Source organism: Centrocercus urophasianus, unplaced genomic scaffold (genome assembly GCF_019232065.1).
Source record: "Centrocercus urophasianus isolate 14NV4802_14NV808 unplaced genomic scaffold, USGS_Curo_1.0 seq_12, whole genome shotgun sequence".
NCBI lineage: Eukaryota > Metazoa > Chordata > Aves > Galliformes > Phasianidae > Centrocercus > Centrocercus urophasianus.
Genome location: NW_024884364.1, coordinates 11,829,663 through 11,901,751, shown reverse-complemented (window position 1 = coordinate 11,901,751; position 72,089 = coordinate 11,829,663). Strand labels below are relative to the sequence as shown.

At 37.6% G+C, this 72,089-nt stretch overlaps 1 protein-coding gene across 1 annotated transcript; it reads left to right on the top strand.

Annotated features, from left to right (window-relative positions):
* The first annotated feature begins 37,124 nt into the window (after positions 1-37,124).
* On the top strand, positions 37,125-70,705 carry GUCA1C (guanylate cyclase activator 1C). The gene is made up of 4 exons (XM_042810751.1): positions 37,125-37,316; positions 65,327-65,476; positions 68,125-68,212; positions 70,575-70,705. The coding sequence occupies exons 1-4, from the start codon at positions 37,125-37,127 to the stop codon at positions 70,703-70,705; spliced, it is 561 nt and encodes a 186-aa protein (XP_042666685.1).
* Positions 70,706-72,089: the final 1,384 nt, after the last annotated feature.

Genomic DNA, 72,089 nt, shown 5'->3' with positions numbered 1-72,089 from the left:
TAGAGGAAAATAACCCATTCCTGGGAAATCAAACCAAACTCATGTCAAAGCAGATGTTCTGAAACATGTAGTTGAGCAAACTTAGGACAGCAAGAGTGTTGCACAGTAGGATGCCATCAGTCTGTAAATGGTGTGTTTCTCTAGAGGAATATTCCACTGTTCCAAGCCAGCTAGTATTTTCCTGTGCTAATTTCTGCATGTAGCATTCTGTTGTTTCATTGCAGTTTTCTGTTAAAAACAGTTGGGCTCATAACCCTTCCTCATGGGAATGTTGTTATCCACTTGGAGTATTCCTTTGGAAAGAGGGAAAGAAATGCAGAATTTGGATTGTTATCGTTGGCCAGATTGCCTTCAGAGCTGATTTGGGATATCACTGGGAATACTTCCAGAGAAAACCAGTATTCTGCTGTATTCCATAGGTACTCTCTATAATTTTATCTCCTCAGCACAGTGTGGCTCTGTGATCTTTGAAACAATACTGGAAATTACAGCTACCTCAGTTATCTATTTTGAAAAGTCTTCTCTTCAGGCAAAGTGGCTTGTCCATCATCATGATTGCAGTAGGAAATACTTCTGCAGCTCATATTCACCACATCAGCTGCCAGTGTTCAACAGTCCCTGACTTTCTGATGTCAGAAAGGAGGAGTTTATAAATGGATTGTGCTATTATTTTGTCTTTCACATTTACAGCAGTTCAATGACAATGATTGAATTCTAACCAAACACAGTCTGACAATTGCTATGAGACTGCAAGTATGGTAAGTATAAAAAATATAAAGAAAAGTAGCAGTATGTTCAGTTTTCAACCAATGAACAATTAAATATAGCCAAAGAACCTCTCTGAAATATCTGGAAGAAACAGAAAGAACAGAAATCAGGATGGATTTTTTTATTTATAGCAGTGGCCACATGAACAGAACATGTGGAAAAATAAGAACCAAAGAAGGAGAAAAGGAGCCATGATGGTAAAAGGTATTCTTTTTTTCATCACCTTAAACACAGAGTTGGTACTCTTTTTGTGTTATTTCACATCGCAGCTTTTGCCCCTGCTGACTCAGGGCTGGGCTCACAGATCTGTTACCCTCCTGGACTCTGAAGGTTTTTCCCTGTCTCTTGCCAGTGGTGTGTTTCAGGTTCTTGCCTTGCTCGCTGCTTTGAGTTCCATCTGGTTTTGCTCTGGTTTCTCTGGCACAGTGGGTGTGATGGGTGTGCCTTTAGAAGTAATGAGGCCAGCTTGTGAGAAGCAGGCTTGCATTCACGCAATGTAGTCTGGTCCAGTATGTTGGAATAATATGGCAATATGCAAGCCTTTACTGCTTAGCATAGCTGGACAGGGCTTGTTTAGTCCTTGTTTTTTATGATTTTTTTCTTTTCTCCTGTCTGGATGTCATTGTTAATCCATCAGCAAAGTAGAAGATGAGCACAGGGAGAGGACACAGGTCATAAACAGCACCAGGGGCAATTTCTGGAGACTTTTTGCATGCTGAGAATAAATAGTAACCAGATAGTTGAGGCTCTTGCTGTGCAGCTGTCCCTTTGTCTGGGAATGGATGTGGGAACAAAATCAGTAAATGCCCCGACACCGCTTAAGGAGCATATTTCGTGTAGATGGATATTAGCAATTCAAAAGCTAAATTGAGATCTAAACAAGGTCATTTGCTTGTCAGACTATTTTTGACATAGGCAGTGTTTAATTCAAGAAGCAGAAGGGCTGGGATAAACAAATGCAGTCCTAAATGGGCAGCTGGCTGCAGAGTGGTTTTGAAGCAGATTCATCCTAAAGGGCAGCCTGCTTGTACCCTCACCCAGATCAGAAAGACAAAGGCCAATCCTTTCCATGGTGTTTTAGTAGTGGGGAACTCAAGCCGTTTCTGTTCCACTAGCAAGGAAAGATAAAAGGAAAAGCAAATACAAGAGATGTTAATTTAAAATACAACATGCATATATGTGTATGCAAATTAGAAGAGACCCTTGGTGTGTCCAAGTTAAAGCAATGTTTTAAAAACTGTAATCTGCTTTTTGTAGAATTCCTTAATTCCAGTGTGTATTACAAAATATATGCAGCGTGAATAAAACCTGAGCTTCCTTATAATTCAGTAGTGAAAGTAATAAACAATCTTAGTATGAATTTCTTATAAATAAAACATGATAGCCTCTTTTGTTTAGGGTCTTTAAGTCCTCAGTTCTGTGCTGGTAGCTGGAATAATTAGGTTTTGAAAGTAGAGACTTTTTTCAGTATAAGCATGAGTTTGTCACTTTGAAAGAGGAACTGTCCTCCATTTTGGAGATTTTTTTTCTTAGTTTGGGCCTCTGATATGATCCAATACTGCTTCTTTCACACTAGTTTCCTCATCCTACACTCACCAGTGTGCTTTGGGGAGGGGTTTTTGACTGCCTCTGGAGAGCTGCCGTTTTTTTTGTAATTTATTTTGGGTTTGCTTGATAACACTCCCTTTTCTACCATGGGCAGGGTGGTGTTCCAATACTTTAAAGAAAATACTTTAAAGAAGCATCAAATAGATCAGGTCTGAACTGATCTCCCCTCTCTCTCTATAAAACTCCCCTATCTCTCTGTAAAAAGCTTTTTGACCAATTCCCTCCTGAAATACCATGGAAGCAGTGTTTGACAGATTTGTGTAGCTATAAAAGCTCTGAATTGCTGTTATTACACAGATCTCTGGAAATATATTGATAGGCTTAAGTCTCCATATTTCTGATTCCACCTGCTAAACACAGCCTCAGTCTATCTCTGTCTAAATACCTTTCTCTTTGTTGCCTGATTCATCTGTTAATTTGACTCTGGAAGGTAAAATAAATAAATAAATAATATTGCTTTTTCCTCAGCTCTAGCTCGCAAGAGTAGAAGGAATAAAATACTTCCAGTGTCCACTGTATGAATGCTACTCATAAAAGCTCAAGTGGGGTATGTGCTCTCTTTATTCATTTTTCAAAATGGGGAGTCATCCAAGCATGAGCTGAAGCAGACAGTCTCCTGGATAATAGGAGCCAGTGGTTTGATTTTGAATAGTATTTTACACAACTTTCTCTCTTTCTCTATGTTTCTTATTCCTAAAGTATTTAACTTAAAAGCGCTTAGACATGGATGGACAACTTGCTCAAATTTGGGAACTTTGGGACTTTGAACTTTTTCTTTGGGGACAAAAATGAATCCACCATTCAAGGAGTCCTCTGGTGACTTCATCACAGCTCTGAACATTGTTTAAGAGATGAGAAGTCTGGGCCAAGCACATGTTGTAGTGTCAGCAGCAGTAACGTGAGGTGGAGAACAACGTGCTGCTCACCCCTTTAGTCTACCAGTGCCTATAGGTGTGATAATACTGGTTTTTTTGTTTGCTGCTTAGTCATTCAGAAAGCTAGTGATAGCTGCTGACTCTCCTGGATGGTGTAAAAGGTAATTTGGCTCTGGTAAATCATGAAATTAAGAAGTCCATGACTGTACATATTCTTGGAGGCACATAGCTCTCCTGGTCAGATGTGAGGCTGCACATGAGAATGTTTCAAGAGAAGAAAGACTGGATCAAGGCATGGATCTATTCATTCTTTTGCTGTTATGAGAGTGATGATGCCAGAGGAGAGAATCCTTGCTTTCCCCCAAGTGTATGGACCCCTTGGGGCCCTAACACTGAAGGTTTAGGGAATAAGAGGGAATCGTACAGATTGAATTTTTAGTCAGAAGGAATGTAATATTGTTCATTTCTCTTAACTTAAGAGTCTCTTGAAGTAATACTTATACATTTGCTAACATACTTTACACCTTGATTGCTCTTTATTCATTGTACATCTAAATTTCCTTTACACAGTGAATTCTATGGAAGCTGGATGCGTTCTTTTTGTACCTTTAAATGTGGCTTTGCCCAGCTCAGTCTGCATTTCTTCAACTGACCATGGACAAGTTGTTATAGTGCTGGGGCCTCCAGGCTGTGCTCTATCTCATTGTCCCACGTGTGCGCTTCTCCAGACCACATCCTGTGTCTGTATTTATTAAGGCCTCTTGTACCATAACATACCTTTTATGGAGAAGCTCTCCAGAAAACTGTGCTTATATCATACAAACATGAGAAGAAAAAAAAAGAAAAAAACACATTAGGTATAACCACCAGTTATAAGAAAAATTGTTATTATAGCTAAGTTAGGAATTTGCAGGCATATCAAGAGAAACTGAGACAGAGTGAGCTTGACAAGCTGTACTCCTGAATCCCTGGAAACTCAGTAGGACACCTGTGGGCCTGTACTAGCAATGTCAGGACAGTGTTTACTGGGCTGCAGCACTACATTGTACCAGCTACGAAGTGGTGTATGTTGTCTTCCTTTGTGAAGTGATTCCAGTTAGCAGCATCACTCTTGGAAACATTTTGGAACTGCTTCATATGGTTTTTCATATGTCAAGTCGTTTCTATGGCATCATATTTTCTTTCCTAGTAGGATTTGTGGTCCCAGTTCCTGACTTTTTAATGAGAGGGCTGCCAGCAGGATTCAGTCATCCCTGCTGCAGATGGGCAATCATCTCTTACGCTTCATGTCACGGCCCTTCGTCTGTCCTGACTGCTATCTGTTCTGGGATCCGGCAGTACCTTGGGGAATATGATAAAAAGCAGGCTCGTTTGTGATGGGCTATGCTGAAGGTTAGCTTAGGTTTTCAAAGGCAGCAATTGCCTGAAGCCTTCTTACTATGTTAAATTAATACACATCAAGGAAAAATGCAGTTAGGCACAGAATGCAGAAGAAGCAAGGAAATATGGCACAAAATTAAACATCAGGTCCCATGCCTACCATAATGTAATCACTTTGATTTGCCTTTTCTGGGTTCACTCCTTGTTCTGTGATTTACATGGAGAGTTCAGAGATATTCCTCCAGTGTAAAAACCAAACAGCCTAGGGGAATTTGGTCTTGTGCAAAAAATCCCTGTACCCAGAGGAACAGTAACCTTCCAATTAATCATTTGAATCTTTTTGATGTAGCGAAAGGTTTGGCACTGAGTTAACACCTTCAGTGCTGCTACAGTAATCAATCACACTGAGTAAAAGTACGTATTGAAAGCAAAGGTTGAATGTCTTCTATGTGTGTTTGTGAGTTGCTCTATTATTGTGCAATTATATAATTATATATGTATAGAGAGTTGTAGAGAGTAGCATTGTAGAGAGTAGTTGTAGGGAGTAAAATACTTAGCATCTTTTCGTGAACTACAGCTGGCAACTACTTCTCCAGTATATTTCATTATCTCCGTCTCACGGCAATAGATGCTTCTGCTCACCTCTGGCAAGCTCACACCAAACATTGGTGATATACTTCTACTGGACCCAGTCTAATAGTGAAAATAGCTTTTGAGTAACCATGCTTTTCCCAACAAGTTTGTGGTTTCAATTTCACCAGATTCTTCAGATAGCAAGAGTATGTCTGACTGAGAGCCTGGCAGCAAGCGGGTCTCAACAAAATACTGATTCTGTGTGGGAAACATTGGAGAAATCCATGGACATTTGGATGCAAAACCATGTTGGGAAACCATATGCCGGTACCATTCTACTTTAAAAAGTAACTCTGTGAAAGAAATTGCACCCTGTTTCCAATTGATCTACATACCTGACAGGGAAGAGCTGTTGTCTCCAGGTAGGCAGCTGTGCTCAGGCAGACTTGTCGGTGTATGAATTTAGCACAGTCTTTATGAAGGTGTTCTTTAAGCTGCCCTTAGTGCAATTAACAACAGGCCTTTTTTGTGGATCTGGTAAGCATCGCTAGCATACATCCAGGGCCTCTCTCTGAGAGCTGCATGCTTCCTAAAGCTATCATCTAAAGTTAGTAATACCTATTTTGTTACAGTGTTAACAGAAATATATAGAGTACATTCAGAGAAGGAGCTATTGTATAAGATAAAGCCTCTCTTATAGTCACTCTGGAGAATAATCCCCTATGAGAGCAGTTCCTTATTTTAAATCGTTAAAGATAGCTTCTTGCTAGGGAATGCAAGATGCTGATAACACATTATATTCCTCTCTTGCTGCTTCTTTCTCTTGTATTGATTGGTCCTATGCTGTAGGTATGATAGACCATGGGGCTCATCTTATATTCCTCTGGGTGCTTTGAAGAAATGACTACATTTGTCAAATAACAAAAAAGAATCACCTGAGACAGTCAATTGAGACACATTAAAAGCAACTTGAAAACCTGCAGTCCCAGGTCAGCTGTTACTTGAAGACTATGCAGCTTCCTTTTGAGTCATTTCTCCGTTGTATGAAGTTCTGTTGAGATAAGTCTGCATTTGAGAAATACTCATGGGTATTTCTGTTGGTTTTGTTTTTTGTTTTTTTTTTCGGGGGGGGGGGGGGCGGGGGGGGGATGGAGGGGCTCCTTTCCTTCTTATCACCTGGCAAAAAAAGGAAAAAAAATAAAAACATGATTAAAGGGATTGGGTACTTGTTCCATGGCAGCTATGGGGCTTGCCTTGATTAGTTAAAGATTCTTTGCTTGAAATTCCTTTATAAATAATTAAAAAATCAAAGCAACTAAAGTCTCAGAATTGGTCTTTACAGGCAAGTTTTTCCTAAATGCTCTTAAAAACTATATCCCATCATCCACTGAAATAGTGATCAGGAGTGCAAGGGTAAGTCAGTCTTTCAGGATCTTGAGTCTAAACCCAAAATATGGTTTCCAAGGAGAAATCCTGCAACAGTAATTATTATTAGATTATAATTAGATCGAGGGGCAGGGGCTAAAGAAATATCTGCTGGTAAGAAAAATTTGCATTACGAAACTGTAATTCTGCACTTCTTTGGATGACAATTTTTTTTTTTTTTTTTTTTTTTGGTCAGAATTGAGCTTCTAATAGTGTGAACAAGGACATCTGCTTGTTTCTGCCATATTTTTGGAACAGAAAATTACTATTTGGTCATCACTTAATGATATATAATATTCTTTTCATCCTGATTTCCAATTCTGTCTTGTCCTGTGTGAAAAAGAAATCATAAGACCTTCCATAAATATATTTAATGGCTAATTTCCATCCTAACAATTGTAATTTGCCTTATTAAGTAGCTTTGCAGTAGCAGTAGTTCTAAAAATTACTTGGCACGTTCATTTTAGATCATCTAATCCCATCTTTCTTTCACATCATGCCCTTCTTCAAATTATTCTACTGTTTTCCAAGAAAGGGCTTGATAGAGTTGTTATTAATGATCAGAAATTAACACACAATGCCTCACATGTTGTAATTTCTATCCCTTGCTCTGTAGTCATAAAAGAAAGGAAATGGTTTCATTATTTATTTGTTCTTATATTGTTACAGATATGTTAAACTATTTTCTGTAATTCTCATAGAACCAATTTTCTACATCATAATTTGCCTAAAATGCAGTGGACGTGATTAGCAGTTGTGTAGTTTACTCTCAGGCTGAGTAGCGTGGCAGCCCACACACCCTGCTACCTCATCCCCAGCCTAGGCTGCCACCCCAAGGGAAACACTGGGGCACAAGAGAGCTGTCTATAGGAATTTCCTTCTGAAAGCTAGACCCCTTCTACCTGAGAGTACCCAGAGTGGCAAGTACATCCTTTTCAATAGCCTTATTCCATTGCTCAGGTGTCTTCCTGCTTTATCACTTTGGGCATGTGTAGTAGTTGAAGACAATGAAATTTTTATGGGATTTCTAAAATATCTGCTTTCTTTCCAGCTCTGTGATGAAGTGAGAATTAAGCAGCATGCCATCCTGCCACCACTTCCTCACCATTGACAGGCGTTTCGCATGGTAGGGCTTGATGTGTTCTCATAGTCATTTTCTGTCCCTTCTCTATTTCCTCTGTTAAATGTCGCTTCAGAAGACAAGCTTTCTCTTCTAAATCACAGTGTCTCTGTTTTACTGTTATATGCAGCTTAGGCTGGTCCTGGTTCTCCCTTTTTGTCTGTCTGCAATTTCACAGTCAGTGTGTTTTATAGCTCTGTAATAGCAGCTGTTTATCTGTTGCTTCGTTGGATTTTCTATTTCAATCACTACATTTTGGGGAATCTGGTTTTGTCTGGGATTTCACCAGTGTGTTCTGGGCAGTATCTTTTTAGTTCACTAAGGATTTCTGCCACAGTTTCTTCAGGAATCAGATGCTTGGACATGTATCATCTCTTGCAAAAGCCACCAGGCTGCAGAAGGATGGTCAGCAGTTATGTAGATTTTTTTTCAAATCTGTTTTTAAAAGAAAAACTGAAATAACTTTAACTGAAGAAAAGCAAGTCACGCACATCTCCTGTAATGTCCTTTGTATGTTTTGTAATAATCTTCTTCCCTTCATCTCATCCAGTAATTTTGATCCCTTTATGTTTCTTCTCTGGATGTTTACAAACAAGTTCCTTAACATGAAACACTGAAGGTTATATTTCTCTCTTTTCTAGAATAAATTTTCTCCCTATAAAATTCAAAATTGACTAGAAATTACCACCAAATTAACTTACAAATTAAGTTATTCGTGATTCAGCATTTCTCATTTAATATGACACACATAATTTCTCTTCTTAATATGATTTCCTTAGTATTTCTTTTAGGAATGTTGTTTTTCAGCAACTTAAAAAGTAGGATTGCCTATGTCTTCATCTAGTTTTCTTTGGTTATTCCAGCTTTATTTATGCTTGTTTATCTTCTTTACATTTTCTTAGCCTTGGTAGTTAGTTGCCTGAAAGCATAACTTATGTTCTATTTAGCCCAATATTTGCAGATCTTACTTAAACATGCTCCATTTTATCCTAAGCTGTTATTTTTCCCAAAAGGAATACAAGACAAAGATTTGCAAAAATCTAGAGTTTAAAACATAGAGAATTAGCTTACTGTTCATAAATGCACAAAAAAAAGAAGAAAATCATTAGTGACCATGCAATAGCTATCATAGAAATGCTGAAATTTTACTTTGAACTTGAATTGAATACCCGTGTGTGACTGAACGACTTGCTTTCTCTTCTTGTAAAATCTGTCATTTGTCTAACCTATTGACTTTTCATCTGTAGATGATCTCCATGAAGCTCCAAAAACTGCCCCTGTAGAAAGACCACAGGCATTAGGTGTCGTTTCTCCCCAACTGAAAAGCTTCCAGCAATGAGGCTTTTCCTTTTGTTCTTCAGACACTTTTTCTTATCCTCTATTCTATTGTACCTTCTGTTTCTTTGATTGAAATCCCTTGCCAAATGCTTTTGAAAATCTAAATATATCTTCTAAATTTTCCTTTTATCTTGGTAGCAATACATTCAAAGGACACTTGCGGGTAAGATGAATGCCCAAACAAGTATGCAGTAACACTTCAGTGAAATTTAGAAAAATGTACATGTTACTGTGGTAGCTTTACAGATTTATTTATACTATTTATACTGCTGTATTTTCAAATGAAGTATAGAATAGTAGAATGGCTTAGGTTGGAAGGCACATAAAAGCTCTTCCAGCTCCAATCCGGGCTGCCCCCCACCAGCTCAGGCTGCCCAGGGCCGTATCCAACCTGGCCTTGAGTGCCTCCAGGGATGGGGCACCACAACTTCTCTGGGCAGACTGTGCCAAGGCCTCACCACTCTCCAAGTAAATAATTTTTTCTGAGTATCTAAATTAAATCTCCCCTCTTTTAATTTAAAACCATTCTTCCTTGTCCTATCACTGTCAAACAGTGTAAAAAGTTGGTTTCCTTCCTGCTTATAAGATTCTTTAAAGTCTTGGAAGGCCACAGTGATGTTTTCCTGGAGGATTCTCTTCTATAGGCTGATCATTACTCTCACTGGAGTTAGTTTGCTCAAAATTTCTCTCAAACTCTATAGAATCTTTCAAGGATTTTGGATAATTTTTGCACATAAGTTGCCTAGCAAAAAATAATAAATGAATTCCTGACATTTTGTGATAGCGCAATGCAGTGAAAAGATGCATAATATGTATTTTTCAAGTGAATAACAGAGAGGGAGAGAAAGAATAGCACATCACTGAACTGATACTAACTTTCTGCAGGTTGAGGAAGAATAAGTGTTTTCATATTTTTGAGAATTTGCATTTGTTTTCATACATAAGCTTACCAATTGTGGAGTTTATTAAAATTTCATATAGAAAATATTCATCTGCAAGTAGCTGAAAGATGTTACGGAATTATTACATATGGCTTGTCCTTTTCTCCCTTCAGCACTTACTTCTGTGCACAGAATACAAGTCAAGATAGACGCTTTGACTGAACCACTTTATGAGCTTAGGTGCAGTGATTCAGTTTCATTTATGAATTCAATACAGCTGTTTATTCCATCAGGAAGGTCCCAACACAATTCTATGCTGAATGACCACCTTTATAAAACTTATAATTCCTTGTGTTAAGAATATTATGCATTATAATTTGTTCATAAAGCATACTTCATATGTGTTGGAAATGTATGTTAAGTAGCTTTTAAAGAAATACAAGGTGAGATGTAATTTGGATCATGAAATAGTGTTTTCTGTAATAATTTGTTACACAGACTGCTCGTATTAGAATTGACTGACTTGCTATTCCCCTATTTTAAATATTCTTTAATTTTCTTTAAGAAATATGAATTTGCATTCTGCTCATCGTTCAGTCTTCTGAAGAGTCTGGTTAATACCAATCCTCAGAATTTTTTAAAATTAAAATATTAAGGGTCGCTTCACGCTCCCTAAGTTTCTTAAAACCAGAAAATATGGTTTTTTCAGGTGTTAAGTGATGTCCATTAACACTCTCCTGAATTATTAACAAATGGTAAAAATGGCCTGTATGCAGCCTGTATAGTTGCCCCTATGTAGATGCTGGGGGATCTCTTACGCTGTGACATGAATGTGCCCAGGATTCATTATCTTAGAAATGGAATAAATGTCCACAGGTGAGGTGATTTTTTTCTCTACAGACTCATCAGGGTAGTCAGAAGTCATTTAGAAAGAGGCTTTGCAGCTTATTTCTGTAGTTTCTTTGTGTCCCTGCATCACGGGGCATACTGAATCTGAACATTACCTTAAAATGTCAGGTGCTAGCCTTTTGAGCAGTCATCCAGTGAGTCTTTACCGTTTAACGACAGCCTAAATTTAAGCATCTTTTTCACAGAGACCTTGTTTGTTAGGACCACGGGAAGCAGGAGAGCCCATGGAACAAATGTGAGTATTATATTATTAACTTTCTTGCTTTCTGACAAACACAGAAAAAACTGTGATAAGAGTAACAAATAGTCTGTGCACACAGAGTTTTTTTGGCTTTGCATCATACAAAATAGAAGTTTGCTCCAGAAAAAAAGTCACGTTTCATTTTATGGAGGAGGTCTACATGCTTGAAAGCCCGTTTACAGTTAGTGAGGAACTAGGAAAGGTTGAACTTTGCACTTCTTGAGTTACACTGTAAAGAATCAAACACAGGTGATTCTTAAATGGACTAACCAAAGCAGGAGAAGTGCCGTGGCAATAGCACTGGAAGCTTCCTTTCCTTAAGGAAAAAGAGAACGAACACAAAAGAGTGCAAACTGCTTTTGATTCATGACTTCTGCCATTTCTGTGCCTGAATATCTGTAGGAAAATTACAAGAGCTGAATTCAAGAAGCAGGCTTTAAAAGGATGTATTTCAGCAGAGACCTCCATCCCAGAAGAAAACTAGATCAAATAAATTACAAACAAGTTCTCTCATCTTTTTGGACCACATGGAGCATTCCAATTTCATTTCCTGTCATTTCCTCCTTACGTTAGCTCCATGTTTGCGTTTATTTCATACAGCAACACTTGCTCAAGGAAAGGTTTGTTACATAGCGAAAGCTGATGTGAGGAGATACCATGTACTGAATCTTAGGATCATTGAATCATTAAGGTTTACAAAGATCTCCCAGATCATACAGTCTAACTGTTCAACAACCAATGTTGCCCACATCTTGCCACTACAAGAATAGGTTTCTCAAGGCAGGTGTTGTTATCAGTATTTTTAAAAGGATCCTTGTTTTACAAAACTTGGCCAAAATGCAGTTAAGATGTATGTATTAAATTATTTTGTGTTTTCCTTTCTGACTGATAATTAATAACATGGGAAACTTCCAGATTCTAAAACAGTCTTTAAATAAGTAAGGAATCAAAGACTTTTTGCTGAGAGATCTGCATTTGTGTGCATGCTGAAACACAAGCTTTCCCATTGTCATTTGTCAGCCAGAGGCATGGAATAGGTAACACAGTGAAAAAATCTGTTCTGCTAAATACTACACAGGCAAGGCTCAAAAACGAGAATAAGAGCAGCCTGAGGCGTGGAAAGACAGATACAAAAATGTTTGTGCACCATAAATGGCAGTTGATTGTACAGGAAGGATCAACACATTTAATGTTAAGCTGATTTGGCTAGGTTATAATGAATAAACAACAGTATTGCCTAGCGTTACAATGGGTGCCAACTTCCCTGGAACAATCTTCAAGTCTATCAGCAGGAAGTATATATGCTTTCCATTGTTGTTATACGCCTGTTTTCATGTAGCTCTCTCTTTGATTCACATTTACTAGATGCCAAAATGCAAATGTATGTTTTCTGGTGGCTTGAATAATATCTAACATCTTTCTCTCAGGCATGCAGAAGTTAGTGTGTCTATTAGAAGTCATACTCATAAGACATTCAGGCTGCTTTTTTTTTTTTTAATTGTTAATATTCTGAACAAATTTTACTGCATCTCACTTAACAGTGAGATACAGTTCTTTGTGTATATAGATGCTAACTATATGTTTTAATGTTTTCACTTTGAAAATGGTGCAGCAGTTCAGGGAAAGATGATGGTCTATTTGACTGCCTTTGATGCTGACTGTGAAATACCAGGTTCAGGAGCATGTGTTTGGTATATACACTGCAGTTAGCAAGCTCTTTGGAAAGGACATTTAGAAGATGAACCATGAGTATTTCCAGTCATCTTATAGCTTGTGAATGATAATGAAGCTCACCTTCCCCGTTGGTAATTTCATTACAGTGATCAGATCAACTCAGAATTGATGCTTCTTAGATTTGGCAATTGCATCTTACACTGTGATACTGCAGGTCATTCATGTGACAAGAGGACTAATCACATTTCTCCTGTGAAGGTTTGTTCATATCTATGGTTTTTTTTTTATTAGAATAGCTCCTAAGCCATTTTTCAGACAGTTAGCTCGCAGTACTTTGCTACAGGTTATTATTCTAAACAAGAAAGCAGCTTCTCTTGAATTACATTGTTCTCTCATTCCCTCAAGCATCAAAAAGACAGAACCATTTTTATTCCAGATGAAAATTCCACCCCCATGTATATCATCAAACATTAAAGAAAATACGGAACTAAATAAATGGTTTTGCTTTGGACAGAGATCAGGCCTCTAGCACTTCAGATTTTATTTCCAAAAGAAAAAAATCAGAATGATAATGTACACACAATTGTGAAAATAACACTGTGCTGTTATGGCTCGCATAATTCAACCTGCCTGATGTTTCTGTGTTGTGCTAAAAGAAATAGAATGTCATAAAGCATTAAATAAAACCTCATGCTAATAGAAGTCTAAATTGTAAGAAACGATGTGAGTAATACATGCAGTTAATCTGACAGGGATAAAAACGTATTGGTACTGTCAGTCTTCATGCTCCAGGATGTACACTGATCATTCAAAAAGGTCAGAAAAAAATCATCCCCTCACAGTCCATTCTTCCTCCTTTCACTTCAAGTTTGTTGAATGTGAGCATATTGATTGTTTGCATCCTGGTTTATTTGCTTTTTCTCATTGTTGAATCCTGCTAGAGATTAAATGAAATATTGGTTTAACTTGATAAAATAATTCCTAGCCATGTTTGCAGCAAGCAGTAGTGAGTAATTTTGTGGCTACCTGTGAGCTGATTAGCATTGTATTTGTTTTCTGAACTCCAGCAAAAGCGGTATGTTAGATCTCAGTCTTTGGAAACTTTAACCTGTCTTTAAGCTAAGTGCTATCATCAGGATAAAGGGTTGTCAGCCAATAAACTGATAACTGAAAACTTATTTTTTCCACTTTTTTTTTTTTTTTACAAAACGGCAAGCAGAATGTTGCAAAAGCAAATGGTGCCTTGGAGATAGAGACCACTTTATGGAAGTCAGAATTAGAAACCAAGGTGCTTGAACATTGAGCTATGTTCCCCAGAAATGCCAGCTGACAATGCACCTTGTAATTGCTATATGAAAGCAGTAATTCATAGGACAATTTAATGGCATCTTTGTGCTGTTGAGTGGACACCAATCCCTCTCCATAGTCCTACAAATCCATGGCACAAGCACAGTCCAGAAGGGTACACAGAATGTCTCTTCCAAGCTCCAGATACATATTGTATGATGTACACTCGCATCTGAAATACCACATAAAAAACTCAGGACCTTCTGCAAAAAGAACATCGTCTTCAGCATTGACATAAAGACGACATCCCAGGGAATGATTTCAGACCAGAAGGGATTCAGCATACATGTTGTTGAGCTAAAAAATGTCTCCAACCTATCTGTTTTCTATTGAATTTTGCAGGTATCTCTTTCCAGTCTAGAGGAAAATACTGTTCTGTGAACCATAGTGTTCTGTGTTGTTACAATTGAAGTGAAAGACAGCAGACCATTCTGCGTGAGGAATTTCTATAAATTATCAGAACTTATATGGGAAGAAATCATTTCAAAACCAATCACGGAGGTAATCCTAAATCTTCTGCAGTACTGTGCTACCATTGAGGAATGAAAGCAGCTGTGTATAAATAGCACAAAAGGACAAGAGGGAATGGCTTCAAGTAGTGCCAGGGGAGATTCAGGTTGGATATTCAGAAAAAGAGTTGTCAGGCACTGGAACAGCCTGCCTGAGGAGGTGGTGGAGTCACTGGAGGTGTTCAGGAAATGTGTAGATATGGCACTTAGGGTCATGGTTTAGCAGGCAGTATTGGTGATGGGTGAACAGTTGAGCTACGTGATCTTAGAGGTCTTTTCCGACCTTTATGATTTTAAATATGAATTTAAGTTTCTTTTAAATCATGATACAAGACCTTGATGTAGTAGGATAAGTACTGTGAATGGTCTTTAGCATGGATGGGCTTTAAATGTCTTGAAGACAGTAATATGCTTAACAGGGTGACTGAGCACTCTAAATCTCTGGCTTAGGATATCACTTGCCTTAATTACTTGTGGATCAGCTGTCTTAAAGCCCTGGATTGTTCTTGAAAACATTGTGTTGATGATGCAGTGAAAGTCAACCTATAAACCTGCTAGATAACTTCAATTAATACTTCCTTTCAGTCAATTATATTAACACAATCAACTTACAATAATATTAAAATGTCTAAATAGCAACTTTATATTTCCTTCTTTTTCTTTCCATCTTCAGAGGAAATTAAAAAAAAAAAAAAAAAAAGAAAAAAGAAAAAAAAGATCCCACTCATAAAATATATAGGAGGTGAAGACATCTATTATATATTTGCTTTTAGAAATAAAATGCTTTGATAGCCAAAGGCTGATTTTTGAAATTATAAAGAAATACAGGAAAAGTCGCTTCCTGAAAACAGTGTGAATTGAACAATCTAGAATCAAAAAGATTAAATCATAAAAGGAAGATAAATTTAAAAAAAAAAAAAAAAAAAAGGCTTAGGAGGTATTAGATATTTAATGTGAATTTGTTGCAGTGTTTCAATGCAGCAAAGAATGAGCCTTTTAGAATACAAAGGGTTATATACACATATTAAAAAAATCTTAACGCTATACGTAATTGAAGAAAAGAAATCTCTGCCAATCTGTGAGATATCTGGTGGAGAAAGAGAAGGAGTTTCATATTAAGGAGCAGTTTTTATAATTGCAGTATGAATAGATAGCAGGCTTGCATTAAGAATTAGCAGCCAATTTAAGAGGAGAATTTTTGTGAAGAATGGATTGAAAGTAAAATAATTTCTTTCCATTAAACTAACTGTCTGTAAAGTTTTGAGTGTTTATAACTCACAACTGTTTCTCATAAGGGACAGAAATCTGATGCTGAGCAAATCCCTAAAGTGTGTGTCGTTAATCAGAACTTGAAACTAATCCATTTTGGGGTCTTCTTACAGGAAGCTGTTTAGGCAGCAGTTCTTATCAAGATGAACTGTAACTGTTGCTTTTACTTACATTCTATTCCATGCCCTGCAAATAAGGTCCTCACTATATGCAAATACTGTCATTTTGGGGAGGCAGAACGTGTGGCAGAACCGTTACATAAGTTCGTATTATCTAGCCTGAGTTTACAGATCTTGCCAAGTTGTGTTGCAAATGAAATTGACTTATTGCTGTCTTTTCTTTGTAACACAGGGTCTGTGCTGCTGAAGTGTTCACAAAAGCTGAGTCCATACACACTACTTCTCAATGCTTTCATTTTGTGAGAACATATTCTCATGTTACACTGAAATGTTTATTTTACTAAGAATTAACCATAATATGAGTTCTCCTCTTCCATATCATTTGATTCTAATCTGTCTTTGATTAATGCCTATGTAACATTCTGACTTTCGTATAAATTATGAGTGGTTATAAACTCCCTACAAGTGATAATGCTTTTTTTTTTCCTCAGGTTACTGTGATACTCATTTTGAAACATTACCTTTTCAAAATTACTGCATAATTATCTTCAGACATACTACTTGCTATTATGGTTATTTTATTGTGATTTCTTGTACTTCTTTTTGCTTGCCTTCACTGACAAACTTTGAGTTCAAATGCCTTATCATTTCAGGGCTAACCAAAAGTTAAAGAACATTACTGAGGACATAGCCTAAATGCCTCTAGAACATTGGCATGCAAGGTGAGGAGTAAGGACATCAGCCATCTCACTAGGAAGCCTGAAAGGTGACAGCTTCTTTTAGTGCCACCATCCTCACTGTCACCTTTTGTTCTTTTGTAGGCACTGTGGCAGCATCAGGCATTTCTTTTCTTGCACGCTGGAGGAGAGGGTGAAGCAGCATCTTGAGGAGTCCAGCAGCTTGTCTGGAGCTGTGTCTCACTGTCTGCAAGAGTAAAGAATCCTTTTAGTGACCTCCCCTGTTCTAAAACATCAGTGGTCCCACACTGCTACCTCTGGCTTTCCTCCGCCACAGTCAGTGACAAGAATGCAGCACTCCCATGGAGCCAGCTGTATTTTCAACCATCATATGCTCCCCCTGGCAGAAATGCCCTTGGGGCTTCCTCAGGCTGTGCTAAAGGGAGCAAATCCCTCCTCAGCAGTCTTGGCTGAGTGACAGGCTGGTCTCTGCAGTGATTCAAGGAACATTCTTGCTGGAAAGCATACAGCTTTTTCTCTAGAACAGTGTGGGATTTTTTTTTAGCCGTAGCTGTAGAAACTTACTGTGCAGATTGATGTGGATACATGTGGAGGTACCAGGCACCTATAGATATGATAAAGCGTATATAGTTTAAATGCTATCTCTTTTTGGCAGAGCTAGGAAAGGGAGAGAGTTTTATAAGCTGCAAGAGACAGGGCAAGTACATATTCTCCTGAAGTCTCCCGTCCCAGGCACCCCATTCCTTCCCACATGAAGTCTGGAACCAGACAGGAGAGGAAAGCAATCGCAGTGCTCTGCATGCTGCTTGCTCAGTAGCTGTAGTTGTTATGAGGCAGACTTTAAAAAGCTGCTTGATGGTCTGCAGCGTAAAAAGTCCAAGTTCTCAATCTCTGAAATTCATAATTGAACTAATTCCTACAGAGAAAGAGTTGAGTTTGATTTGCTGTTTGAAATATTTGACTTGGAGATCAAAGCAAGTTTGGAGAGGATGGGTAGAACTGACACTGCAATTAACCTGACTTTCTTTCAGCTCACCATGTTTCCAACTTGAATGTGCTAATCAAGTTCTAACTACCTGTATATCTCAAATATTTGAGGTTTGTCTTCCAGTGTTTTCATTGGATCCTTCTGAAAAGTCTGAGTACTTAGGCAGTTTGATACAAGGAATGCCTGAGCTACAGTGCCATTCTTGTAAACATACTTATACATTTTTAAAGGAAACAAGGGCCTGGTCTACTGGCTGTTCTGATCAATATTGGTGTGCAGGAAATTACTGTAAATGTTTTCATGGTTAAGCTAAAGCAACAATGTTCTTGCAAATCATTTAAAATGTGCTTACAGCTTAAATAAGGACATCTAGTCTGTTGCCTTATTGCTTATTGCATTGAACTGCTCCTGTTTAAGGACCCAGTCCAAACCCTACTGAAGTGCAAAGGGATCCTGTGTTTGGATTTGCCTGGGTTTTGTAGAAACAAGATTCTTTGGACCCTGCTGTAACATTTCTCTATGGAACAGATTTTTTTCAGAGGCTGAAGCTATGGGTGCGTTATCACATGGAGGAAGATGTCAGGGTATTCTCCCTTCCCTCCCATATGATGAGCTGGAATAAGGCCATTTTCAGTGTGTCCAGGAGGGTCTGGATCTCAAAGGAGTGGAGCAACCCACATCAGAAAAAGTGATCTCTAAGGTCAGAATAAATGCATACAGCAGCTCAGGTCTAAAGCTTATACTGTGCCTGAGCACAAGGGTTTGGATTTTGGATGGTTCTATGTGGAGCTGGGGTTGGATATGATGATCCTCATGGGGCCCTTCCAACTCAAGATGTATTATGATTCTATATGTTTTAAACATCCATATTTCTGACTCTTATAACTTGCTCAAAGAACAGCTAGGTGATTACAGCTAACAGTCCACTTCCAGACTGTCAGTGAAAAATTAGATGAGCTGATCACTACTACTTCATGTACATGTAATTACTTTTTAATTACGCTGTTCCATGCTATAAAATAAGCATAAGATTTAAATGCTTTGTGTTCCTTAGTAGCTTCTCTTGCCCCAAAGCTGGAAGTCTACAACCTGTTTTTGTTCATCTTTAACCCCACCTTCTTAGCTTAACTGTCTGCACACAGTCTTTCTCTTATGTTTCAAGACATGAAAGAATAGAAGAAGGCAGTAATTTTCATTACTACTATACTCAATCTCTTTATATATAAAAACTAGCCTCTCAAGGTTCCTCTCAAGTTGCTAGGTATCTGCAATTCTACGTATACTGAAATTCAGCTATTTACTCTGTCAAATGAAACAATGTAGGATAGGCTTGATGGATGGTTCATAGAATAGACATTATTCCTGCTTCAGGTCTAGCTGAAATGTCTGATAACTGTGCTTTACACCATGCTCACTTTTATGTGTTCAGACAGATAGTTCAGTATTTTTTAACACTTCTCATGATGTCTGAATGGTGACAAGAATTGCTACAGTATTGCTTTTTCTTTGTAGGATTGTGATGCTAAGAACTGGAGTAGGTTACATCTGTCTTGATCAATACTTTCCTTGGGGTGCATGATGTCACTTCCTTTTCTCATCTCTTCAGTCACCTGTGGGCCTTGTCATTCGCTCTGTCAACATACGTCAGGGAAAAGGCATTGCTAAGGTTCATCTAAACAGTCATGAGAACTTACTATAGCCACAAGTCAAACAAGAGTACTTAAGCTTGCTGTTCCTTCTGCTGTTTTTCTCAAATGCTACAGACAACAACATCAATCTGGACTTCAGGGACTCACTGGTTTGTTCTCTTCTATATTTTTGCTTGTTTTGGTGCCTGCTTTAACTTAGAAGCTTGTCCGTCTCCTTCTGTGTGCTAATCTTTCCTGACTCTCCATGCCTTGCTTCTGCATTTCTAAACCTGAGATTAGCTTTTTGTGGCTGGTCTGATTTGATCGTAAGTGACAATTAGCCTGATTTTATTGCAAAGTACATTGCAGTAATGCATACAAACCTATCATAGAAACATCTTTCCAGGGTATCTGTGCTGATAAGAGACAGTGCACGTGAATGGAAGAAAATCAATCCCAGTCAGTCTGTAAAAATCCTCTACTATTTTCAGATGGCAATTCCTGTCTCCTCAGTAATAAAAAGAACTGTGACTGGCTCTATTACAAATCCCACTTCTAAAATTTATGACAGTTCTCAAAGCATACTCTAAGATTAAGCTCAGTATGATAAACCTAATGTCCAAGAGCTAGTGTGAAATTACCCACTCACTTTTCAGTAGGCAATAAAACAGGGCAGTTGAAGCAGTTATGGGCCATACATAAATGACAGGAAATTGTAGGATAGTGTGAACCTATACCTCTAGTCAAACAGTGAATTCAGTTTCTGTCTTCAATCTAGAGCCTGTATCTATCTGTTTCCTCTGCAAGATCAGTTTTGCTCCTGCTGCTTCTTGTTGGACTTTCCATGTAGAAGGGCAGAGAGGTTGGCCAGCTGCTGCTGTGGGTTGTCAGATGGGGGGTTAGGATCTTTTTGCTCTTTCAGCTCTATCAGCCATTCTTAAGAGGATTCTTCTGCTCAAGCACTTTTTTTAAGCACCTACATATATGCATACAAAAGTTATTTAGTCATTCTCAGGAAATGAACATATTTGAGATAATTAAGATAAACACCTCACAGTAAGTTCACTCTTTTTCACCAGTTTTGGTTAAATGCCTTATGTGTATGCATATATTTGTTTTCTATATTGTGGTGGGTTAAACTTTGGTAAGTAACTGAGTATCCACTAACCAATCCCTCACACCCCCACACTCACTTCCCATGAGATGGAAAAGAGAATTGGAAGAGCTAAGGAGAAAAATGTGTGGGTCAAGATAAAGACTGTTTCATAATCTGTTTCATGTTTCAATAATGATGAGCTAGTGCCTGAAACTGTTTTGGACTGAAGTTGCAAACAACTAGCAAAGTAATGTTTATAGCTTAGCTGTTCCCTCTTGGACCCATTAACATCTGTGGAATTTTTTCTGGTGAAAACAAAAGAAAAGTAGGACCCGAATTGAACTTGATGAATGAACAGTATTTAACTCCTCTTAGTTATATCCATGTCAATATGAGATGTGTAGTTTAAAACATAGAAAAATTTATTCTAAGTGACATTTTATAAATTTCAGATTGAATGCTGTAAGTTAAGACTGAAGACTTCGGTGTGAAGAGAGTTAAGAGATGGCCTTACTTGATAACAGGGAGAAAAATGCTCTTCTGAGCTTCAATCTGCATTCATGAGATCTTATTGCTTTTGAGTGAGTTTTTTGACGAAACTATTTACATAGCAGGACTCAAACCTTATTTTGCAAGTATTTCATGTGGAACAGCAATGAACCAATCTGAATTTCATCTGCCTATTAGAAGTTTTTTCACCCGAAAGAAATATCATGCTGCAGAGCCTTTTGTTCTGCTTGCACTCTATGGAGAGCAAAATGACACTCCTGTGTAGTTGCTAATATATATATTTTTAATTGTGACTACTGTTACTGAAGGCAGGCATGTTTAAAAGTTATTTTTACATAACAATTTCAAATAATTTAGCTGATGTTCTTGGTCAAGTCTTATAGCCTCATGATTATGATGCAGAAACACGTATTTGCTTGATGGGTATGATGCTACAGATGAAACAGGAAGCAACTTGCCAGACATGTTGGTACTTGGAATACCTGCAGCTATTGGCACAAAACATAACCTGTTTTGCATAGTGTGGACTGTGCTGTATAAAAGAGAGAGAGAGACAGAGCTGGGGATAATGATACCCTCAGGTTTCAGTGATGACATTTCACTGGAGAATGATGTCTGATGTCTTGGATTTATGTTCTATTTTTGGTGATTTCATAACTACTAAATGTACTTAATTGACCTTATATACAGACTAGAAAAAAAAAAACGAACAAAAAACCAACGAACTGATTTCCAGAGCTGTTTAAGACTAGGCACTCATTTCTATCACCAGGCACGCTGGTAAATTGGGAGCATCTTCAGTATGACATTTAATTTACGAAACGTAAAATTAGAGTATTAGTATTATCTGAGGACTACATGATCAGAAATATCCTGCTGAGAAATTATTTCCCACCTCCTCATCCCACAATCATCTATGTCATTCATTTCTGTTCATAAGCTGATCAAGATCCATTTGTTTGTGCAGCAGCCTCTCCTTTCACTAAGAGAAATAGAAATGCTTGCTTGCTAGCAGCTTTTCCTCAATTTGAGTGTGAGCTTAAAACTAAGTCTTATTTATTAAACTTTGCTTACTATACCCATTGAAACTACTCTTTTAAATATTTAAATCATAATTCTACTTGATTCTTGTTGTGGTTTAACCTGGCCAGTGGCTCAACACCACACAGTAATTTGCTCACTCCTCCCCTTTCCAGTGGGATGGGAAAGAGAATCAGGAAAAAAAAAAATAGGTCATGGGTTGACATAAAAGTATTTACTAAGATAGAGAAAAGGAAAAGGAACATAGTGATGACTATATATATCTTTATATATATGAATGTATGTAACAAGTGATGCACAAACAATTTCTGACCAGCTGCCAACTGATGCCCAGCTACTGCCCCCCAAGAAGTGGAAGAGAGTGAGATGAACTCCTCTTTAAAATTCCTTCCTCATGATGTCCTATGGTATGGAATATCCCTTTGGCCAGTTTAAGTTGGCTGTCCTAATCCTGTTCCCTCCCAACTCCTTGGGCCCTTCACTGAGAGTGGCCTTGGTTCTGTACAGTGCTGCTTAGCAGCAACTATCAACATCAGTGTGTTATCTACAATGGTTTTTCTCAAAGCACAGCATCATACAAAACACTCTGAAGAAAACAATTCCATCCCAGCTGAAATGAAGACAATTTTGAAAAACTGCTGGTAAATGCTTTTTCATGCTTTTTTTTGTTTGTTTTTTGGTTTTGTTTTGTTTTTTTTTTTCTGGAAATGAGTGACTTATTTACATTTCTCTTTATTTCCTGTTATTTTATTCATTAATATATGGATAATACAGTCAATCTGACATTCTTGTTGAAAACAGTTTCCATTATTTTGAGAAATAAAACTTTAAAACTAGTGATTAATTACTTATTACATGAACAGTTACGATTTTTTCTTTCAAGACTCTCTGCTGCAAACAGTTCTCCCAATATAGTAAAGGTAAGGACTTGCTCAAGATTTCAGATCACTTAAACATGTTAACTCAGCTTCAGTTGTGCTTTTTAGTGTGCAGTTAGACCAATATAATTCCTACTTCATGTTGCTGTAAGTACTGTAGTTGTTTAACTCCAGCATGCCAAACACAACATGTAGTCTTGCAAAGCATGGAGCCACATCTGCTCTTATAAATTTATTGTCATAAGACTCTCGAGGCTGGAGCTGTTGGATGCTAACCCTGGGCTTGTCAGGATGGTTGCATGCAGTGTAACATCCAGCCAACTGTCTTGGCTTTGTTGGATGAAGGAGTTTAAAAACTTGTAGATACCTGCCATACAGAGGTAAGATAAATGGAAAAAAAAAAAACATCAGTAAGATTAATGTGGGTATCAAAATATTGCTATATCAGAATAAGGTGGTATCAGGACAAATATATTTTCTGCAGTAGTTCAATCATTTATCTTTATATAGTATGCTGGCCTGTTGCTGAGTGGTGTATTAATTTCTGCAGTTTACAGTATATGTTGAAAATATGGGAATTGTTGCTTTTGCCATGTTCTCATAAAAACTCATTGAAAGGAAGCCCAGTGAATAAAGCTTTATTTTTAGTAGAATTCTCAAAGTCTTTTAATTTTTGTGGAGGAGATGAGTCAAAAAAAAAAAAAAAAAAAGGCTTTTCAGTACCCAAATATTAGATACCTTACTGTGAAATATCCAACACTTTAAAAAATTGCAAAAGCATCATACAGGCTCGTTCTTAAACGATTTAATCTGCTTCTTTTCTTCCTTATTTCTTTGCAAAGGTACCTATTCATCTATTACTTTTTTGATTTTGGGCTTGTAAAGTCAATTAAGCTCTAGGGTTTCAATCCACCAAGCAATTCTTATTTGCTCCTAAATAAAATTTAGAATACTCATTCATTTGTCTTCCTGGTATAAAATTACCTATCTCCTGTTGGATGCAGGAATGTATTCTGTTCAGCCCTGTCTGATATTATTGAGCTCCAATTGACAAACAGGTAATTTAATCAATATTTTTCTGGCTTACACTATGCATATCACCCGGTGACCTACACAGTCAACCTGTCAGGGAGACTGCTTTCCCAAGAAACCTACACTCCTGATCCCAATCAAAAGATTGTGAGTACCCAAGGTGCCTTCCCCTCAGTTATTTCAATTTCTTCCAGTCCTTTTGGAGGATGTGCAACACCTCTTCCCATGAGTACTGTCGTAGTTTGGCAGGGCCAAATTACAACTGCCATGCAAAAATAAGGACAGTATGATCTCCTGATCTCCCTGGTTTCAAGTTTTATTTGATGTTTACAGTGACAACTTTAAGATGTTAACTGAATAAAGGCAATAGGAAGTTATATCCAACTTTCTCTAAGTTGATTTTGTGCTCTGTTTATTTGTAGTGCTTATTTGAGCACACTTTTAGATGGGATGCAGTGACAGCATTCATGGAATCTTGCCTGTGCATGTGGAGGAGGATGCTGGAAACAACCTCTCATTTAAGGTAAGCTTTTCTATGGTGGGCATCTGAGCAACCGTGCTGTACTTATCTTGTGTGATAGTAGATTTGGATCTTGAATTCCTTGAGACATGTCCTGATTTCAGTCACTGGTTCAAATCTTCCATAAAAATACAAACAAAGCTTAAGCACTGTGCAGAATATTCAGAACATAAGGAACATCTGATGAAATTTTCACCTGTGTAGGATATGCCTTACGGTTTCATTCTTAAGCAGAGCTGCTCAGACGGTGTGTAGTTAATCCAGAGAGTGCTCTTCTAAGGCTAGGCTTGAGCAAGAGTTGCAGCTTTGAGGACTTGGTTCCTCTCTGTTTGTTCTCACTGGGGAAATGCTATTCAGCTGCATAAGCAGTCATTTTAGTAAGGCGGAGAATTGAGAGATTTCTTCCTTCTCAAGTTCAATTCCCATTTTATGACATTATATAACTAATCCTGGTTTCAGCATTCAGCAGGATGAAACTGGCAGGTATTTGCCTCCTTTCTTGTCACAGCACTGAAGTGTAATGCTGGATTTAGCAGGGTGAAGCAAGGATTTTCATCTCTTACTACCACTTCCGTCTCTCTGTGTAGCCACTCATAGCTGCACCCTGCCGGTGTTCAGGGCTGTTTTCCAAAAGAGTGCTCCTTCTTCTGGACAGTGAATTGAATAAAGAGCCAAGCTGTATGTACCTTGGATAAGGGAGGAAATCTTAGGTTTAGCACTGAACTTGGCAGTCAGGAAACTACATAAACTGAGTACCTAAAGATTTTGGCAGATGATGATTTGAAGGAGGAATGAGAATTTGAAAGCATCTCTGCACCTTTACACTTTGAATTAAAACTAGATGCACTGTAGCTGTAGTTCCATGTAAACTCTCTTGACAAGTACCTTTTCACCTTTTACTGCATTTTAGATTTGGTTCATCGTGCCCTGTGTTCTACACAGAGCGTAAAACTGAATTACTTGTGGATCGGCTTCTGAGGCTGTAGTAAAAGGCACAGTTATATGCCAAATTCTGAAGATATTTTTTAGACCAATTGTCTCCTGAAGAAAAAAAAAAAAAAAAAAAAAGTAATGTGCTAAGCAATTGAGAGAATTACAGGAGTATGGAAATATGCCTCTTTAATCATTGAAACTGTGAGGCGTTTGGTCAAACTTAAAGTGAACGTACTCCCAGAATAATTTTCTGCTCTTCAGGAACAGCTACCTGATAAAGCATAGGATTAGACAGGCAAAATTTAATCAGGTTTCTTATTCAAGAACAAACAGCATGTGAAGTGAAGATGTGGAGCCATGAAGAAGCTATCTGTTAGCAGAAAGGTGATATTTCTTTTTGAGTGAATAGAGGTGCTGTCAATTTCTGAGAGAAGAATAATTCCGAAATTAAGGAAATCTTGAAATCACTCAAAAAGCTTTTAGTAACTTGAATGGAGGAAAAACTGGTACTATGTGCTTCTTTGTTATTATTTGGTTCAGCAGATACAGTTTGGAAAAGTTTATGAACGTGCTATAACTGAACTGCCAGGTTTTAGTTCATGCATTAAACAGTTTCTTCAAACGTGTTATAAAAATGACACCACAGCTTTAACGTTATCATGTTTCTAAAACTGGGTAATTGTCCAATAAAATTGCCAGAAGTACCAGTAGTTTCTTAAGGTGACTTTTTGTCGTCATGGAGAAACGCATTAAACTCAGCCTTTCAACACTTTATGTGGGAAAGTATATCTGTCTTGATATCAGAACAGGCATCTGAAATGCCATCAGTGCCAGCCTTTATAGTCAGAATTTTTGCAAATTAAATTTAGTTTGTAAGAAACTAGCTTCCCTTATTCTGTGAGTTAAGTTGCACAATAACTGAATATGCAAGCACATAAGCTTGTAGTACTGTTGCCAGATGTTATAAGCATCTGTCTGTGATCTGGGTGCACTTCATTTATTGAATAGTATCCATAACTCGACTTGCATTAATCCTAGGGTATCTAATAATACAAGGACAGTTATTAAGCAATGTAAGCTAGGCAGTATGGGTATTCTTTCTGAAACATCCACTTCTTTCCTCCTTTACTGTTTCTTTCCTCAAATCTTTATCCTGTTGCTCCTCTGCTCTACATAGTGAGCTCCCAGCTACCATGCATGCAGCTAGTTATATGAGTATATATGCTGTAAATTGCCTAGGGGAAGATCTTTTTTCTATACCTCTTCCAAAGACAGAGTAAACAGACTGGGAGGAAACTGAGATATTAAGTGACTAAATCAGGTATCTGTATGCGCTGTTTCTGATCCCAGCATATTTTTACTGCAGCTCTGCAGCTTCTTAATTGACATACAAGGAAGCATTTTTCTAAAATGTTGCCTTCTTCTACCAGGAATGTAAATTTAATTTAAAAAAAAAAAAAATTCTGTCTTGTTGGCACTGTGTGGAAGACACATTGATGGCACTAGATAGCACAGGCACAAGGTGAAGACACACTGAATAGCACTGAAAGAGTTGGCCTTTGGTCTAGCTTTTTAATTTTAAACACAGAAAATTATACACGATTGCTGCCAGATGGTTTAGTGTCATCTTATACAGCTGGCTGAAAAACAGAAATAATTCTCATAAAATTGAGACATTTCTGCTACTTAACATTGTACTAAATTGGAAACTGCCCACTAAGTAAATTTTCTGCTAGCTTTTGGAATGGAATGGCATGCACTGAAGTCTTTCAAGTGCAGTTTGCATGCAGGATTTCAGTCTTCCTCCATAAGTTTGGGTTTTTTTTCCTTACTGAGCTAAAAGAAGTTAAAGCTTTCCCCTCCATAGGGCGTGACTAGGTCATGCAGTCCTCATGGTCAGCCTGAGGAAGGGAGTGTAGACACCAAGTAACAACGAGGACAGAAATGTGAGAAAGTGTCCTGTGAACACAAATGTCAAAGAAGTTAGAGGGGAAATAGGTGCCCCAGCTGACAGAAAATTTCCACTGCAGCTTATGGAGGACAGCATAGTATAGCAGTTGTTTCCCTGCAGCCTCCTCTCCTTTTCCACTTTATGGCTCATGGTAGAGAAGGTGGACATGCCCTAAAGGAGAAGTAGCCCATGGGGAACCCACACTGGTGCACGTTTCTCTTGAGGGACTGCAACCCACTGAGAGGACTGACAGTGGGGCAGGGGAGAGTGTGAAGAAGAAGCAGCTGCAAAGAGGAGTCATTGTGGTGTCAGCCTCTTCCCCCAAGTAACTAGCAATAGAATGAGAGGGAATGGCCTTAAGTTGTGCTAGAGGAGGTTCAGGTTGGATATTAGGAAAGCATTCTTCTCAGAGCTGTGAGGCAGTGGCACAAGCTGCCCAAAGAGGTGGTGGAATCATCATTCCTGGAGGCGTTCAAGAACTGTGTGCTTGTGGCACCGAGGGACATGGTTAGTGGGCGTGGTGGCAATGGGTTGGTGGTTGGGCTGGGTGATCATAGAGGTCTTTTCCAACCTTAATGATTCTATGATTTTTTGCCTGCAACGTTCCTCCCGTGCTTTGTGGAGCAGGAAGAGGAGGAATGGGGAATCAATGAAAGACTTGAAGTTGAACCTGGGAAAACGAGTGATAGGGGAAGACATTTTTCTTTAGTTCTGTCTTTGTTCTCAACATCCTATTTCATTCTAATTGGCAGTAAATTATATTAATTTTCAACAAGTGAATTTTGTTTTGCTTGTGGCAATAACTGGTAAATGATCTCTCTGTGGTTGTCTAGACACATGAGCTGTTTCATCTTATTTTGTCCCCATCCTGTTGAGGACAGGCAGTGAGAGAGCAGCTGGCTGTGAGCCAAGATCAACCCCTCCCCCAGTAAATATATGCCTTTGAAATATCTCCTGCTAATCCTAGTTTGGTGGATATGTACTTAGCTTGATTAGTTTTACTAGTTCAGATTGCGTGTGCTTTGTGCCCAGTTGCTGTGTTTTCCTGTGGACAAATATTTGCCCACCTTCTAAAACTTCACAGATCTGTGATGAACTCAGAAGACACCACTGCAGGACCATTCAGGGAAGCTGCAGTTCAGTCTGCCCATTTGTAAGCTGCTTTTCTCTGGCTTCTAAATATTGCTAATTCAATTTAGAGAGGGAACAGCTTCCAAGTAGCTTTAAGGTGAAAGTTAATGATGAGATATCTTCATGCAAAGTTCAAATTGCTTGCCTATCAAGGCACAGAGATTTGTTTTGTGGGACCTTTTTATGTTTTGTACTATACTGTCTTGCAGTGCCAGGGAAGTTTATACTACTATCCGAGGGCAGGTTTATGAGTTGCCCTGGCATTTTTTTCTCCAGTACTACAGAATAATTATTTTTAAATACTTAAATATCCCCTTTAAGGCATAGGAGGATAACTCAGCTGTGAAAATGCAGTTATTCTCCAGATGATTGTAAAGAATTAGATTGCTCTTCTAGGCTTCTATATCCTCCTGAATTAATTGGTGTTTGATAATACTGCTTTCTCCTTTTCTGTCTGTCTTCTCTCTGTTTCCTGTTTGGCTGTTGTTTCTTTTACAAATTTCTCTCGACTCTCTTCGTGCACATACAGTATTTCTCTCCTGAATCTAATCCTTTTTCCTTATTTATATGAATAACCATTACTTATTTATCATTTCTCCCAAACCATTAAATAAGTCAGATTTATGCTATATACAGATAAAATAAAAATACTATATGCAATTAACTTATATTCCAAGATGATGTGGTATTGTATATGTATAATTATTCTTTGTGGATGCTAATTGAGAAGGAATAGTGCATTCTTTGATTTATATTCTTGAATTTAATAACATAAGTACATATAATACTCCAGAGTATTCTTAAATTATGTGGAGGAGACAAAGGGTTATGCCTAATCAGAAAACCTAAGCTCAGCTTTAACTTTTGGCTATTGCCATAAAATACTGTGGCAATCTTTGAGTAAAACTTAAGCTTCAGGAGCTCTGCCTTCTGTCTTAGATGAACTAGGTCAGCGTGATGCTTTATATAAACTTCCAGAGAACAAAGGTTATTCTATTAAAATTTGGTTTTCCAGGCTCATGCAAGCAGCACTTTCTGACAGAAATAATCTATATGTTTCACTGTGGTATGTTTTACAAGGATGCGATGTGATTTAATAAGTAAATGAACTTAGACAGAAATTTCTCCCCCTTTCTATCATGTATTTGTGTGGAAAATAGTTTGGTAACATTTTCATACTTGCTGTTATGTCTTGAATGTATGATTTGTAATACAGGAGAATTTTTTACTGACATCCTGTGTCTTCCTGTAAGCTTGTATCACTTCAGTAGATATCAGTAGTCTCTAAGAAAATAGAAGTTCCAAATTATTAAGGGAATTTCTAAAAATGACATCTTTTAGGTTGAAAAATCATCTGAGGTCTTTATTTCCACCTATACACCATGGTTCAGAGGAACCTACTTGATTTCACAAACTGAAAATGTGACCTCCACTTAAGTACTTTTCATGAAATTAAATCCATGTTTCCCTTCTTTCTTTTCAAATTTGTATTGCAAGCCTGAATCCAGTTTTTCAGAGATCAGAGTGCCAGTGGTTTTCTCTTAACAGTCAACACTAATATGCTGACATATTACATGATGATGAATATAGTTTAAAAAATGAAAAGTAGAAATCTGTAATGCATCAGCAATTTTGTCTGGAAACATTAATCTTTACTTTCTGAACGCTACCAGATTTCCTGTCTTTATTTTAATTGCATGCATTGATTATGCACTTACGTTCCTTTTCTAAAAGCACCAAAGTTGTGCTTTCCCACTCACAGTGTGCAACTTCTTAGTGAAATGTAGATTTTCAGATATGTATTTCCATCCATTTTTCAGAGTGAAATGCAGAGGAGTTCTCTTTGTCAATACAGTGGGGAAAAAAATAAACAAAAAACAGCTGAATAAATGCTGTACTTACTGGTACTTTTTCATATCTTAAAATTTGTTGAGGATTGCAACAGTTGGGAACTAACTTTAAGATTGTAATGATGTGAGACAACTTTGCAGCACGTTTATTGCTGCATAGCACAGTGGTGATGAAATTCCTCTAGAGAAATATAAAATGCCAAAATATTTTCTCATGTCTTTCCTTTAAATTAAATTTCATGCTGTTTTTACTTTCCTGAATTGACTCTCGGGTTGTAATGCCAAATGCTGATCGTAAGATAAAATTGTATCATTTCTTCTTTATTTTCTTTGTCCTATCCTATTAAGAGATCTTATTTTCAACTATCTGGGATCCTTCAGACAAAAAAATTAGGGACAAGAAAACAAAACTTCCCAGCCTTTTCAGTCTGACACAAGAATGAAAAAGCTGACATTTGACTGGCACAAATTCTGAGAAAATTTTTTTGATAGGTTATAAAGTTAGTTCTTGTAATCACCTGAGTCCATTCTGCTGTTGACAATACATGAAATATAGATGTATGTTACTAGATGTTCCTTCCTTTGATATGGATTGTTAGCCATGATGGGTTGCTATTTAACAATTCTCCTCATTTGAATGTATATTTTAAGTAGTTCTCAGTAGAAATTTAATTTAGAATAGAACAGAGTAGTTCAGTTGAAAGGAATCTACAAAGATCATTGAGTCCAACTGCCTGACCTCTTCAAGGATAACCAAAAGTTAAAAGACATTAATGAGGGCATCATCCCAATGCATCTTGAACACTGACAAACGTGGGACATCAACCACCTCTCTAGGGCACCCAGTGCCTATCTGACTTCCCCTGGCTAAGCTCTGTGCCATTCCCACCCTGCCATCAGTTCCCAGAAGCAGAGCCAGGCACTGCCCTCTGCATCCTCTCCTCAGGGCCCTGCAGAGGGCAGTGAGGTCACTTCTCAACCTTCTCTTCTCCAGATGGAGCAACCTGAGTGCCTGCAGCCTCTCCTCTCAAGACATGCCTTCCAGCCCTAGTACAAGCTTTGTTGCACTCCTCTGGACAAATTTAAGTATCTTGACACTTTTTTTTTTTTTTAATACTATGGAGTCCAGAACACAGTATTCAAGGTGAGTATGCACCAATACCAAATACAGTGGGAGAATTGCCTTTTTTGACTGACTGTACTGTTCTTAATGAATCTTAAAAGGCAGTTTGCCTTCTTGGCTGCCGGGTCCACACTGGTGGACTTTGTTGAACCTGCTGTCACCCCAGGTCCCTTTTTGCAAAGCTGCTCCACGGCCATTCATCTCCTAGTCTTTGTTGGTGGACAGCATTGCCCAACCCCAGGTGCAACAATTGTATTTACCCTTGCTTAAGTTCACACTATTGATAATTGCTTCACCAAGATCCCTCTGCAAGGCCTCTCCGCTCTTGAGCACCTGCCAGTTTTGTATTGCAGAGGAACTTGCTAAGGTTGCATTGAACTCCTGCATCCAAATAAGGTATACAGGTTTGCTTTCAGCCAGGATACAAAACAAAACAGCGCCTTTGAAGAATTTCATTCAGTTAAAAAAAAAAAAAAAAAAAAAGTGAAAATAATGTTGTCCTTTACTTGCAGCATCCACACAGCAGAGTATGTTTATAAACCACAGCAAAACTGTAAATTGCAAAAGCAGTTGTTTCAGAAATACTTAGTAGCCTGAGGGAAAAGATGGCAGAGTTACTCAACTGCCTTCACGGAGTAAATGCATTCCATTTCAAATATTTCTAGTTAGTAAGCAAAGGAAAAAAAAAAAAAAAGTGGTGTGTGCTGGGCTTCTAAAGTTGGTTGAATGTCTGTGTACAAGTAGACATGGATCATTTGTAGTCTGGGGGACCTTGCCCTGGTATCCTGCTCCAGTTTCCCACTGAGTCTCTCTGTGCCCAAGCACTCAGGAGGAACACGATGTTTTGTGTGCTGTGAATCCCTTCTCACAGAGCACTAATCTTGATGTTTAGATAATCACAGACTCTGCCCCTGCAAAGAGTGACAGATTAAATGTAATTAGTGCTGTCAAATCAAGTTATGATTTATTTATTAAATGAAAGATTTCTTCTCAGGGATAGTGGCATTGAGCATATTACATATGTTCGGTTTCATTCGTACAATCATTTTTTAAGCATTAATTCATGGCATTAATTAAACAATATTTGGTATGCTTTTAAAAGAGTAATAACTTTTATTATTTGTTCTGCCTCTTTTTTTTTTTTTTTTTTTTTTCCCCCCATGAAGTGATGGGAATGGGATGAGTTTAGTTGTTTTCTGCTTTGTTGTGTTTTGTTGTTTTGTTGTGGTTTTTTTTGAAAGATAAAGTGGTATCAGTGTTGTATAAGAGTTCCAGAAGGACAATGATGTCACCTTAGTTCTTTATGTAAAGGGCTTTAGTAGAATTAGAATATTAGTTGAGTAATCTCACAAACCATTTAGAGACAGTTTACAAAATTAATTTCAAGAGGTATCTATTAATGTTTACACTGATAACTAGCTAATAAAATGATTACATATAAGTAAAATAATCATAGGTTAATTGCTATCTTGTCATCTTTTTGGTCTGTACTGTCACAACTCTTCTGATTTTGTTCTCTTTCTAGCTGGTATCAGTGACACTCAGTTTTGTCTGTGTATGTATGTCTTTGATAGCAGTCAAATTCCTCCATGTGGTTTGCTTTGGCCATTTACAGAACAGACATAGGACTTAGCACAGTAATAAGTCAGAAATTTACACGCTTATTACTGTAAATTCAGAATTGTGTAATTTTACATAGGAGCACACTGGAAAAAAAATGATGGGCAGATAAAAATGAAAGCTATAAGGAAAAAAATAACTGACATCAATGCTTTTATAATAAACATACAAATTAGAAATAAGCTGGGATTGCCCATCTTGCAGCCAGACATCCATCTAGGATAGAACCTTCTTCAGAAACATGTTATTTTTTTTCCAAAATCATTGCTCATCATTCCTTCAGCCTGAACACCAGCTGGATAAAGATAAGGCAATTAAATGTTCTCTGGTCCATGTCTGGAATATAAAAATAGCTGTACTTGCTAGTCAGCTCAGAAGTACTTCTGGCAATGACCAGGATATTCCTGATGAACAGATTCTCCTCAGTCACCCTGTTTCTTGAAGCCCATGGCTGCTCAGTCCTATAACAAAGTCAATAAATGGGTTTCATGGACTTTTCTCTCACATAGTTGTCTAATTGCCATTTGAACCCATAGCATTTTGTGGCAAGTGAAATTGTTATACTTTGTTCCACAGTAGAATTGTGCAAACATTTGGGGTTTTGAGAGTGATCCTTTGCCAATTTTTTTTTTTTTTTTCCAAGGATTTTTCAAATAATTCTAGATAAGGTGCATTAAGCTCAAAGGAAAATAAGATATTTCAGTTCAGTGACCTGCAGGTTTTTTGGTTACAGGTAAGTTTGTTGTCACTGTAGCAATGGTATCTGCTAAAAATTCGAAATGATTCTGTTTTTCTACATCCTTCAAGTGCAAGTTTCTTGTTCCTGTGAATTGCAGAAATTGGGGATGCATATATATATATATATATAGTATATATATATATACTCTTTGAGAGATTTACTGAAAATTTTCTATGAGGATTATAATGGGGTTAGAGTTTACTTTCTTGAAGCTTCTCTGTGAGAGATCTCATGATGTCTGTCATGATGTCATGTGTTTCACTGTCTGCAATTTTAGTTTTCGAATGCTTCATTGTATTTTCTCCTATATTTCATTGCATCATGCATAAAAAACTCAAGATTAACGAGGCACTTTATCAGAGATGCAACGGCATTTATTTTACAAATGGTATTAGTAATCTTGAATCTCTCCAATGCATCATGAAGGTCTAAGTGCAGGGTGTACTATGGCACAGTGCTGAGAGGTTACAGTTGACCTGTTTTGTTTTTTTTCTATCTGTGTTCAGGGAAAGCTAAGCATATGGGACATATTTGATACAAGCACTACTCCAGCAATAGCTTTCAGTGCGCAACTGTTGATGTTGAGGTCTTTCAAATGAGGAGACCTTGGGAATTAAATTCTGATTTTCAACCTGATGTGTATAAGCTCAGCTTCTTCTTTCCAGGCTGTGTACTTCTTTTATGGCATCCAATTCATTTTTTTCCATCCTTTCTTGTAAGGTTATACATTCTCTAAGTTCTGTCAGTGTCTTTGCTCTGTGTTTCCTTTCTTCTTCTGATTGCTTTTCTCTCTATTACATATACCTGTAGGTCTACAGGACCTACCTCAGAATTCTGCATCATTATACTTCTGGACTTTGCTTGTTGGGTTGTACATATGAGGAATTACAATAACCTGGCTGTGCAGAAGTAGAATGAGTCTGAGAAAATTGTGTTTTAACTAGAGAAGTCTGTTTTCCTCAGAGTGGAAACAAGGATAGTATTAAATTGCTAAAAAACGTTGCCAACATAACCCTTCTATTCTGTATGTACATAATCACTACAAATCACCAGTAAAGCTATTCCAACACAACATGGCCTACAAGAACTCTTTTGAAACCATCTTCTCCTATTTGCATTCAATTCTTATTGCATGTTTTTTGGTTTTTTTTTTTCCTGGACTATTGCACTGCTGTTTCTAGTTTTCTGGCCATTTTGTTTTATTCCTTTTTTAAATTATGTCCTTTGCTAATAAGCATGCCTTGTTTGTTCAGATGCTTATTTTATTAAATGTTAAAGTTCAATATTTCATTCTTTTTCTTATTTCTCAAATACCTTATTTAGCAGAGCTTGATAATTATTTTGAAGAGTTACTTAAAATGTGAATTTCTGTCATTTTAACTTTTGGTTCTGTAAGAACAAACACAACAGATTTAGTAGATTCTTCCATGCCATATGTTTTCAAGGACTGAGTTGGTTTAGTTTGATACTTACATTTATGCTGTCAGTTTTTAGAATTGTGTTTGAAAATGAAAATGTACAAGAATGACTGTAGAATCTTTTATTCAAGCCTTATATTGGGAGGAAAAAAAGTCATGCATCATTTCTGGAAGTTGAAAACTTTGTTGTTTTTGTTTTACTTTGAATGTGCCTGTTATTTTTGCAGAAATGGAAGTCTGAATTATATTTGAGCTTTAAAATGCTTCTTCTTTTTGTTGTATAAGAAATTTAGTAGGTATGCACTTGAAAAATTCTGTGTTGGCATTTTCAGTTTATGGAAATCTTAGATTTGATGACAGAGAAAAGATTGAAGGCTGCTACTTCAAGCTACCTTTTCTTTGCCATTTTATCTTACATTAGTGTATCTCAAATCTTTATTTGCATAAAGACTTAAACAGAACTCAGTATACCAGATGACCAAGTGAGCGTGTATGAAGGCATGCAGACTACTCTTAACTTTGTTTTCCTCAAAACATACAGAGGCAGCTTGGCCCAAGTTCAATCATGCCACCCAACCAGTATGCCACAGCTTGTCCCTTGTGTTGCCTGAAAACTGGGTTTGGTGGCCTGACCAAAGTAGCATTTAATTTCTTAGCAGTTTTGAAATCAAATTTGTTAAAGATTTGCCTCTAGTGACTGTTGCATTGGCTGTTCACAACTAGGCCAGCCTGACTCTTTTCCCCAATGAAAATTGAGCTCATGCAGCCACACATAACTTCATGGGGAGCTGGACTGTGTTCTCCTGCAAGCATATCTCTATGCAAAAAAAGCAACCTTACACTCCCTCTACTGCAGGTCACCTTTCTCCATCTCTACTCTATCAGTCTGCTTTCTTATACAAACCAATGCTTATGAGACCAGGCAATATAAAGTTTAAATGATGTTATCTCCATTAATTTTATTAGTATTCAACTTTATGACAAGCTTTTGTCTGGAGCAGTGGCAGTGGGGGAGATATTTTTAAGACAACAGCAGCTTAGACAAGATTCAGAGCTTGTAGAACAGCTTCCTGAAGAAGATGGCATGATTTTTATGCTTAGCGTACAAGAACTTTCAGTTTCTTCAGGTTATCCAAGTCAAATTATCTTACAGTTTTGGCATTTAAGGTAAAAACTTATATTTGGTCTGAGGTATATACAGTAGTGTTAAAAATGAGAAGTCAGTTGCTATAAGACAGCTGTCCAAAAAGTACCCAAAATATTATCCAAATATTGTAATAAGAATAGAAGAACTATCTGGGGAAGCTTTACTTAAGGGCAGTATTTGAAAATCACCACAGCATAATTTACATGCTTTCTATTACATAAAGACCTTTCAGCTCTTACAGATGCATTATCAGATCTCACAGCAGGACTTGGTCAACACTGTTGTCCTCTAGTATACTCAGTATATGGTCCTTTGTGCTCTTATCCCAGGAAAAGGAAGAATGAGAAGAGAAACTGAGTGCAACCCATACAATCTTTAGGTTACTAGATGTTCTAGTTTCTATCAAGACTCCACAAGTTACTGTAAAGAGTTCTTTATCTACTCTCAAAATCCCTCTGTGTTGCTTACTTAATGTTAGGCACGTCACGTAGCTTAAGCACGACAGTTTCCAACAGCATAATGTGTCCTCATGTCCTCCCAAGGCTCTGCAGACTGACTGTGCACAAAGACTGTGATTAGCTAATAAAAACATGGTGCTCTGAAACTGGGCGCTGGTAATCTTGCTAGGGTGCTATATTTACTTAGTCTATATTGGTAGCACTCTGTAAGAGGTTTAAAGTAGCTCTCAGATTCAGAGCTGGTGTTTGAATGATTGTTGTTGGGAAGCAAGAGTGAACGTTTGGATGAATAAATACTGAGAAAGGTTACTTGGTATGTTTGACACTATGGGTGCTTCTGGGTCAGCCGATGACATTAATGCCATGGAAATTCACCACTGGTATACAAAATTTATGAAGGAGTGCCCATCTGGGCAACTTTGTTTGCATGAATTTAAGCACGTCTTGGATCTGCAAGGACTTACTCCAGAAGCTAACAGCTATGTTGAACAAGTATTTCACACCTTTGACATGAATCAGGTAAGAATTCATTTTTAATTTCACGATTTTCTTATGCTGTACCACTTGATGCATTCAGCAGTATGTCTTACAGTGCTGGTAGTGCTGGCTATTCAGAGGTAATGGAAGTCAAGCTGAAGATTCAACGGAAAACTACTGACAAATAAATGTGAATGTCTGGCAGATAATTTTGAATGCTTTGTTCCAAGTACTTTAGGAAGTATTACTTTTCAGAAAGGGTGGTCAGGCACTGGAATGGACTGCCCAGGGAGGTGGTGGAGTCACCGAGCCTGGGGGTGTTCAAGGAAAGACTGGATGTTGTGTTGAGGGACATGGTTTAGTAGGAGCTGTTGGGAATAGGTGAACGGTTGGACTGGGTGATCTTTTAGGTCTTTTCCAACCTTGGTGATTCTATGATTCTATATATTTTGGAAATAGCATATATTCTATTATGTGCTGAATAATTTCTCACCACTGATATGTGCTGAATAATTTCTCACCATTGAAAGATGGATTTTTATCGTTTTACATGTATTTCTGTAATTTGGAGTTTATTTACATTAGTTTACTTGAAAAATATTTTTAGAGCACTAAGTTTTAGACTGCATCACTCAGTGTTATTGCTTTAAGAATGTGCAACAGAGATGCAATGGGGTTTCTTCCATCACCAGATAAAATGTTTCTATACTCTTTTTGAGCACCTTATAATGGCTTAAACTGGTATCAGTCTATTTACCTTTCCCAAAGACACATTTGTCTAGTTTTAATCCCTCTTCCCAATTTTAACATCCCAAGTGAACCCAAGGGCTTCTAGCAGCTGTTGGTTGTGCTGCCATAATTTGTTCTTCCAACTCAAAGTTCATTGGATTTCTTCTAGCTATGAGACCCATATGGAAAACTGTGCCTTGTTGTTCCTTTCTGAGCCAAAGTGTCATTTTATTAAATACTACAAAAGAAGTGGAGAGTCATCTGTAACCCCTACAGAAGTGTTTGTCCTTGACTAAAATTACATTTAGGCTGAATTGTCAATAGTAAAACAACAATCAAAGTCAGCTTCCAGCTGAAAGAAAGGATGAGCCCATTATGGTGTGAAAACTGATTACTACATAAATAAGTAAAAGCATTATTGTATCAGAAAATTGAGCCCTGACCTTCAGTTACTTTTCAGAAAACCAGAATGTGAAATAAACAGTTCTTCAAATCAGGTTTCTGTGAAGAAGATAACATACCAGTGCAAGACCAACTAGAGGCATCAGGAAACTGGGCTCTTTGTATGGAAAAACTGAGTGAGAGATGGTGAGAAGAAAGCATCTTTTGGAATAGTGTTGCTCCAACAGATATGCTAATAAGAACTTGTCACCTCTGTTGACTTTGGTCCTTATCTTTGAAAATACCCATTCTACTCAGTAAATGGTGAAACCAGTACAGGCAGGCAGTAAGTTAGGTCACAAAACTTAAAGTTGCTCTTTACCACCTCATTTCATTCAGTTTCTCTGAATATTTGTAGCCCTTGAATTACTAAATATGATTGAAACTGTAACAGTTTTCTTCACTTGTTTATAATGCTCATGGTATTGATAATGTAATTATAAAGGATGATTGTTGTTTTTTACATACTTCAAGTATTAAAATCCAACAAATTATAGTTATGGAGAATAACTTTCCATGTCTAGGGTGATTCCATAAGAAAAAAGTATTTTGGCCAAAGCAGCTAGCCACTCAGTATAAGGACAAACCCATTTCCAGAGGAAGGCCAGAAAAACAATCCAAGGGATGGAATACCTTCCCTTTGAGAGCAGGCTGAGAGAGCTGGGCTGCTCAGCCTGGAGAAGAGAAGGCTTTGGGGAGACCTAGTAGCAGTATCCATAGAGGTGTTATAAGAAAGAAGAAGACAGACTCCAATCTATGAAGGGGACAGCTTTTTAAAAATAGGGATGTCTTTTAATTGATTGGTTGTTTTTTACAATCATGGATCACAGAATTTCCTTTACCATCCAAGTAGCTTAGCACCCAAGGAGTAGATTGCTCAAGTTAACTGATGAATGTTAAGTTCCTTAAACTTGTCACATTATACACACATCAAAGTTTTATTGTTACCTGGTCCCATCTAGCAGTCTCTAATCCCCTGTTCTAGTCAATCTATAGCTTTTTACTTACTTGGCATACTTCAGTGAAATTTCAAAGACTAGAAATTTCAACAAATTTGATCCTAAAGTTGTTTTAAAATTGGCAGCTGGGTAGCAGGGTCAACTCACAGTAATTGCCCCACTCATACAGAATTCTGCTTTTATTCATTGTTCAAAGCAGCAGCTGGCAGGAAAAATAATCAGGCAGTTTTCTTTTGCCTGGTGAAAATACAGAGTGGAGCTGATGCACCAGGGTGAAGAGATATAGCAGGAGTAGACAGAATCTACATAAATGTAGCTTTTTTTTGCTCTTCCCAGAAGAGCTTGTTTAATTAATGTTCCATGTTAGACAGAAAAAGATGTTTCAATATTTTATCTATTTGGAAGTCTTCCCCCCATTTTGATGAAATTAAACAACAATTTGGCCTTTAGAGCTTCATAAAATCCCCTATAAAACTGCATATGCTAAGCTCTTAACTTCATTATTTAATAATAAGCTCCAGCTAAAGATCTGATCTTCATTTCCAGTTCTGCAAGATGTTTTAACAGTCTGCCATTAGCTACTGTAATCTGAGGCATAGATTTTATTGTATGTTTTCTTAATTGAGCTGTTGCAGCAGAAAGGCAAGGAAAGGTTTCTTAGAAGGCAGGGTTGTCAGCACACATTTACAATAGCCGTATACCTGAGATTGTGCCATCTTTATCTTTTTGCAGTTGGGAATGTTACTAAAAATGTGACATCTACTCCCAGATAAAAGGCTGTCAAATTTTTCTCCTTAAGCAATCCATTTATGTAATGTAGTAGCTTAAGGAAATGCATTAACTGAACTCCAGTGTTTTCTAACAGTATAGCTACAAAAGATTCAGATGCACGCAACATCTAGATGAGCTGCTACTTAGTCTTAGTCTTCTCTTACGTAAAGTCTTGTGAGCATCTCAATGGAAACCCTTTATATAAGGGTAAAATCCCCCTGGAGTGCATCAAGCCCAGCGCTGCCAGCTGGGCAAAGGAAAGGGTTGTCCTGCTGTGTTCTGTGCTGTACTTCCTCACTCCCAGCACTGGGTGTAGCATTGGGTGCCACAATGTGAAAAAGACAAAGAGGGCTGCAAAAGTGGAGAAGGGTCCAGAGGGCAAAGTGTATGAGGAATAGCTGAGGTCTCTGGGTGTGTTCAGAGCAGAGGAGCTGAGGGGAGACCTGATGGCGGCTGCAGCTCCTCACAGGGAGCGGAACGGCAGTGCTGAGCTCTGCTCTGTGTGACAGCGATGGGGGGTTAGGGACACAGCCTGCACCAGAGGGCGGTGGGCATGGTCCCAAGTGCTGGAGTTCGAGGGAGATTTGGACACTGCTTTCAGACAGAGTTTGGATTTTGGTTGGTGCTGGATGGAGCCCGGAGTTGAACTGAGTAATCTTGGTGGGGCCCTTCTAGCTTGGGTAATTCTATGTTTCTATGAGGAGCTTTCTATCCATGTGCCAGCATTTCATGAGCTTCTCTTCTGGAATTCACACTGGATCTGTTTCGTTTGATGTGATATCTGACGTAATGAATGTTTCCTGTGAAGTCATTCTACAATCTTCAGCCAATTTATATGAAACAGTGACCTGCTGGCATACCAGCCACGTGAAGAGTAATTCATAGGGCATTTTTATGGTTTGCAATGAGCTTTCTCAGAAATGGTATCCTCATGCTGTTTTTGATCATTCTGACCATATTGACGCTTCCCTAACAGGAGTATGATTTATGTGCTATACAGTCAAAATGCATTTGTCTTCTGGATTCTGGTCTTAATGCAAAAATCCAGCTTAAGACTCCCTTCCTTGCTGAGCCAAAGGATCTTATTACAAAATGACTCAGCTCTTTGCGCCTTAGGAAAACCAAGGCTCTCTGCCCTCCTCTTCAGTGGAAAATCAGCCTACCTCATTTGGTCAGCAGAAACTGTTTACTTCTTAATAGAATAAAGAAGTATGTATTTTGTCAGTTTGTGAAAGAAATTTCTTATAAATCAAAATTCTCAAGTGTCATAGCATTTAGAAATGCCAAAAGTTATTCATTATTGTTCAGACTGTCTTGCCTACTGCGATGCAATTCTATTTCAAAGTTGCAAACTGCAGGGATGGTTTGTTTGTTTCTTCTAAAATCTATATGTTACTTTTTCTTCTGCCAGAGGACCAGATTTTGTTTATTGCCATGATGGCAAAAATCACTTGCCAGATCTTTGATGTTATTTAATGCAAAAACAAATTTGCAATCTAATATCTTGCTGTATGTGTTTGGCATTTAAGAACTGAGATTCCAAGCAAATAACGGACATCAGTGTACTGCAAACTTTTCTCTGAACCCGAAATTGCTGGAGGTAGTCTTATCAACTTCCACTTTCTGATACATGCTTTAAATACTCTAGTTTATATCACTGCATTATCTGAGATTGTGTGAACAGAACATGAGTGTTAAATGGATTATGCAAATGAAGCAATTTGATTACACTTCTGTTATTTCTGCTGTTTCAGAATTTTATAGATATATAAGGGCATATTCCTAGTTCTTTTTACCTCAAGATGATGTGGTAAGTATTTAACTCATTCTTGGGTTAGATAGGATCTAAGTCAAATTCAAAGCACGTACTTTAATTGGAGAGTCATGAAGAGTCTGCTTTCAATTAAAATGTTCCTCTCCTAAATTTCACTAGCAGTGATTTATATACTTTCATTCTCATGTGTGAATTTCACCACTTCTCTTACTGAAATAACCTGATATCTCTTGTGAGAGATTTTCAGAACATTTGTTTCTAATGCCATTGCTATCTTCCAGTATGTTCTGTATGGTCTTTCAGTTGGATGAACACGTTCTAGCATACACTACAGTCCCAATATATATTATTAGTATTTTGCAGGATTTGTTTTTCTCCTTGTTTTCCAAAGGGCTGAAAGAGAAGCCATCCAAACAAAGCACATGGCAGCACCATTTAGCTGCTTGTGAAGCATTCAAAAGTTATCACAGCCAGATACTTTCAATACTTTCAATTTTAATAATTTCAATTTCAATACTTTCAAAGTATTGAAAGCTTTGCAAGAGTACCAAGGCTGGAAACCTGAAGCAGGTTTGTGCACAACACAAGCAAAAATCTCATGTCTTCAAGACAGATGCAAGTTGAGCCCTGAGAACTAACTCACTGAGGTGTCAAGGTAGCTCTGGCAAGGGAGAAGTATATGCTTACTGACAAATCCGTCTGGTTCAGACGGATCACAGCGGATGATCCTATGGAGTTTCTATTTTTATCTAATCTAGATCTGCAGGGATCTTTGAGAGGTTTACGGTAGTTTTGCAGCTCCTTGTGGTTCAGTTCTAGCTGGCAGCAAGCCAGGGCACACAGGAGCATTGTGAAAGTATTCAGTGTGGTGTGGATGAAGAAGAAGAGTGGACGATGTTATAAGTGCCAAAGAATCAGCTGATGATTTTGTAGCAACAAAAGACAGTGGTTCAAGAGCTTTATGAACGACTGACCTTCTGAATAACTTGCTCTCCATGAATTTAAGACAACACATGGTTTCTGTGATACAAACCTTCGGACAAACTGATATCTTGAGCAAGTGTTTCACATTTTTTACATGGACCAGGTAAGAAACTTTCTTGGACTATTTTCATCATGAAATGCATGTGTTAGTATGCACAGTAGAAGACTTTGGCCTAGTGATAACAAATAAGAAGAGATAGATAACCAGGATTCTTTTTCTCATTAATTTCCAGTAGCTCTAAAACACTGCTTAAATGGAGAAAACTTGATTTGTTGTATTCTTTCTTATGTCACTGAGGTTATTTAAGAGAAGAGCTCTTCAGAAATCTACCAAATAATATTTGATTCCTTGCAAGTAGGATTGGCCTAGAGTCTTGAAAGCATCAAATTCCCCAATTTCACTGTTGAAATGTTGTGTGAATATTTCTTTTTCACTCTTCTTTTAAAAAATTATTTTCCCCACTGTTTCCAAAGCAAAATCTCTTCAGGCTTCCTCAGCTGCATATTTGGATCATTACAATGAATCTTTTTTTTTTTTTTTTCTTTATCCTATTACCTATTATTATCTGTTTTTATTCTCATTTGGAAAGTTTGTGGAGCAATAGTATGGAATATTTATTTCCTGGGGAAAAAACAAAGAAAAAAACAAATAACCAAGAAGGAATGTGCAAGTCTAATCAAGGGAGGAAGATAAACTTGAATAATTCCATAAATCAGAATTTCCAAGATAATGTTATTTCTTGTAGAAGAGACATTGAAAGAATTGAGATGTGTGGTGAAATAAAGTAGAATAAAAAATAGGATTAGACAAGAATAAAGCTGATACCAGTCTTCTAGGAGAGGAAATAAGAAAACAGTTAAATATATATATATTTAATACGTATATCAAAAGAACAAAAACAAGGTACACATTTAAAGAGAGAGAAATAACTGTTTGAAGAGTGGGAGGAATAAATAATGTCTGATCTCTTCTTAGTATATTAATTCAAACCCTTGTGAAACAGAAATGCAGGTTGCAGAGAAGAAGTATTGAAAACGTAGTTAAAATCTTAGTGACAGACTCATTCTTCACCAGAAACAGAGCTGACACCAGAACAAAAAAAAAGCCAAACCATGTGGGAATAAATGTGGTAGATTCCCAAGCTGCAGTAAGAGGAAAAAGAAGAGAACAGGAATGGCATGTTAGGGTCTCACGCTACAGAGCTCACTTTTCCCCCAGGCTTAGGAGAGCACTTGGACAGGAAGTGCTCATCACTAATTTGCAACTGCTTTTTAGCAGTAGTAACAAACTATTGCATTGCTAACTGCAGCCACTAGGAGATGCAAGCTGCTCGGTGCCTGCTAGGCTTGGGTAAGGCTTAAGACGACAAGGAGAGCATCTCTGATCAAAGCAACGGTACCTAATTAGAGAAGACAACCTCTCCTTTTAATTAAATGTTTACTGATGTCTCTCTCTATTGGCTATATTTTCTCTCTTCTGAAATGCTTAACTCAGTGGATTTTTTTTTTTTTTTTTTTTTTTTTTTTTTTTTTTTTTTTGCTGGTGGGGGAAGAAAATTAAGGATGCTTTAATAGATGAAGTTCTTCCAAATAGCTGTGCTGCGTAGGCAGATAAAAAGAAGCAGCGATGATTTAGAGTTGTTTAAAGAGCTATATGTAACATTACTAACAGGAAAAAATCAATTTGTCTAAGCCAAAATCCTTTATGAAAACAGCCTGTGGCATCAAAATATAATTGGGGTTGGAGTTAATTCAGATATATAACCCTTAATGCAAAGATTTTTGGAACTCTTGAAAGAAGAATTTATTAACCTAAATTGAAAATGATTTTTTTTTAATAAACTAATGGCAGTTACAGGTAATTGGAAACTGATATTAAATTTAATTTTTTTCCAATATCAAGTATTTGATTGGTTTTCCTCAGATTATCACCATATGACTATTTGAGGGATTTGTGGGATCTTTTTGTTTCTTCCATTTGGAATCAGGACAATTCACACTGCTTTTCTGTCTTCAATCAGAACTTACCAGTCCTAATAGCAGTTCCTTGATGCCCTTGCAACAAGGCACAGCCCAAGCCCAAGTTCTTCCTTGTGTCTAATCTAAACCTCCTCTAATACAATTTGCGGCCACGGGGTAATGGCCACAAGTTGTATCAGAGGAGGTTTAGATTAGACATAAGGAAGAACTTTTTCTCTCAGAGAGTGGTCAGGCACTGGAATGGCTGCCCAGGGAGGTGGTGGAGTCGCCGTCCCTGGCAGTGTTCAAGAGGCGTCTGGATGACGTGCTGCGTGATGTGGTTTAGGGCTTGTGGTGGCAATGGTGATGAGGAGACAGTTGGACTAGATGATCTTGTAGGTTCCAACCTTGTGATTCTATGATTCTAAGCTCTTGCCAGTTCAGGAAAATCATTGAATTTGCAGTAGACTCAAAAAGAAACTCTTCCTGAACCTGTATGCAGATCTACCTTAGAAGGATACCTCTATTGGCAACTAGAAACTTTGATGAAAATAAACAGCTTCATAAGGGGCCTCTTATTGTGTTAAGTACAAATTGGAAGTCTACATAAAGTGCCAGAGTAGAATCGTAGAATATCCCTACGTGAAAGGCACCCATGAGAATAGTTGAGTCCAACTCTTGGCCCCACACAGGACCACTCAAAATCCTGTATCCAAGTCACTTTAAAGACAACTGGCCTGAAAAATGGTGCCCTTGGGAATCCTGCTAGTGACTGGCCACCAGCCTGATGTAACCTCTTATCTTTCAAATGAAAACAGCTGCACTACAAATGGTTCTGCACTAAGTATAAGATGTTATATCATTATGCACGGTCTGCTGGTTATTTATAGACCTTGGTGTGCTGTAGTGTGTAGCTAACCAGATCAGCAGAATTGTATCTCTTAAGTGTGTAATTTAATGACAAAAAAAGCCTAGGCTAGACTACACACAAAGTAAGCACAATTGCTTATCTCATCAGCTGCACATGTATCATTGTATCATGTATCTATTCATTCTATATCACATGTATCTATTCTTACAATCTCCATGTCAGGAATAACCGTAGATATTGTAATAGTAGTATACAAAGGGATCAAACACAAAAGGCTTCTGTAGATGTACTTTTAAATGGTCACTGCCTTCTGTTTTAAACACAATCCCAAGAAATTCATTGTACGTAGGCATATAATAGAAGGCATAGAAAGAACTTCGTTAACTGACAAAGTTGTACTGCTGCTTGATTGGCATTTTCATTTAAAGAATAATCAAGTAACTACACCTATCCCTACATACTTTGATGCATATACCATGGTTTGAAACCATAGGAAACAGTGAAAACCCTTCTTTTCCTGCTCCTGATGCCAGAGTTAGCAGGAATTTAGCGAATCCTCTCCTTCCTGAAAGAGAGATTGGAGCTTATGTCCTGCTAGAAACCTGCTTCACCAGCAAAGCTTTCTTGTTTAAGAAGGAGGTGAGAAAGGGATGAGAAGTAGCTATATGCATGTGCGGAGATGGCAGTGATGGTGGAAGGTGACAGGATGGAAAAAGGGAAGTATGCTCCTAACTCAGACGGCTAGACAGGGATATGAGAAATTTTGCAATGTGGCTTTCCGTGGTGCTTTGTAGGTAGCTCCCCTTTACAACCCAAACAAGCAGTGACAGATGCCTTGTGACGATAAACAGCAGCTGCAGGTGTCTATAGGCTCTCAGTAACAGTACAACATCATCTGATAGCAGCAAAGCACAAGGAGGAAAAGGAATGCAAGAAGAAAAAGAGAGGCAAAGTCCAGCAGCAAAGCCAAATCATGCAGGAGAGAGAAATGGCACTTTTCAGAACAAATGGCAGGTAAGAATTGTTGAGGAAGGAAAAGCATTGGTAAGAGCCTAAATGGATTAAAAAAATCAAGAAGACAAATAAGTGAATAGGCAAGGGTGACACAACTTTAAGATAACAATGTGATTTTTATTCAAGTGCATTTAATGCTTGGTAATTGCTACTTCAAGCACTAACAGCTGTCATTTTTTGTCTTACACTTCATATAGGTAGTATTCAGTTGAATATATCACAATCTGAAGATGTGTGACCTTGTTTCACAACACAAGGATTCAGTATCTGCTCTTTACAATTGCAATTGCCACCACTTTCGTAATACCCAAGTGAGAAAGAATGTCTTCTTTATTGTTTTTCTGCCATTTTTCTTATCAAGGTTGTTCCTGATCACCCTGTTGTGAAGAGAAGAACAAAAAAGAGGAGCAACCACTATTTTTAACCTATGTCAAAGGAGCTACTTTTTTTTTTTTTTTAATAATTTGTAAAGAAATCATATAGCATCATCCCTTTCAAAACTGATGAGATTTAATACAATTTTCAGAGCAGGATTCATGAATCTATTTTTATCTTGTTGTGTCATATTTGCCTACAGAGACAATTTTGCTTTACCTACAGAGTGTATTTTCTGTGTGCCTTGTGTTCTTTCAGCTTTGCAGCAGTCTGTTCTGGAACCAGTAATCTTTATTATAGGACTGTCATTTTCAGTGCAAGTGCATGGTCTCCCTCTTACTGGTATGTACTTCTTTCTTAAATCGTAAAACATTGTACAAGCTCCAGAAAGCTTCTTGCCATCTCCAGTGTAGATTTTAATAGATATTGAAATTTTATTTTTGTAATTTAGCATCAGTTCATTTTGAGACAGATTGCTTATTTGTAATTGCTTCACTGGGCTTCCCACATATATATACACATGGTGGTCTCTATATCCATTGTTTTAGTGCTTTTAAGATGGCTTTGCTATATTAGTTTCTTCAGCTCAATTCTTTGTTGTTATGACATTTTTCCTTTTTCTTTTTTCTTTTTTTTTCTTTGATTATAAAAGTAGAAATGTTCCATTGCCATTGGCTTCAGGAATAGGCAATTTCTGTGGAACTTCTACTATCTCAGCACACACTTTGTGAGTTTATTAAGTGCTGTCAAACTACGCAGCAGGCTATAAATTTTTGCCTTTTTGTGCTCCATAAAACTCACTTTTTTTTTCTTTTTTCTTTTTTTTGTCAGGTGTAATATTAGCTATTATATACTGCTCCAGTCCCTCACTCGGGGTGAAGGATGCTGTGAGAGTGAACTATAAATCAGATCTCTCTTTCTTCAGGCATTTTTGCTGTCTTTTACAAATATTTTAGTTATTGTTATTAAATGAAAACAGGTAATCCTGAAAACAAGTATTAAAGTAAACTTGGAATGATTTTAAAGTAACATTTCCTTACATGCTTTTTATGAGAAAGTGCAAAATCTGACAAAAGTCTGACTTCTAAGGCCCTATCTTTAAGTCAATGCAGAAGTCTTTCTCACGTGCCTCAGACATCATGGATATGCTTTCCTTAGACTTGTTTTGGTGTGGAAGGGTGAGAAATATGGGAGGGAGTGGAGAGGGATCAACTGATGTGGGCAGCTCCCATGTTCTGTTTGCCTAAGTGGGATCTAGGTTATGGAGAAGGTGATGTGAAGAGATGCCATTGACGTGAAGAAAGCTGCCATTGAATGAGAGAAGAGACGTAAGGAGAAGGACAGTGTTTAACTAATCTCATTTCATGAAGTTAGCAGCCTAAATCAGATACCTGGTTCTGTCTTTCTGTGGTGTTTGACACAGTGGTTGTCTACTGCTTTAAGTGCAGGTTATGATGACTGAGGAAGAAAAAATGAGATTTTTGTCACTGTGCATAACCAAAAGGTTTGTCTGCTTATTTCCCTTCACCTCTCTTGTCCTTGCTTCCTTTTTCTTCCTTACCACTGCCCCACCTTACACTCATCTGCAGACAGGAAGTGGATATAAGCTATGGTATAAGCTAGGATGCTCTTCCTTCTGCAGAGAAGACCTTCTTTGTGGCATGGATGGGATGGTATTATGTCCCCCTCCTTTTTTTGCCTCAGCTCAGAGACTCCAGCTCCAATATATGGTCTAAGTCCTATATGGACTCTCCTGCTCTCCCTTATTAGTGTTCATTCAGTCTGGGGCCCTTCCCTGCACCCCCTGGCCCCACAAACTCAGCAGACACATGCTTACCTGGGTGCATCCCCACAATCCATCATTGGCATCGTGAAGACGCTCTAGGAATCAGAGCTGGTCTCTGGTGAAAGGACTGCATTACGACCACCTAGTTTGTTGTATATGCTCTGCCTACTGAACCAACTTTGGCTGAAGTCGGGACAATGTTTGTCTTCCTGCTCAGTCTTCATAAGTTCTTGAGCACTTCTGAGGAGTGTGCAGCTTTCTTACCCATATACCTCACTATATAGTATATGATATTGAACTTCACAGTGTTCCTGTGGAGAGAGCTTTAGCAAAACCCACGAAGATCAAGTGGAATCTCTTTAAAAATAGGCCCAGTCCCACGAAATATTGATTGCTCTCTGGCCTCTTTCAGTTGGAGGGGCGTTGCTGTTTTTCAGCATCTCACAGGACTGTACTCTAACTTCACCACGTGATTGCAAATGAAAAGAATGAGTGGGAGTGCCTTGTTCCTATGTCTCTAACATCCTATAGTTTTACACTACTATTTGTAGCTCTAGTAATGCCCCTGAGCTGCTCATCTCCCTATATAGAAGCTAATCAGTAGAGAAGTATTATTGATACCCAGCCCCTTCCCTGATCTTACAGAGGAAGAAATAATTCAGTTCCTGTAAAAAAAGCTGTTTAGAAAGCTATAAAACAAAAAGCAGGACTACAGCACAGACCTACAACAAGGGACCTTTTAGTTAATCAGCAGATTGAGCTGATTCTCGTTGAAGAAATTCACATAAAATATTCCTCTTTTGTTCAAGATCTGTCACTACACTGATGACCAGAAAATTGTATTTTACTTGGAAATCATGCTTTGATGGAGCAAATATGGTGCAATTGCACACAGGTGCAAGAGATCACTAGTATATCTATGGTAAGAAGTGCTTCAAGGAAGAGTCCAAAAGATTATGTTTAGAAAGGCTTAATACTCCTACAGTGGAGATGTAACAGTGAGCTGCCCACTTGGTGTCTCAACTTTTTCATCCTTATTTATGGCATAAATTATAACTATTTCTTGCAGCCAGTCCAGGATTAGACTTTTATGTGTTGCTAATTGTTCTTAGCCAACCATTTTGAGAATCTCCCAATTTTTCTAATGTGTGTATTTGTAGTTAGTGGGAGTTTGGATTTTCACAAACCATTATTTGAGTCTGGGCATCTAAACTTCTACTTTAACCACATTATGAAATCCCATCTTGTTTAGGACCAGGCATTAAAGGTAATCTCACATGGGTTCAAAGAGTCACTAAATAAAAAGAGAAGCTTAGCTGTAAGAGGTTTACTGCGGCCCTTTAAATGCAGTTACTTGCCTGAGTTCTGGTGATGTGCAAGACTCTGAAACTGGGAGATACAGTTGTCAATAGAGTAAAAGAGACATCTGCATAATAGTATGGGTGCCAATGAATCTTTACCAGGTGATGGCCCTATCCCAGAGATGCACCATTATTACAGCAAATTTATGAGAGAGTGCCCATCTGGGCAACTTAGCCTGCATGAATTCAAGAAACTCCTTGATCTGCAAGGGCTGGATCCACAGGGAGATCTATACATTAAGCGAGTGTTTGATATCTTTGATCTGAACCAGGTAAATCTTCTTTTCTTTTTTAATCGTAAACTATTGCTTGAGTTGTAGCCTTCAGGCTTTTCTTTGTGCTCTGCTCAAAAAACTGCTTTTGTGGACAGGGTTGCTGCTGTGGTGCACCAGAGGCCAAGAGGTGGGACCGTCCTTTGTGGGCTTTGAGTAGAACTCTTGCTAGTACTTTTCCAGGAACGCTTTAAAAATGTCAAGAAGCAATTCTAAAGATGAGATGTAATTTGAGGTTCACTGGTGATTCTTCTATCCACTGCTTATCCAATGCTTGTATGTGAGTATATAAAAATATTCATACGATCAAATACAAAGTTAATGAACTCCTTTTTCACAACAATATTAGACAAAAGGGAAAATATGATCTCTACTTAACCAGTGAAGCGCATCACAGAAAAACAAATTTGCCCGAAGTACTGTATTGAGTGTATGGCAAAGAGGAAAATGTAATTAAGATAAGGAGATAATACACAGTGTGCAAATTACAAGACTTGATAGATTGAATGAAGAGGTAAAGCTAATTCTCTTGGCTATAATTCCAATTTACTCTTCCAGCTACTGCAATAAGTGCTTGTGATTGCAGTTTGCTCTCCCTGATGTAGCTGCCTGTTAGGGAACAGGCAATGTCCATCTAGTATTTGTTGTAGCACCTTTCATGAGGTGTAGGTGATCTTAGACTATGTGGTTGGGAAGGAAGAAGGTAAAAGATATCATAAACTGCCTGACTGGCAGACAAGTGTGGGGCATTTTTTGGTCTGTCTTGAGGATTGCTTTATGCTGGTAGGTTCTCACCACAAGGCTGCAGTGTATCTACCAACACATGCTCTGCAGATTTTTCAGACCTTAAGATTGATGTAGAAGTGTGAAGAGTGAAATAATGTGGGTTTCAGAGGGAGAATTTGCTCACATTTAGTTGCCAGGGCAATGGCTGGACACAAAATGGCAACACCCTGCTAATGGTCAGTTCTCTGTATGGTGTTTCAGAGGTTTGTCACCCTGCTCTGCAGACAGTCATCACTCACACATGAAGCAGTAAGGCTGCCAGACAGTGAAGTAACTTTTCCCATAAGAATTAGTGAGCAGATGCAAACAGGTAAATGTGTTTTAAACGTAAAGGGACAGTACATATCACATGGCAGAAGGAGGCAGGAGGAGCCATGCTGGGACTGTTAGCTGCAGGACATGCTGTCTTTTTAACTTAGCTTCTTGGATCTCTGTCCTGAAAGATCTCAACTGCTTCATCTGTGAGAGGAACTTGCCTGTTTTACTGGGAACGTTCTTGTTACTTCTTTCTGAACTTTACCTGTCACTGTCTTTATCCTCATCTTCATCCGTTGAAACAAGATAAGTCATGGGGAAAGGATGGAAAAATAGGATACTGGCCAGGAATTCAGTATCTCAGAAAAATTGCTTTGCTACCCATTGAATTACTAACCTTTGCACTTTTCAGAAATATGTCCTTGTGAGACAGCAGAGTATGGCTGTATAGCCAATACAAGAGAGTATTTTCTGCTACTTTTTTTTTTTTTTTTTCTCTGTGTTTCTGTTCTGTAATGCTAGGAGTTAGAGATGTAGGAATTATAACCTGAGCCCATGCCAACAGATTTGCTGTATTTTTATCTCTGTGCAATATAATGATTGCCTTTCTGTTACAGCCTGAATTTCTGATTTTTTTTTCTAATATTATAACAGTACTCTTTTTTTCAAGACTGATAACCACTATTTTTAAGGCATAGTTTTAGGCATAACAAATATCAACCAAATACTTTTCAAGTATATGTCTATGATGGTTTTTATGTGGAGAAGCTGGAAATAAAGCAGCCTCTTAGAGCAGGAGAAAGGAATGCTTTATTGATAAAGTAAAATAAGTGGATCTCCTCATTCCACATATTCACTTTTTGTCCTTTACCTTTTATACAGCTTTTTTCATCTATAGAGGATTCTGGTGGAAAAATAAGCTTTCATCTTGAAAAGTGCTTTTAGTTAAGAACAGATATGTGAAAAGTGAGTGGTCAATGGAAAGCTTACTGGCAGTATTGCACTGGGGTCTCTTGAATAGCAACTACAATTCTACAAATAAGGGGTCATTAACTTTCTACAATATTATGTAGAACATTTAGACATTGCACAGTATTAAACAGATGATAATTTTTCATCTGCAAACCAAAGTTAATGCATGTGAATAGTTGCATGAACAATACATATGGATTCAGAAATAATTTGATCATTTGGGCTTTTGCCCACATCCAGTTTCACTCAGAACTACAGAAATTTCTCAAGTTTGTATTCAAAATTTGATTTCCTGTGCTTTTCACTCTTGTCTGGTTGTTATTTTCTAATAAAGGGGTTGTTATCACAGTGAGCACTGGAGTATATAAAGTTTCTTGATATAAATATTTTCCTTTTTCTTTCCTTCTATATATCAGAGCTGTTTAGCTAGGCAAACTTGAACTTTCTCTCATATTTCGCCTGACATTTATAGATACATGACCTGTTTTTTTCCCTTGTCTAACTTTTTGTGGCCAGACAATATCATGGTTTGCAAGTGGAGCTTTTATGATTTAAAATAGTCATGACCTCTATTGCTGAAGCTATTATATCATCTGTGGCCTGCTTTAAAGAAACTCATTTTGGAAAACTTAAGTCATTTAATCAAGTCCTACGTTGTCAGGATAAAATATTTATTTCTCACTTCTATTTCAGGCTTCTGTTTTCATACAAATAGGAATCTCCTCAGAAAGCTGTGTTAAAGTGTTAGGCCTGAGGTTAATCTACACTTCCAATTATAGCAGCCTAATGCTTCTTGAGATAAGTTGGGGTCATCCATGCTTGGGGTATTCCATTGTGAATATGATGGTCAAACGCTCTTAAAAAGTCCATAGGCATTCTTATCTGTTTCCTATATGCTCAGTTTGAAACTTCTAGCAAGCAAAGTGTGGAATATTAGTCTCATAGGAAGCCAGTGAGATTTGTGTGGAAAAAAATAAAGTTTGCATTTTTGCACTGCATTTCACCTCCTTGCTAGCCTTAGTCCTTCAAGTTTTGGTCTGTTACAGACATCTTTCTCCTTTTTAGGATTTTCATTTAAACAAAAAGTTGCCAGTAAACAGGAAAATTGTATTGCGGTAGCACAGTAGTTGTTTTTTCACAACTCACATGTTAATACTTGTAAGCATTATTTATATCACGGCATTGGCAGTATAATAAATGGTGAGTTTATCTTTTCTCACAGCTTACCAATGAAAGTCTTCGAAAATAATGTTTTCTTTAAAATGTAAGTGCAAAAAAAGTTCATTTTTAAATGGCATAGTTAATTATGCCATTTATGGAAAAAATGATCACGGTCTTCATTCTTCAGCTATTTGTAATAAAAATTGAAAAATCTACAACCAAAGACAAGTAGCAAATAAAAATAAGCTAAAGTGCTTATTTTACTCTCTGTGCATCTCAGTTCAGGCATAACTGTCATGCAGCCCTGGTTTATGTAGCCTAGTGATGAATTTTAGAGAGGAAACAGTTATGCTTATTTAAAGTACTTAAGTAGTTGGCAAATATATTGATGTATACTTGGTTTTCTGTGAGAATATATAACAGATTTCAGAGATTTCTGTATAATTCAAAATGATGTTACACCAGTCTTAAAGAAGAAAATATGCCTAGAAAAGAATTGTCTGCTATATTGATATTTCAGTGAAAGTGTTATTTTCTCTTCACCAGAATTATGGAGTAAAATCTGTAGTCATCACTGGTACTACTTAAAACTTGTTCTAAAAAGCCTTTTCACTTTACATAAAAAAAAAAAAAAAAAAAAAAAAAAAAAAAAAAAAAAAACCAGAGCATTGTCATCCACTTCTTATAATTTGAAGAAAGGAATGGAATGGAATGATCAAATATTGCAAGAATTGATTGGGTTCTTGTAACCTGTGAAGGACATTTATACAGCCATTTATTATACGAAACAATATACAGAAAATGGGATGCTGCTATGTTAGTTCTCTTGTTGCTTATTTTGGCATAAATTATCTTGTTCCTTTGCAAAAAGAAATCATCAAATCATTGAATATCCTGGGTGGAAAGGGATCCATAAGGATCATGGAGTCCAGCTCCTGGCTCCGCAAAGGGCCATCCAAAATTCAAGCCCTCTGTCTGAGAGCAGATTATTTGATGTAGAACAGATAATAAGAAATGCAAAAATGTGTTACTTCAGTGGAACTTAGTTATGTGTCAAGTGATGTATGTAGCAATGAAAACTAAATATAAAACCTTTTTATTTTCCCCCAAAGAAAAGTTTCTTTTCACCCCTTCTACTTTGCACAGTGCTGACAAGTGTTGGGAGGCAGATTGCTATTTCTCATTTTCTCATCCTTGCTCCTTCCTTACTGTACTTCTGTGCCTTTATTATTTTGATTTTCAGTGATTTTCAGGTAGACTTTTCATTGTCTGAATTTGTGGTCTAACTATAAATAGATGTTATCTTCTTGGGCTATGTTGGCATGAATTGGATTAGGCAAGTTTCTATTCTTGTATAACATAGCAGAAGGAAATGCAAGTAATTTGAACATGAAATTCTGTGTGAAAGAAGAGGTGCAGCTCATTCTCAGAAAAACATACAAAGAAATATTTAATATTTTTCATATATGTTTTGGTGACTAATATAACTAAATGACTTTGGGTTATTTTGTTTCTCCACTTTTCCCAATTTCTAATCATAATAAGAAACAGAAAAATATTTTCACTGATATGAAAACGTTGTTTTTTGTTTTTTGTTTTTTTTTTTAATATGACCCAAATATGCAAGGGTTACATATCACTACACAACAGCTGCCTTCCATGTTCCTGTGAAAGCATAAAAAACTCATAAAGAGTTGCTGGTGAGCAATACTTCAAACACTACCTGAAACCTACACATTAACTGTTCCCATCCCCAATGAATTTAATTAGAATTACTCAGGGTATTTTTGCCAACTCTCCTTTGCTTGAAACTTTGTTTTCCAGTTGAGCTTCATTTCCTGCACTGTCTTCATCTAAATGTTCCTAGGGTAACCAAGGATTTGCCTACACTGTTGCATCCTCATCTCTGGAGACATTACCGAAGTTGATCCACATTAGATGTGATAGTTGGCAATGGATGATAACCATAGGAATATTTTCTCAGACTTTTTTTTTTTAATTCTAAGTCTTCAAATATTTGCACAAATTTAAGTTCAGCTGCATGCATAATTTTAGGGATCTCTTCAGGCTGAAAAAACTCTCAGGGCAAATACTTTTGTCCTACTTTAACCAACCAGCTTAACCAAAGATGTAAGGCTGCAGCAGCAACAAATGCATTACACACTACAGTAAGTGGTCAAGAGCCATATAGGCATATAGGCTGGTACTGTTCTTGGCAAGACACACTACATTTCATGCTATTTATTTTTTCTACTTATGATTCTTGTGTTGCACATGGATAGTGCTATCACTTTGTTCAGAGTAATATGATTCTTGCTTTTTCTGGTTTTGAATCCTTCTTTATTCTCACAATTGCCTCTAATTAAGTTTGCACAACAGGAAATACTTTAAAAAACACTTTTTGCAACAATCATAGCTGTCACATTGTAGAGTCTGCAATAAAACCTGTGTGTCAATCAGTTATTAGCTTCTAAACAGAGGCTAGATTAAAATAAGAACAGAGATGTATATTAGCAAGAAATAGTCTTTCTGTCAGAAGCAACACGTCTACAGCACTTACTTCAAAGTCTGCAGCTCTTACTTCTTGAAATATTTTAGCTTTTTGGAGTTGACGTGTAAGTGTAGATATCCTTTTCACATTAGTTTTGGACACAGTGCAATGAAAGCAACAAAACCAATAAAGCCAGACAGTTTGCTATGCCTTAATCTTGGAGTAATGTTGCATAAGTTTATTTCAAACATAAAGTAACTAGTCTGATTACTGTAAGTATGAGATTATAGTTCACTGTGTTCAAAGTAGAGCAGTTATATTATTTTTGTCACTGTGCTGAAGTGCCATTTAAAGATACTATACCCTTATTAAAAAAAAAATCATAGAATAGAAACAATGCTCTATAACTATTTAGTCTGGTTCCACTAAACACCACTCATTTATAGTCTGTCTTAAAGAATGTCTTTGTTCTACTTCTTAACTACCTCTAGAATTTTTTTAAAATCCAGTTTTATATTGATTGTGAAAAAGCTGTAGTATTCTTTCACTTTCTAAGAACTTTCTGACAATCTTTGGTAAAATTTTGCAACCCTAATTTTGTTTTCTAGTGCTTTGTCACAGGACTTACTGCTGTAATAGTACTAACTTATGCTGTGATAGTGTGACATTACCAGCTTAAAGACTATTTTATCACTATTAGTAGAACTGCCTCTTGCTTAATGTCATTATTTTTGAATTCTTAAATGAAGATTTGTTGGTATGAGTTCTGGTCTAAAAGTTTTAGGTCAGAGTAATTTCCTGGCAAAGGCACTGCACCATCAACCATGGAAAAGCTGGTTCTTTAAGTGGAATCTTAAAATGAGGTCAGTGTCCAGTTCCCATTGGAGCACCTGAGATTCATGGGTTAAGTCAACCCAGCCAGTAGGTCCTTTACAAAAGGAAATTATAAGGAAAGGTTTAGAGCTGTCTTCTCTGCAGCTACTCAGTGACCAAAGTCATGCACAAAACTGAAGCAATTACGCTTCTGTAACAATGTATGTAGGGCTTCTCTGAAATTTTCATTTAAGTATAAACAAATTAGAATGTACTCTGCAGTCGTTACTGAGTATATTACTACCATTACCAGCTAATGCTGTAATTCTGTCACATTATATGAGCAGGCAATAAAGATTAACTTTGTACACTTAATCATAATTATTTTTAAACACTGTTTGTTAAGTTATTATATAGATAAAGAGAACAGTAATTTTAATGGGAAAGAGTTCATTAATCTCTGTGTTTTTTAAAAAAGAAATATTAAGTTTTTTTCAAAAGGACAGCCGTCATTTATTTCTATTTATTGCCTTATTATTTATGAGTAGAGAAAATGAAGGCTACTCCTAGTTTACATTTTGTTCTTTTTCCCCTTTATTGTTTAAGCATTGCTTAAGCCCAAAAGTATGCGCAGTTGTGATTAACATATTCGTTGGTGAAAACAATGTCAGTGATCTGAGCTTTGGGAATAAGAATTGCAGAAAAAGTGCAACAGAAATCAGATGATCTTTTAACCAACCTGGTTACAAACCCACTTAGTGACACTAAATGTACCTTCTTCTTGCATACAACCTTTGAGACTTTAATTCCTAAAATGTGATGCAGGAGCACCTGTGATTATTTGCCAAAGAGTGCATCTTTGCCACTGAAAAAAAGAGTATCCTTGCCCCTAGAATGCATCTATGTCCTTGGAGTTCTTTTTCTATAGGTTTGTCAAAAAAGAAAAGTTTGCTTGAACTGTCAGCAAGAAATTTGCTGAAAAATAGAAGGCTTTGTGATTATGGTTGTGTTTTTTAGTTTACTCTGTCTTACCTACAGCTTTGTTATATATCGAGGAAGTTGCTCCTAAAAGCACAAGCAAAGGCTCAACATTAGGGGTGGAGAAAGCTGAATCATCCAAGAGATGGTGGCAGAGGGCTACATCATTTGAGCACAAAATTTTCTTCTGCACAGCTCTCCTAGACACTGTTTTATCATGCTGTAAGCCCCAGCCCCGTGCCTTGGTGACATCCTTGTCTCCCTCCTTGCTCAATAACCTTGAAAGAAAATAGTAAGTGATTGCAAGGGGTTGGGGAGATGGAGGGGGAAGGAGAGATTTAAAAAATATGTAATTGTTGGTCACCTTAGCATTTTGGATTTCCGCAAATTTTGCCAGCAATCCTGAAAGCCTGGTATTTTCTAAGCCACCAAGCTTAGAAAATGGTCGTCTTCATCTGGACAAGGCAGAACTTTGCATAACAGTTTGGTCAATATAACCTGGCCTCTTTATGTAACAGAGAGTATACACCTATCACAAAACCGCGTAATGATTTGCCTCTCTTAATTTCCTGCTTCTTCCTTCATCCTTACCTAACAGCCTTTGCATGTCAAGAGTTTCCCCTCTGTCACTGTGACATATGTTAGCTTTGTTTACTTAGGAATCTGATGATTCCAGCCATAGCCTGGCAGAGATCTAGAGTCCTCTTCAGGCCCCAAACTCCCACATCAGCCTCAGGGACATGTTGAAATTGAGGAAGATTAAATGGAGCAAAATGAATCCACCTTTACTTTTCTGAGAATGGAGAAATCAGTACTATGAAATGGAGGAGCATACGGGATTAGCTATAAATTTCACACAATTTATTCTGAGCTGTTGTAATCTGCTCTTTGACCTGTGCCAATATATACTTATGTGCTTCCCTCTGCATTATCAGACTTAAGTAATAGTCTAAGAGGGGAGGGAGGGTAATAGCATAAGGAGTGGGGAGGATAGGTGGCTTAACATTCTAAGCCCTGGGCTTGAAATACCTGAACAGTCTATATTTGCATTCTTGCTAATCCAGATGAAGTCTGTTGAGCTATTTTCCTGCTGTTGGGTTGAGTTCTGTGCAGTTTAGAGATTTTTCAGTGGCAAAATTGAAAAAAGACCCTAATTTGTTTTGTATGTTATTATATGAGTCCTCAGTACTCTTAAGTAAGATGATGAATTTACAATTAGTAGAGTTTTACAGGAATAGAAACCACGCTTTTCTGTATGTGTAACTATTGTGTGCCGCAAGAGATGGCTGGCTAACTCAGCAGCAATTTCAGTAGGGCTGCATCAACGCTACCAGAAATCGATGTTCAAGAGCTACACAGCCAAAATGCCCAGATCTGGCTGTTCTAGCCCACCCTTGAGTAACTGCACTGTTTTGCATTGGCTGTGTATTCACAGTTTCCAAGTCAATTATTTTTAATCTGCATTCAAATAATTTGAAGCTGTGAGAGTTTTTTTTAAGGATCTGTGAAGATTAGCAACACTATTCTAGGAATCAAAGCATAATGGCCTTTTCAGTCTTACAGGGTTTGAGTACTAATTCTTGTTGCATGAGGCTGCCATTCTTTTACTGTCCTGCTTTTCCTTTGCAGGCTGTCCTGACTGAATAAAAGTCAGCAGACTCAATTGTACGTAAGCCAACATTCTGAACAAAAAACATCTCATAAAAAGCTAATATTAAATTACTGTAGTCTCAGCAGACCCCGTAACTAATGAACCACCCCATTTTTCTACACCATTTTGCCTTTGTCTAGCTGTACGTAACTCTTAATGTGTTCAGCACAAAGGAAGATGTCACCTGTCATTTGCTACTTTCTAGCGAGGTTTTCAAAACAGTTATTCTCAAGCACGTAGAGAACACATAATAAACAAAAAAAAAAACAAAACAGTTTTTTGATGGTAAATCCTCAGACCTTGCCACCATTCCTTGGAGTATGTGGGCTGTATCATTGTGATTAGCCTGATCTAGACTAACTTCTGCTTAAAACCAATTTAGTTGTAAGTTCTTAACATGAATATTTTTCTCCAGACTTTCCCAGCTCCAGCTCACATATCTTCTAACCTCACCAATACTGGGGAACTGAGCTTGGACTCCTAAGGCTTTACTTGCTTGCTTTTGGTCCTCTTTCTCTGATCCTAACATCTCTGAACAGCCTTTGGTTGATCAGGAGTCGGGCAGTGCCAGAAGCTTCTGCTAGCAGAATCAAGGCACTCAGACTGTCATTTTTGCCTGCGTGGAAACTTGTTCTGAAATTAGTCTGATGCCTACAGGTGCCCTAAAATGAAAGGGACAATTTCTGCTGTGTATAATCACTGAAACATGGGGGGGTGATTTACATAACTGGCACAGCATCATTGAGGGCTATAAGCTTTTAGAAGGGATGGTGAGATTAGAGAGCTGGGGGAGTTGCCCTTTATGCTTAAGTGTGGATAGACTGTGAGGAGCTCCCTCTGAGAAACAGTCAGGTAGAAAGTATGTGGGTTAAAATTAGGGATGAGACCAATAAGGGACATCTGGTGTTTGGGCTCTACTCCAGGCCACCTGATCAAGATGAACCTGTTGATGAGGCCTTCCTGCATCAGCTGCAAGAAACTTCATGCTCACAGACTCTTATTCTGTTAGGGGGATGAGGGATTTCAATCACCCATATATCCACTGGCAAGACAATGCAGCAAGCTGTAAACAATCCAGGAGACTTCAGGAGTTTGTTGATAACTTTCTACTTCAAGTATTGCACAGCCTGAACTGACGTGAACTGTTGATGGACTTGCTCACCAATGTGGAGAAGATTGCTAAAGATAGTAAGATTGGAGGCAGCCTGGGCTGCAGCGACCATGCCCTTGTTGAGTTCATGATCTTGAGGAACGTGGGCCTGACAAAGAGCAAACTTCCAGTTGTTTAAGGAATTGTTGGATGCAATCTCTCAGGAAGTTGTTCTTATTGACAAAGGAGTGGAACAAAGCTGACTACGTTTTAAGGATGCCTTTCTGAGAGTACAGGGGCTCTAAATCACTCAGAATAAGAAAGCAGGCAGGTGAGGCAGGAAACTGGCATGGATAGGCAAGGATCTGCTGTTCAAACTGAGGGAAAAGAAGGGCCAGTACAGGCAACAGAAGCAAGGGCAAGTCACTTGGGAAGAATACTGGAATGCTGTCCGGATTTGCCGAGATAGGATTAGGAAAGCCAAAGGAGACATAGAAATAGACTTGGTGAAGGATGTTAAAAACAACAGCAAGGAGTTCTATAGGTGCATAGCTTTTGGAGAGGGTCCAGATGAGGTCATGAAGATGATCCAAAGGCTGGAGCACCTCTCCTATGAAGACAGTCTAAAGGAACTGGCCTGTTCAGCCTGGAAAAGAGAAGGCTGAGAGGAGACCTCATTGAGACCTTCCAAAATTTAAAGGGAGCTTACAAACAGAAGGGAAATCAACTTTTTATATGGGTAGATAGCAATAGGACAAGGAGTAATGGTTTTAAACTAAAGGTTGGGAGATTCAGATTAGATCTCATGAGGAAGTTTTTTACTGTGAGAGTGGTGAGGTTCCTGAATAGGCTGTCCAGAGAGGCTGTGGATTCCCCATCCCTGGAGTTATTTAAGGATGGGTTGGATGGGGCCGTCAGCACTCTGATATAGTACATGATCTAGCAGCTGGCAGCCCTGCCTGTGGTAGGGGTGTTGGAACTTGATGATCCTTGAGGTCCCTTCCAACACAATCCATTCTACAATTCATTCTGTGATTCTATGATAATTAGTGAAATCTCCACCACACTGTTTTATAAATGCCTGCTTGACATCAGTTGATGGCTGTAATTAACTTAGAAAATCCAAAGGCTTGGTGTCCAAGGCATGTTCTTCAGGTGTGAGGTTCATCTTGGAAGCATGGACATGTACAGAGGGTGCAGAGTGCTATCCAGGTCTTGGAAAGTGTTTGAGAAGAGAGAGAGAACTCATCCCTGTAGGGGCTGGGGGTGAATGTGCCAGAGTCCTGCTGGGGAGCTGCTAGCCCAGATTGCTTTCCTGGATAGGGCAGGGCAAGCCCAGGATCGCCATTTTGCAGGCAGGGCCTGCACTTCTCCATGGGGCCTGGGGACAGGGAGAGCAGGGCCTGAGGATTTGTGTCATGTAATCCAAAAATACTCCTTCCAATTTAGGAGTCTGCTTTTGGGCTTGTTTTGTGAATCAAACCTTGTTACAAAGGACTTCAAAAACATTTGTCAATGAGATCTAAGTAACTTAAACACAGCATCAAAAGGAACTGCTGTGCACGATAGTCACGTGGTCTGATCTGACTTTAACCTTCTAGTTCATTTGATCAAGCTGTTAAAGACTAAAAATTTAGTTATTTTTGCTAAGCCAAGGAGTAAGTCTGGAGGTCTTACTCAGGAGCAAATAAAAGAAGTGTAGGGGGCATTTTTGGTGGCTCTCCAGCCTGTTTCTCAGCACTGCTTTTGGGAGGTTTTCTCCTATTTTGGAAAGGAGATTTTACTCCTTTACCTTTATCCTGAGAGCATATCTGGTGAGTTTAACCCAGCAGTCTTCATGTGTGCAGGTGGGGAAGTGAGTATGAATTCACCATTACTCCAGACACCTGTGGTATTGAGGGCAACACACTACCACCAAAGTACAAAGGGGTGATCAACTCACACATACCTCCATCCTGGTGTCCTAAAATGACAAAACAGCAGGCTTCACCAATACTAACTATTTTAAATAAAAAAATATCATGAATTAGCCTTTTGGAATAGCACAATAAAAGACAGAAGTAAAGTATTTCTATCTTCCACTAATAAACAGCTCTGTTTATTCTTTTTAAACTTTTTATTATTATTTATTTTATTATTTTTATGGTAGCCCTTTTCTAGAGATTGAGTGACTTCCTAATAAGCAACAGATACATTAGCATGTCTACTGTGGACAGCATGAGGCTTTAGGGAGCCCAGAGACATGTGAGGACATAGATAATGTGTATTTGTTACAGAGCAGCAGATGGGTAAATCAGCACTGCAGTATTCTTTTAATAACATCATAATACATTTATTGTACTATTTATTGTACTCGTAGAGCTACAGGATGATCTTCATAGGTTACTGTTATGATTTTTCCCTTATTTAATGAGCTATTCTGAGGCTCCTGTATGCTACTATAAAAAGCATAATATTTCTTTTTATCTGAGAAAATTCTGGATGTCTAACAAGATTTCTACAGCTTTCAGATCACGCAAGTATTTTCTTTTCTACCTACCACGTACGTTTTTTGTGCATAAAGGAGAAATGGCACATTTCTTATCAGTGCCACTGTGCAGTGCTTCTGGTTCCATACTGTGCAGATAAAGTTGGGCTTCTTAGTATTTCTATTCCTGGTGTTTTTGAGGTTAGCATGGTGTTCACAGTCTTTGTATGTCTACAACTCCATGTGACTGGGGCTTCTCTAAAAACCACATTGTCTCAGATATATTTCAGAAGTATTTTGGTTTGTTTATTTGTTAGGTTTGGTCAGACCCAGAGAATTGAAAGACATAAAAGAAAGCAAACAAAATACTGTTTTCCAAAACTCAAAAGAAATGTAAGGGAGAAAAAAAGAAAATGAGCCTGGCCATGAATATCTATCAAGCCTAAAATTAATCTGTAATTTAACTGAATAGTATGAAATTCTATAAAGGGACAGCAATGTGATCACATTCCTAGAAGAGCTATAAAATCCAGGGTTGGAAATATAATCAGTAAAGTAGAAGGAGCCCTCAGTAAAGTATCTGATACAGTATTGCTTTGAAATAGTATTTCCAAAATTGGAATCCAATTTTGTGTTCCAGAAAAAGAGTTTGTGGTACATACTGTGTCATTTTTTTGGTAAAGCATCTCTTTACTAAAGAGATGGACTTAAACTTGCTTGAAAACTACATGCAGTTATTGTTAAATTTCATTTTAACGCAATCTGTGGTTGAGAAATACCTTTGTCTTTAGCAAATTTACTGTAATTAAAATTAAAGTAAATACAGCAATAATGACAGGACCTGTGCAGAGAGTCTGTGAAGCAATGTTCAGCCTGCAAAAGTTATGCATGTGCAATATCTATCTACATATACATTGACTCGGGTGTATTTGAAACTTGGGTACTACAGTGCCAAAACACCTTGCACAGAAACCAAAACAAGCACTACATGGCAATGGGCCACAACACACTTTTACAAAGATTCTTTTCTTTTACTTTAGTGCAGTCTAGAGGACAGACTAATGCCTGGTGATTGCGAAACCTCAGAAGGCAAGATGTGTGTTGATGTAAGGCAATAAAAATAAGTAACATGTTAAACCTACTGGATATTCATCCAATCTCTCAGCCACAAGCCATCTAAAGCTGATGACAGTCTTTCCAAGGTTTTCCAAGTGGTTGGATTCTGACCAATATAAAGATCACAAGATTAAATTTACCAGCTGCTGATTCTTTTTATATCCACATGGCAAGCAGTTGGAGCTAGTAGTCTCCAAATTCAGCAACTGTTTCTTCCACCCTTACCAGATTTTTACAGAAACAGAGGAATCGTCACGGTAGCATAGACCACTTGACCATGGAGTCCCATCCTTGACAAGTTTCCTTCAGTAACATCAGAGAAGGAAGCAAAACGTATGGAATTAAATCAATCTGAAATGCTTCTTCCCTATGATTACCCCCCATGCTCACTATTCAGAAACTTGTTTATGACTTGAAGGCTTTATTATCCCATGTGAAATTTATTGGTCAGAGAAACCTGATGCTTATATGAATAAACTACAGTATCTATCACTCATGCTGGGTTATTGTTTACCATATACAATATTTATTGCATGATCTTTCAGATTAATAACTCCTGGAGCAGCTCTGTTGCAGTGGAAAACATCCACGTTTCTGCAGTACCCATGTGAACATAAGCAGCTCCATAGTAAACATCTCAACAGTATGAAGTTGGATATCCAAGACTCCCCTTTTTCTTATGTGGAAGTCTACCACAAACCTGTTTTTTCTTCTTCTCAAAAATGTCAAAACCAACTGCTGTGATTTGCTTCCCCCACAGCTTTCCATGGAGAACAGAACTGCCTGTGCTAACACTCCTTCCTATAGTGCTTCCAGTTGAGCTCATCCTTTCTAAATGCCAGGGGAAATTTCTATGCTAAGGTGCTTTATAAATCAGCTTGTATTATAGTGAATTCGATGATCTGTTTCTGTGAATGCCAGAATGAGCAAAAAGCCAATGTTGTTAAAAGGTTTTTTGGTTTTTTTTCTCTCCTAGGATGGATTTATAGACTTCTTGGAGTTCATAGCGGCAATAAATCTGGTTATACGAGGAAAAATTGACCAAAAATTGAAATGGTATTTTAAGCTATATGATGCTGATGGAAACGGATGTATTGACAAAAAAGAACTATTGAGCATATTCGCGGTAAGCAAATTATGACCAATAGCAATTGCATCTGGCATAGCGTGTTGTCTCTGAAATGATGGTTCCACATCTGTTGTATTTTACTAGTTGTAAAGCCAAAATTGCTCTAGCTAGCGACACTCTGGTTACCAGCTTCTTGCTTACTGAAGTAAACAGTAGTGTTTTACTTTAATCCATAGGTCTACAGCTGTATGCTGCTTTAGTGAAAGTGAAAAACTGTAGAAACAGTAAAAACATTGTTCTGATAAACTGTATCGTGAGGCAGGGTAGAATTGAGGTAGCATAACGAATAAAACAGATAGTTACAAGGGTTTGTGCCAGTTTGTTGTGGAAAAATGGCCTCTCCAATTGAACTTCATGCGGGAAACAATATAGGTGTCATCAAAACATTTCAGTGTTTTAATTCTTTTTGAAAGGCTTTTAGATTTGTTTACTGTAAATGCCATTACTCTTTTTTTTTAAAATTAAATTGGAAAAAAATAATTTGTCATTAAATCGTGAAACAGACATTTTTATTCAAATATTGTAGAAATTTTTGCAGAAAAATGGGTCAATTTCAAGCCTATGAAAACAAAGCAGGGTAATTTTTTTTCTGTAAAATGTTTTCCATATTTTTCAACTTGTTCTAGTGAATGACTCTTTTGCACTTCAGTAGCTGCTTTCATCTGAAAAGTATTATAGGGTTCCTTGCAAATATGAAGATCAAGGTTCTGCTGCAGGGAACATAAAATCTAAATAGTTATTTAAAGTGATAATAAACAAGGAACTTACTTTTGCCAAATTCTGTCTTACTCCTGGTGCCTGGCTAGGCACTTTCAAGAGCTACTGACCCAAATAAAAGGAGCCAGAGCCAGATTAGCCATGTGACCAAACAGAAGAAATTGATGCATCCCTTTATGAAGAACAGTGTTCTAAGGGCAGGAGAGTCTGCACAGCACAGCCCAGATTTCTTCTCTTTTAATGTCATCTTTCTAGTGTAGATATTCTCAACCATTTTTCACTTGAAGGCACTGATGCAACTGCCTTTGTCTTGTGCTTTATCTGAAAAGAGAATTAAAATCATTTTAATGTAAAGATTCTTTTTTTTGCTTAACTTGTTTTAAAACCATTCAAGCTTCCAGGTGTTTGCTTCTCTTCTGGAGTAAAGGAACTTAAACCTACACAAGTCATTTTGCTTAGGTTAGATTAAAATAAATGGGCACTAAGCAGAAATAAAAATGCAGGCTCACAGCCACTAAGAGCTTTTCTTATACCAAGCATGGGTAAACAAAGGCTTATACAAAAAGATATGTCAGATCTGAGACTCTAATTTAGACCAAAGAAGTCCAGTTAAAACTTCATTGGTCCCTACAGCTATACGAACTTTGGACCAGCAGATCATTATAAGCCATCAAAATTCTGCCCAGACCACCTTGCACCCTGTCAGCGCTCTTTTAACTGCCTAGTTAATTTATTTTATTATTTAGAGGGGTTCTATGGTAGTCAGTGATTCAACTACATCAGGAATGACTGCTTTACTCTCAGTGCTACAACAAAATTAACTATGACAGAGGTACAGCATTATGAAGGCTGCACTGGGGTCAGACTTATATCAAGGAGTATCTGAAGTATGAATGAGTAATACAAACAAGATTATGTGCCTATTTTTTGTAAAATTCTTGCCATTTCTGGGTACTCTGTACAAAGTATGGTAGACATTGATGGTCAGGAATTCCTTATCAGTGCTGAACTCATTTAACATACATTTTAATTAAACATGATGATTTCTAAAATAATATCAGAAATACCAAAAGAAATGACTGGTGTATTTGTTCTATACAGTACAGTTCATCTCAAAATGATTTTAAAATTTTTAAAAATGCCTATAGTGTGTCCGTTATAGAACATATGTGTTTACATATATATTTTTATCTATTTTCCCTGTCACTTAATAAATAATTATTATATTGATTTTGAGTTTGGCTCTGTCAGTATGTGCTTGTTGCATCTGCACTGCCGTTTATTAATATATAAGCTTCTATTTTATCGACCAGAATAATCAACATTATGCAAAAATGATTGCCTCAGTGAATGGGACAGAATTTTGCAGTATTCATTTGTATCTTTATTCTTGGATACCTTTGCCATAGAAAAAGTAGAGGGGAGACTTCTTTTTTAAATTTCTTTGGAGGACAACTGAATTCTGCCAACTTCTGGGATTGCCACTCTATTAGTGATTAGTAAGTTAAACATGTTTTAATAAAAGATAAACTTTGGCTTTCTCATCAAGTGCTTTCAGCTGTGAAAAATAATACCATATTTAAATCACACAGATCATAGGGCACTCCCTGAACGCAGAGATCTCTCTAGGGTGGAAAAAAAAAGTGCTGGTGTGGATTGAATAAGTGCGTTGAACAACAGAGGTGTCACATGCTTTCAGAAGACCTTCAGAGATATGTAAATGCAGTTTCTAATCTTCAGGCTGTGTGATGTTAATTAAATTTCCAATCCTCATTACTGAAGATTTACTTGAAATAGCAGTTTATTTAGTGTTTTTGAAGGGCTGTTGAACTAAAGAGCTGCATTCCAATTACTGTAGTTGCCAGTGTATTGTTTTCATGACTTGAAGGAAAAAAGTCTGAAAGAACTTACTGCATTTCTGTCTCCAGGCTATCCAGGCTATTAATGGACAGACCAACATGACTGCTGAAGAATTCACTAACATGATATTTCAGAAGATAGATGTGAACAATGATGGTAAGAATCTAGGTTTTCTTGGTATTGGCAGTATTTAGCCCGCCATGAGGGAGTGCAGGATCAGAAAGGGAGCTGAGCATACAACTGAAGAACTGAAAATCTGAATGTATATTCTCTCAAATTTACAGTGAAATGTAAATCAACTGCCTCTATTAACTTAGCACAGGAATTGTGCCTAGTAGTAGCTAAAATGTGAAGGTCTTGCACTGTTCATCCAAAATGCCAGTCCTCTGGCTGCTCAGCAAAACCAATGTGATCAAAAATCTGCCTAAACGTGTGTCTTAACTTGCCTAAACGAAGAAAACCAAGATGCAAGGTTGCACATGCCGCGTTCAAAAGATTGGACAGCATACTTGGTGTCTCTTCAGAATCTGAATGTTAACATATGCTAAGACACATGCTATTGTTTCTTCTCAAGAGAGTTAGATTAAGCCAATTGGACTTGCAGTTTGAAAGTGAAGATCTAACTCACTGCTTTGGAGTTGTTTTTAACATAAGATGTGTCATGTGAATATGTTCCCTCCTATTTCTAACCATGAAAATCCTCCTTCAACTGGAATCTACTGAAATCGTTAATAACATTATAACATAACAACAACATTAGGAACATCAGAAAAGCATTGCTAAGCAAGATCAGAAACAGGCAGGATTTTAGGCTTTTATATTGTTGTTCATTATTTGGAGGTCTTACTTTGTGTATTTACAGTTTCTTTTTAAGAAAGCTGTTTGCAATATATAATTAGAACATAAATAATGCTCTTTTGGTGCATATGAATGATTGGTAAAGCATTTTTGCCTACCTACTGGAACCACTGTTTGGGCGAAGGCAAATAATAGACTTCAGACAACAAATTCATATTCTAGAATCTAACCTCAATACTATGATTATTTTTACTTTGGCCTCTGTGTTGATATTTGTTCACTGCAAGTAATAGTTGTATCTGAGCTAGACAATTAGCTGAAAAAGTAATTTGTGTGTCTTACGTTTTAGCAGTGAGATGTGAGAACATGAATTATTCAGAATCCTCTTCATAATGCCCCTATTTCAAGCTGCTTTCCATAGCTAGTTATTTTTAAATGGTTGCAAAGCAGCAGGATTAAACCAACCTGAGGAATAAGACAAAAATTTCCAAGTTTATCTCAAACTATGCCATCATCTTTTAGCTGCTTATTAAATATATATCTATATAAAATAAAAATAAAATGTAAAACAACAAATAAGTTGTGATCTCCTTCATCACATTAAAATACAAGAAATAATCTCATGGCTGCGGGGAGCAATTCCTAAAACAAATCTCCTGACTGCTTTCCAATTTATTTTCATTATGTGAAGGAAATCTGAGGCTTAAGACAGTCCCAGTAAGCCTGGGCATGCCAGCATAACTTCTCACCCATAACTGCAGTACTCTTTATACAATTGCATTCTGGTATTGTTACTTTGAAATAGCAGATACTCCTCTTGCTGCAGCCTAAGTGCTAGGACTTGCATCAGAACATGTCCTTTCACTGTAATAGCGTGCATATGAACCTGCTTACAATGCAGACAGTACCACATAACTGAACAGGCACTAAGTCATCCAGCTGTTTTCTCTTCTTCTGGCCTCTTGTAATTTATTATTTCAGTAAGAAATCATTCATTTTTATGATTTGAATTAAAACTTTAAACATTCCCAGAGGGAAAAATCAGTGTTCCTTTTAAACCAAGCTCTGTTTCCCCTCTCAGAGAGAAACAGCATCACTGGAATAACTTCTAAACAGAGAACTGTGTACACTCAAGTGTACCTTGCCAGCAGACACATGCCTTGGACTGACCTTTGTGCTTTTGTAGTTGTCTTGAAACTTCCAAAGTATTACCCGATTCTACCACGAACCCCCCAAAAAAAGAAATCTAAAAAAAACAAGGCCATTTTAGTTGCTTAGAATAATTTCTCTAGGCAAACCACTTAATAGATTTTTTACTACGTCTTATCCTGGCTCTAGATAATCCTAATAGTTAACATAGAGGCCATGCCTTGTAATCCTCAGCAAATCATTCCCTAGTCTCTGGTAAAGCCACCTACAAGATAAACTCCAGTTACCTTGGTAAGAATAGGTCTGTGCAGCTAAATTCAGTCTAAGCACTACAGTTGGCTTAGACTTCTGCGATAGCAGTCTTTGATCTGTTTTAGCAGAGGAAGGTGAGTCTGAATTCTGGAGTTTGCAAAATAGGAATGTATTAGAAAATATTCTTCCTGTATTTGCATACCAGCAGGGAAGAATAGAGATATATTTTTGAGGGATGCAACTCAGCTTGAATGGCCTTGTGTTGCACTGAGAATGATTGTTGCATTCCTTGGTTCCTAAAGAGCTGATTTCCTTTTAGGGGAACTGACTTTAGAAGAGTTTATCACTGGTGTGGAGAAAGACGAAGATCTAATGGAATTGATTACGAAAAGTTTTGACCTTTCCAATGTAATCAAAGTCATACAGAACGGCAGGCGGCACAGCATCTGAAGGATTCAGTGACGGATGTCGCATCTGTGTCGTCAACTCAGGGAAGATAACATTTCTTACATTCAGAGAGCTTGATGTTGTGAAAACCAGCCCAGACAGTACTGACCCACCAACTCTAAGAAAAATTCTCCCTCGGAATTTTCACTCTTGATTCCACATCTTTCCATTTCTTTATTCTGTCTCTCACTAATGACCTTGGCATCTACAGAACACAAACTTTTGCCCATGTGTAATAGAAAAGATATTTGATGCAGTACAAATAATTTGTTTGGTTTCTATGAACACCTCAGGGTAATCAATAAAACAGTGACGATATTGTAAAAAGCAGCCTTTCTGGAAGACATGGAATTAATACATTTATTATTTCAAGTGTAGGTTCATTAACCTACTATTTTAGTGTGGTGATAGGTAGGATTGGCTTCTATCTGGGTCCATGAAAAATAAAGCCTAGTTTGCATTAACTTAACATTTGCTCTAATCAGCGCTCAAAATAAGAGCAGATTCTTGGGGAAATACCTCAGTCAGCTCAGTATTCCAGAGATGTGCATCCTCTTGATTTTATTACATCTTTAAATTAGAATAATGTGATGCTTTAATGCTTTTGGCAAGGTTCAGCTACTGTTCTTTCAAATTAACCTTTAGAGAAGCACAGGAATTACATTTTGTTTACTTTGTAGAGTAAAATTAGAATTTCAAAGAATGGTTAAAACAAATGATTTTCTAGGCACTGGAACAAACATCATCTGGTTTCCAGAGATTTGTGTCCATTCACTTATATGTTTTTCTTTGCAAAACAATTCGTTTTCACTGGGCTCTTTGCCATGGCAGCATGAGACAAAAGGTAAGAAGTATCATGACTAGTTCATACTGGTGGGACTGCTGGCTTCTGCCAAGCAGACTTTAATAGCTGCATTCTTCCTGCCTTTTATTGACAGGGAGTACAAATTATGGTATGTCTGTCCTGCCCAGATACTTGGGCGAAATATTTTAGCCATTTAGTCTCTTTGAGACTTCTACCTTCTTTCAAACTGGGTTGCAATCATCTCTGAATGTGGTAGTCGTAGTTGTTAGGAGTGTAGAGAAGAGATTTGTAGATGGCATGATCACAGATGCCTCATTTTCTTAGTAAACAGTTAAAAACAACTCAACCTTTCTTTTTAATAGACAAGAGTAATTCGGTGTTCTGAAATGTAATTATATGGGTTGTCTAAAAAGTGAAAATTTCTAGTTCGGTTCTGGTTCTGTTGGGATAAACTCTTTCTCAAGTTTGCAACAAGATGTATCAAATCACTACAGTTATAAGTACTCCTTGGCTGGCAGTGCCACAACACTAATACTAAACGCTCTCAGAATCATCAACTTAAGACAAAATAATTAGTGCATG

Coding starts and splice junctions, on each gene's coding strand:
- GUCA1C (XM_042810751.1), top strand. CDS start 37,125: ATGGGTGCTTCTGGGTCAGCCGATGACATTAATGCCATGGAAATTCAC. Junction 37,317..65,326: donor ACACCTTTGACATGAATCAG/GTAAGAATTCAT, acceptor TTTCTCTCCTAG/GATGGATTTATAGACTTCTT. Junction 68,213..70,574: donor GATAGATGTGAACAATGATG/GTAAGAATCTAG, acceptor ATTTCCTTTTAG/GGGAACTGACTTTAGAAGAG.